Source organism: Electrophorus electricus, chromosome 11 (assembly GCF_041902795.1).
Source record: "Electrophorus electricus isolate QZ-2024a chromosome 11, ASM4190279v1, whole genome shotgun sequence".
Taxonomy (NCBI): domain Eukaryota; kingdom Metazoa; phylum Chordata; class Actinopteri; order Gymnotiformes; family Gymnotidae; genus Electrophorus; species Electrophorus electricus.
This window is the reverse complement of record NC_137507.1, coordinates 14,541,177-14,605,000: the sequence shown is the minus strand read 5'-3', so window position 1 is coordinate 14,605,000 and position 63,824 is coordinate 14,541,177. Positions and strand designations below refer to the sequence as shown.

At 42.8% G+C, this 63,824-nt stretch overlaps 5 protein-coding genes and 3 long non-coding RNA genes across 27 annotated transcripts in view; 4 read left to right on the top strand and 4 right to left on the bottom strand.

Annotated features, from left to right (window-relative positions):
- Positions 1-9,532, top strand: part of LOC113573547 (ras association domain-containing protein 3) — a 37,223-nt gene extending 27,691 nt beyond the window's left edge. For 6 of the 11 annotated variants that reach the window (XM_035528416.2, XM_081723073.1, XM_035528417.2 and 3 more), the window contains 4 exons: positions 2,841-2,948; positions 4,227-4,476; positions 5,901-6,016; positions 6,109-9,532. In XM_035528416.2, coding sequence (XP_035384309.1) covers positions 2,841-2,948; positions 4,227-4,476; positions 5,901-6,016; positions 6,109-6,258 — 624 coding nt within the window. In that variant the 3' untranslated portion in view covers positions 6,259-9,532. The other 5 variants (XM_081723069.1, XM_081723070.1, XM_081723068.1 and 2 more) reach the window with 2 other exon arrangements.
- A 2,195-nt stretch (positions 9,533-11,727) lies between these two features.
- LOC145659940 (uncharacterized) lies at positions 11,728-17,461 on the bottom strand. The gene is made up of 5 exons (XR_014126123.1): positions 16,847-17,461; positions 14,974-15,191; positions 14,800-14,901; positions 14,618-14,706; positions 11,728-12,419 (listed from the first exon to the last, which is right to left on the bottom strand). It is a non-coding gene; the product is annotated as an uncharacterized LOC145659940 (long non-coding RNA).
- Positions 17,462-18,575: 1,114 nt separating this feature from the next.
- Positions 18,576-22,958, top strand: LOC118241763 (ras association domain-containing protein 3-like). The gene is made up of 3 exons (XM_035528748.2): positions 18,576-18,878; positions 19,327-19,442; positions 19,535-22,958. Coding segments are annotated over exons 1-3 (267 nt in total). The 5' UTR covers positions 18,576-18,877; the 3' UTR covers positions 19,685-22,958.
- A 2,195-nt stretch (positions 22,959-25,153) lies between these two features.
- Positions 25,154-31,559, bottom strand: LOC113580984 (uncharacterized). Its single transcript, XR_004776342.2, has 6 exons — positions 30,945-31,559; positions 29,061-29,278; positions 28,887-28,988; positions 28,705-28,793; positions 26,294-26,506; positions 25,154-25,845 (listed from the first exon to the last, which is right to left on the bottom strand). It is a non-coding gene; the product is annotated as an uncharacterized LOC113580984 (long non-coding RNA).
- Positions 31,560-32,673: 1,114 nt separating this feature from the next.
- LOC118241695 (ras association domain-containing protein 3-like) lies at positions 32,674-37,076 on the top strand. Its single transcript, XM_081723860.1, has 3 exons — positions 32,674-32,976; positions 33,445-33,560; positions 33,653-37,076. Coding segments are annotated over exons 1-3 (267 nt in total). The 5' UTR covers positions 32,674-32,975; the 3' UTR covers positions 33,803-37,076.
- A 2,195-nt stretch (positions 37,077-39,271) lies between these two features.
- LOC118241753 (uncharacterized) lies at positions 39,272-42,650 on the bottom strand. Its single transcript, XR_004776344.2, has 4 exons — positions 42,514-42,650; positions 42,340-42,441; positions 42,158-42,246; positions 39,272-39,963 (listed from the first exon to the last, which is right to left on the bottom strand). It is a non-coding gene; the product is annotated as an uncharacterized LOC118241753 (long non-coding RNA).
- A 1,201-nt stretch (positions 42,651-43,851) lies between these two features.
- On the bottom strand, positions 43,852-49,662 carry gnsa (glucosamine (N-acetyl)-6-sulfatase a). Of its 2 annotated transcripts, XM_027015846.3 has the most exons (14): positions 49,363-49,662; positions 49,218-49,277; positions 48,641-48,847; positions 48,220-48,285; positions 47,362-47,460; positions 47,043-47,210; positions 46,870-46,952; positions 46,660-46,778; positions 46,455-46,558; positions 46,259-46,360; positions 45,966-46,076; positions 45,419-45,529; positions 45,150-45,310; positions 43,852-45,026 (listed from the first exon to the last, which is right to left on the bottom strand). In XM_027015846.3, the coding sequence occupies exons 1-14, from the start codon at positions 49,519-49,521 to the stop codon at positions 44,951-44,953; spliced, it is 1,626 nt and encodes a 541-aa protein (XP_026871647.2). In that variant the 5' UTR covers positions 49,522-49,662; the 3' UTR covers positions 43,852-44,950. The 2 variants fall into 2 exon arrangements, with proteins under 2 accessions (XP_026871647.2, XP_081578998.1); XM_081722872.1 differs by lacking the exons at positions 45,966-46,076; positions 46,259-46,360.
- A 98-nt stretch (positions 49,663-49,760) lies between these two features.
- Positions 49,761-63,523, top strand: tbc1d30 (TBC1 domain family, member 30). 9 transcript variants are annotated; one of them, XR_014125865.1, is made up of 15 exons: positions 49,761-50,785; positions 51,250-51,414; positions 55,665-55,726; positions 55,875-55,940; positions 57,065-57,190; positions 57,762-57,947; positions 58,036-58,204; positions 58,564-58,732; positions 58,926-59,031; positions 59,290-59,396; positions 59,882-60,024; positions 60,492-60,698; positions 61,273-61,338; positions 61,733-62,855; positions 62,949-63,523. XR_014125865.1 is itself a non-coding variant. In XM_081722854.1 (15 exons), exons 1-14 carry the CDS (start codon positions 50,113-50,115, stop codon positions 62,632-62,634), a joined length of 3,147 nt encoding a protein of 1,048 aa, XP_081578980.1. In that variant the 5' UTR covers positions 49,761-50,112; the 3' UTR covers positions 62,635-62,667; positions 62,949-63,523. The 9 variants fall into 9 exon arrangements, 8 of the variants coding, with proteins under 8 accessions (XP_081578980.1, XP_081578981.1, XP_081578979.1 ...); XM_081722854.1 differs by having other exon boundaries at positions 61,733-62,667; XM_081722855.1 differs by having other exon boundaries at positions 59,885-60,024; positions 61,733-63,523.
- The last annotated feature ends 301 nt before the right edge of the window (positions 63,524-63,824 follow it).

Below are 63,824 nucleotides of genomic sequence, written 5' to 3'. Positions count from 1 at the left end.
AGTGGCTGATTGCGGAGAAATGTAATTACTTGAAGAATGTGCTTGGGCGGAAAGGTGTGGCAGCTGGGGACTTCCTGAGCTAACGGGAGAGGAAGGCAGGGTGGGGAGAGGGCCGCTCCTGCCGTGTGAAAGGTCACTGTTCACGCCAGGCTCCCTTTACAGGCCCATGCAGCATCCTGCTTATCTTCTTGGAAGAGGGAGCAGCTCTTCCAAAATCCCCTACAACGTCCCCCCCCCGAAAAGACGAGTAGGTTATATTCGGACTGTTTTGTCTGCCTCTGCCTTTTCTGTTTTGCTGACACACATGCTGAGCCCTTTACTACTAGGACATCAGATGCATTATCACTTGCAGCCATTAGTTGTAGACAGACAAAAGCCTCATCAAACCTGCCTGACTGCATGGTTCAGATCCTATTGCACGGCAATCTGACTACATTATAATTTGGTTCTCTGCTAGCAGTGTGACTTATGATGAATATTTGCTTATTTCAACATGGAAGCATCTGTCCATCAGCACAGTGGATTTGGCCCTTTCTCACTGATCACGGATACGGCACGGCCTCCTTTCTGGCTCTGGCTGATGGCAGGCTGCATCTAATGTTTGGATCCTCCTCAGAGAAATTAGCCTTTCTTGGGTGTAAATAAGGAGGTATGGGGCAGACAGCTGGATCTGGTGTATATTTGCTGGCTCCTCCCCCAGGCCCAGAGGTGGAGCAGGACACAGGGGCTCGTGTGGGAGGCAGCAGGGCTTTTTCTGTGCCATTAGCTCATCAGCAGCGAGGTTATTCTGTCTTATTCATGCTTGGAAGGGCAGTGGCATCTTGCACAACCTTCTCCTCCTGCTCGCACTGGCAGAAGGTCTAGTTTGACCTGGCACGAGACATGCAATTAGCCAATAATTGACTCCACTTCCGAGGATTGCGGAGACGCCTGGCACAAGAGATTCGGCGACCTGTCGCCTCTGAGACGTTTGAATCTGCCACAATGTGATCGCGTTACTCTTTTTTGGATTCATTATACACCTTGGCACAGCCTTGAAGGTCTGGAAATGAGTTCGAACGTGTTGGTCTTAGACGGCGACGGCAAGTCTCGCTGTTGCCACGTGGGCACCAAGTGCAGTTTACATGACCAGCCTTTCTACTGTAGCCCACAGAGAGCTGGGCGGTACCCACATCATAAAGCCCACCATATCAACGTAATGGTGCCCTCTGTGTCACTAGTCAAATTAAGCGCACACTAATGGTTGAACGCTGCAGTCCTCGTAGAGGAGGGGTCAGCTCTGGCTCCACACTCGTGACGCTCTGGTGTTTACATTCTTCTTGCCATCTTTTGTTGAAGGGTTTTGTTAAAGGGTTTATTGGGCCCTTTGCTTGCAGCGCCGTCCTCAGTGTGATGCAGTTAATAGGCCTGCAGAGCTTCGAGACCTTCATCAAGGAAGCCTGTGGTTTGAATTTGCCTTCTTAACCTTGTTTGCCATTATTTGTTGTGAAACTATACTAAAGTGGGTGGTATAATGCATTAAAGCTGAGGGGTGCATGCGTGCGTGCATGCGAGCATGGGCGAAAAGCTGGTACGTTTAGCCTAGCGAACATCAACAGGCACAGAATTAACACGATGGCTGGAGTGGTGCTAATGATTACGCCATGTGTAGATGGCTTTGATCTTAACATTAAGTGAATTATCGAGAGTTCTCTTGAGAGCTATAGACCACTCCCCTCTCTGTTGGCACTGTTGTTCCTAATGCTCGAAATACACATGGTATAACACCTTAGCGGTGCACCAGAATATCACCTGGCAATAGCACCTGGCTGTTCACCTGCTAACTGGGTAATTCACAGGTGGAAGTTGGCCTGAGCCTCAGGTCCTGGCAAGGCTGCAGTTAGCTGGACTGGGCATGGTTGTACTGCATGCTACGTGCAAACTTCACTAAGCATGCTGATCTGCACAAAGCTATTGGTGCTTTAGTGCATCAGTGTTTTATTTAAGGCTGAGATGCTGCCTCAGAGCTGTATTTAAAAAAATAAATAAATAAAAAATTTAAACTCTGTAACACCCTTTGACAATATGTGAAAACAAAAAGTCCCCAAAACCACCTGTTTTTCCTGAACCTCCCATGCCCTGCGGGACTTTCTTCCCCTCACAGGAGGGGGGGGGGGGATTACGTCATATCAGAAACGGTACTCCCCCTCTAGGAGTGGGGCGGCATTTCTCCTGCACTCGGCACTCCGGCACGGTCCTTGGCCCTCTCAGAGCCTTGCCTTATAAGGGGCTCCTTGCTTCCCGCATGCAGCCCTGCTCCAGACCTTCCAGCTTTGTTTCCCTGCTGGAAGTGTCATGAATAGCAGACCTGCTTCTCTCCGCCGCCTTATGACCATGTAAGACCAGGACGTGCTTAAGGCTGCCGCCAGTAGCAGCTAACAGTGTAAGGCCAACTGTGCTCGGGCTCTGTGTTTCTAATACTTTGGTCTAATGTCTGATCTGAGCAGCTGTTTGGAATGCATGTCCTGCAGTGACCAAACCATATGATCTTCAGATTAATTTAGACAATAATTGACCCTTTATGGAATGTACAGTATTCTAAATACCTGTGGCATGCCAGGCACTAACATGAGTAGCATTTTTTTTGTCATCTTGATCGCCATCAGGTAAGATGCGTGCTGTGTGTCTCCGTATGTCATATTACTGTTTTGCACACAGTGTATGCACTTGAACACACATTCTGTCCTCACTTTACCTGGGGTGAGTTTGTCTGCTGATGCATGTTTTTCTCCATGCTGATCTCTCTCTCTCCTCTCTCTCTCCTCTCTCTCTCTCTCTCTCTCTCTCTCTCTCTGGTTCAGGATGTGGAGAAGGAGAAAGAGTTGCGCACTCACCTCAGCTTGGAAGAGACCAAACACAAGGTTGAGCTGTACAACGCTGCTACGCGGGACCACCTCAAAATGACGCTGGTGGGAACTACTGCTGCCATGCCACTGTCTTCCTGGCAATGTCCCCTTCTCAGGCCACCAGCTGTCCATTATACGTTATTAGGATATTTACTCAGCACAGTATGAAACTCAGTTCTAGCTGTCTGACACTATCAAGTTTCCTGAACTCTGCTGAACACACGCGCACACACAGATTCAAAGCCATATTAAAATGGATTCAAGATTGTGTTTCTGCGTGAGGGTATGCCTCTCATGAAGCCATTTTACTACCGTGTGTGTATGGAGAGACTAATGTTACCGTTCACCCTACACTATCTGAACCCCACTAGCTTTGTGGTCATCCATGCTGGTGCTGGTATCCTTCAGCCTCTCCCGGAGAGCACTTGTGCCACCAGCCTTTAGCACCCCATGGCACGGTGGGCAAGCTTTTGTCTGGCCTGCTGGGTTTCGTCCATTTCCACACTGTTGGGTGGCGCTGCTCCCGTGTGGCGGGCCCTGTGTCAGACTGAGCTATGAATAGGCCACAGAGCGACATGCTGAACATTCTTCTGTGGGCCACGGTGCGAGTGGATTATAGAAAACTGTTGCAGGCCAAGTGCAGGAGAAACGCTATCAGTCGGGCAATCAGGTGTTCCTCATTTTCTGAGTTCGTCTGAATCCACTCCCTCACGTTGTCTCCAGACCTAGACATCTCGATCAGACGCTCTTTGTTCTTTGTGTTTTTATTTCTTTGTGTGTTTTTTAAGCCAGAGGCAATCATAAGTTTCCACTTGTCTTAGTAACAGTGGGGACTCTTCTTATTTCAAATCCCTTGCACAAGTGTTATGTTATAAGTGAGGGTGGGTGCGTGTGTGGCTTGGGTGTGTTAGTGCTGGTAGTTTAGTTGGGTCTCCTGTTTTGGCTCATTAAGATCCAGGCCTGTGTTTACAGTGGCATGACTGTTTCAGTACGGTAGTGAGTAGAGCATTGTATTTCAGGCCTGGTTCCTGACACACAACTGCGGGCCCTCAGTGCTGACATTTGGGTCAGTGGGCTTGGAGAGATCCTGATGCCTCCGGTCTAAGGTCCATCTGGTCCCTAAAACCTCGTTTTGTTGTTTTGCTCTTCCACTCATCCCTTATCCGACAATATGCGTACAGATCTGGAGGGTACACCGTTTCTGTTGAGACATGCACAGGCAGGAGTCTTTGTAACAGTCAAGCTTCAGAAAAGACTTATTATACAGGAACTGCTGAGGTGTACTGTGGCTGTTTAATGTGAACCTGACCAATGCCCCTGCCCTTCTCTCTCGGGTGTCAGAATTCCGATGGCCTGTACACGGGCTTCATAAAGGTGCAGCTGGAGCTGCGGCGGCCCATCACCGTGTCGGGAGGAGGAGGGATGAAGGGCCAGGAGGCCTTCTATTTGCCCCGCGGCTGCGTCAACACTCTGCACATCAGCAGCTCCAACACGGTGCGGCAGGTGATCGAGGCCCTGCTGCGCAAGTTCACTGTGGCCGACAATCCGGCCAAGTTTGCCCTCTACAAACGCTTCCGACGGGAGGACCACGGTGAGGCATGTGTGTGTGGGGGTGGGTGCGCATACAGTAGCTGGTAGACATGGTAATGGACTCAAAGTAGCAGAGTATGTGTTGCCAGTAAATCAGGTATGCCATAACAAGGTCAGTCCTGGGGGGGGTTGGTGGGGGGGGGGGGTAATGGATTTGCTGCTGTTTGTACTTCTGCATAGTTATGCTGTTCCAAGTGTACACCATTTGTACCAACTGAGCCAAGAATATCCCATGATGGCATACACACACATTCAAACCCAGTTGTTGTCCATGCCAGCCTGTTGACAGCTGCTGCAGTCAGCCTCTTTACCCACAAACCCTAGTCACTGTAGAGGGATCTTCACACACTCACACAGAGCCTGGCCTGATTTTACATGCCCTGCCCCCCACAACTTCCAATCACAGGGTTCTGGCTTGGGGAATGTAGCGCATCGCACTACAGTGGAAGGCAGTAATAGACCTCTCTTCCCTCCTCCCCTCCGACAGGGCACCCCCCTCGCTGGACGATACTGCACGTGGAAGTCTAGTGGAAAATGCCAGTCTGAGCAGATGAGCAGTAGTGTCTGTGCATGAGGGGCGATTGAGCTCTGAGTCAGACTGAAATGAGCGGAGGGGGAGCTGCAGTTGGCAGGCGGGTTGGGCGGGCAGGGCCGGAGGAGAATATGCTGACACTGCTGTCTCAAAGTCTCGGACTGCCGTCTCCTGCTGAGACAGTAGTGGGACAGATCTGCCTGTCCGCTTCTCACCAGGCACCGAAATCTCCAAAGAGATCTCCAAACCACGTGGAACAGAGCTCCACGTGGTTCAGCCCACGTCAGGGCAGCAGCAGGCACGACGATCGCGACGCGCTGGTCCCATGCAGCAGGAGACACAACGCTGGCCCCTGGGTCCATCATGTCTACACAGGACCACAGCTTCTAGAGTGAGCTTTGAAAAAAATGTAGTGCAGCCTACATATGAAGTTTTGTTGAACGTTTGCTTGATTAATCCGTGCAGTCATGAGTGGTGAAGGCTGCTTCCTGACCAGGTTCGGGGTCGTAAGCATTAAGGATGGCCACTGGCACGCCTCAGTTCCTTTACCAAGACACGTTTACTGAATCAGCTGTAAACATGGTTAAACGGACTTGTTTGAAGGCAGCAGAATGTGTTGTCAGGAGTTGCCTAAAAACTGGCAGGTTGCCCCCCCCCCCCCATCTCTTGCCCTGCCCACAGTTATTGTTCCAACAAGTTTCCCCATCAGGCTTTCTTAACTGTATTTTGTTTTACTTATGTAACCTGTACTATTTGCATTACCATGTGAATATCTTCTAAGACCTCTTCAAACAATGTCTGTGTCTGTGTGTGTCTGTGTGTGTGTGTGTGTGTCTGTGTGTGTGTGTGTCTGTGTCTGTCTGTCTGTGTGTGTGTGTGTGTCTGTCCTGCAGTGTGTGTCTGTAAACTGGCCGAGGGAGAGCACCCTCTGCTCCTGCGTCTGCTGGCAGGGCCCAGCCCGGACACGCTGAGCTTCGTGCTGAGAGAGCAGCAGACAGGCGAGGTCATGGTGAGTCGATGCCGTCGTTTCACGCCACCGAGCGACCCGGCCGTACAAGCGCCGGCCCCGCTGACCCGCTCTGTCCTCTTCTCCCTCTCCAGTGGGATGCTTTCTCCATCCCCGAGCTGCACAACTTCCTGCGCATCCTGGATAAGGAGGAGCAGGACCAGGTCCGCGTGATAACCACGCGCTACAACATGTACCGGGAGAAGCTGGAGGAGGCGATCCACGTTGTCAGCAGCCCTGATTAATGGCGGCCTGCGTCCGTGGAGGAGAGGGCGAGTGAGAGGGAGAGAAGGCTGACCGCAGGGATCCTGCCTCACTAGGCACCATGCCACGGTCAACTCTAGAAAGGGCTGTTGAAACTCTCAACACTGACGCTCAGAGAGCACATGGGACGCTACACGCTTTCCCCACAATGCACCCTTAGTGCCATATTCTCTCACCTTCTCTTTTTCACCGTGTTTGTGTTATTTTTTAAATTGTTATTTGGTTCTCTTTTTTTGTAGTATGTTTTCTGTAATGTTACCTCTTGAACTTGTGAATGATGCAAGTCTGAGAATCTGGTCTTTCTGACTGTTTTATTTAATTGGTGGATGCTATGGTTTGTACATATTTTTGTTCATTATTTTTTATTTATGTGGGTGAATCTTTGCTATTTTTTTTAATTGAAAGTCTTATTTTATTTTGAAGAGGCGTAGCAACAATCCAATACAGTAGCTGAAGGACTGGTGGAGTTGCTGGTCACAGAGGGTGAGTTACTGCTCGCTGACATGACTCCTTTACCAAAGAATAAACAACATTTGGCCTTTGATGTGCAGCTGCAGTCATGCGACTTCGGCAGGTTGTCGTGCTAGGGCTCCGCTTTAGCTGTTTGTACAAATCCGAGTTGACATGGTTTTAATAATAGAACTACAGGTTGGGACCTCAGACGCTTGTTGGATATTGAGGCTTTGGGAGCAGAATTTGACCAGGAACACAGAGAAGTTGCATTATCAGTGTAAGGAGTAGTGCATTGGAACAAACGGTCCGGCAGTTGACGGAAGAATGTGAGATTCAGGAGGAATACAGGACATGCTAAAATGCAATTCCAGATTAAGACAAGAGTTAAAGAAGGAAGATGGGTTGTGTAGGAAAAGGCCCACATTGGAGCATGGGAACGTTGGTTTTTGGGAAAGTTGGTTCAGAAGTTAATCAGACCCTAACAGTGAGCCACCTAAACACTGTTTAGACCGAAAAGACTTCTGAGTTGAGAGAGCACTAGGAAGTAGGATACGTTGTCACAGGAGCAGATAAGAATGCAGGAAGTTAACATATCTGTTCAGAGGAAGTTGAACTGTATTTAGAGGAAATATGAGGCTGGTGTGGGAACAAACCCAGTTGCAGCAAGGACCTGTTTGTTTTGGCAGACCTCTGCTGGCCGCAGTGTGTGACCTGTCTCTTGGTGCCTGTCGTCCATTTTTGTCTGACCCCTCCAAATGGTCGTCATGTCAAACAGCCTCTCATGATGGAACCCTCCAGAGATGAGCATCATGTGCAAGGCCTGTGTTGCAGAGAAGGATGTCAGCTTGGCGTAACTCTGAAAAGGCAGGCACGCGCACACGCACACGGGTGTGTGTGTGGGGCGCTACTTGCTGGAGAACTATCTGTGCCCTTTGGTCAGGGGCTAGGTGGGGAAACTGGGCTAGCCTGCTCTGCTAGTGGGCCCACATTTCATTCTCAGCTGTTGGAGTTCTGATTGCTTGATGGTGTAATTCTGTTTGTTCACGATATGATACACAGTATCCCATATAGCACCACTGAGTATGTAGTTTCCAGTTCAGTTCAAGGCAGAGCTGGCTATCATATTTGTCCTCCTGATGCTGGTAAATATACAGTAAATATGTAATTATTTTATGCAGAATTCAACAGAAATGTGTCTTAAGAACAGACAATCTGTCAGCGGGCTATGCTACTGTCAAGGTTAACATTTACACCATGTTAAAGTATGTTAAATGATACTTGTGTATCAGTGTTTTTTTTTTTTTTTTGTTTTGTTTTTTTTAAATACATATACATATTTTATTTTAATATGTTTTAGTGCATGTTTTTTTTCTTCTGATGGGTACTGCATAAATGTGTTGCAATGTCCATTGACGCGTTGACGCATACTTATGTGGTGATGTGGGGACATCTTGTGGTCACTTGCTGTAATAGCGTCTTTAATTTGCCGTCCTATAGCTCATTTGTGTCCAGTTGTTTTGGATTTTTTAAAATTTTTTTTTTTAGTGTTAAAAGGTCTGACTGCTTTTTCTTTGTTTGTAGTTTTATTTGTTTCCTGTATAACCAAAGATATAATGTAAAAATGCATAATTTAAATGTGCCTGGTGTAATCGGTTTATACAATACACAACATAGCTTTTCAAGAAAAAAAATCACCATGGCAAAATATACTTGTAAACACTGCGCTGAATATGATTTAGAATTGAAGGCTTAATCGCTACAGCAATTTTGCATCTACAAGCAATTGATCTTAATCACAGCTGTGTTCCTCCAGTATTAATAGGTTAAGACTGATGGTCACACAGGCAGTAGTGTAGTTTTGGAGAAGAATTAGACAAGCGTATTGGGCACTTTACATTGTAATTCAGGGAATGTCTCTTCTTTTTCTCTCCTGTTGGACATGTGGTGTGGTGTTGGTTTTTTTGTTTTGTTTTTCTTTCTTTTTTTTCTCCCTCTTCTGTTATTGTTCAACGTAAACATTTTATTCTGCAGAGGTTCTGTTCCTACACTTGATTTTACAAGAGCAAGCAGCCTTCCATGGCGCATTAGTTGAGCAAGACTGTGAACGTTACAGCTGCATCATATTTTATTACTCTAATTTTCCAATCTGTATGAAAGGCTATGGGTATGTGTCAGTACTACTAAATGAAATTCATATATGAATGCATGCATTATATTAATCCATGCACATTCTTTTTGGCTGTGAAGGACATCACTGGCCAGTGTTGTTAATATGGGTGTTTGACAGCACATGAACTGTTCCTAACCTACATACTTGCCATTTGCCAAACATAATTCACTCATAGAAATCTCAGCAGAGCTTTGTTACTATGTTTGTGTTTATATCTTTATGATGCCCAGCAGATTGTGGTCATGCATATTGAAGTGTGTTTAATAAAGACCCCAGGGCAAGTTGGTTTGGGGTGTTTCATTTAAGTCTGGAAGAGAAGTCTGATCACACCTTTGAACAGCTGGGCTGCAGACTAGAGCGGAAATGGAGTGTCATCTTCACCCATGTTAGGAAGGCCGGTGTCATTGCAGAGATGCTTTGAGAATTGGTCAGCTACTGTTGGTGTAAATGGCTCAGTGCTATGAAGTGGACTTGCAAGATGTTCTAGTAAAGATGGTCTTTGTGATGTTTATTTTTGTAGGTAACGTTGTTGTTTTTTGTTTTGGTTTTTTTTTAACCATAAAACTGTTACCAAATGAGGCCTTTCTAATTAAAGACTTGGTTTCAATTAATAAAGTTGAAATTGTTTCTCACTTTGTCTTTTTTGATGAAATTCATAAAGAACAATATTATCTATTATTTGCAAAAGGCTTGCACAGTCATTACTATTCGACTGAGTAATAAAACAAAACAGTAGTATCCGTTTTAGATAAAGAGGCGTTGATTTGTTTTTAATAGATTATATATGCGGCAATGCTGCTACCTTGTGGTCAATAACCTTTCGAATTTACTCTTATTTCACATGGTTTTGCAATGGCTTTTGATCCCATAATATGTAAGAAATGTATTAAAGGTTACCTACCAATGTTATGTTCTTAACTGTATATTCAGCTAAATCAAAATAATACATTTACCACAAATTCCAACCTATCATTTCTGTATTTTATATTCAACAAATTATTCTGAATGCGTTGGAGATGAAGCACCTGGGCTTTACCCTGTCAGATGAACCTGAGGCAGGATTTGTTCAGGCCCTGCTGGGCTCTTTGCTGTGGGCTCAGTGGCTCAACCTCCTCTGCTGACTTTCTGGTGCTGGCTAGGCCCTGTGAATCAGCATTGCAAGGTAATGGAATGCTCCCATACATTGAATCATATAGTGATGTGATATAACTGTCATATTGTAACTCACTCCCATATGTCGAGAGGGCCTCCCTGGGCAGAATCACTAATGATGACAGAAACTCCACCCTGTAGCAGCACAGACTGGATAATGACAGCCAGGAACAATGTGAAAGTCAGTCCCAACTAACAGAAAAGTCTTTAAATTTTAATATATTTAAAAACATCATGCTTCAGTGAATAATGAAAGAACTGTAAGATAAGCATGATGAAGCAATTTAGCAAGCTGCATTAACTTAATATAGTGATGAACTCTCTGTATTACTGAGAGTCAGAAATGCCCCAAGCAGGTATAATAGCTCTTCACCAGCTTGAGAGCTCTAATTGTTCTCTGGGCTGTGGCATAAGTTGACCATCAACCCTCTCTTTACTCAACCCAGTGGCTGGTATTCCATTCAGATCTCATGGTTTTGAACAGCAAATAATTGCCTGGGTTTCTTGTAAATGTTTCAGGTTCACAAATGCTTAAAATGAACAGATGTTTAAATAGAGAATTTAATGAATCTGTAAGTGGTATACTTTCCAAGTACCAGCAATGTAAATGCTGTAAATGCATTGAGTTTTGATTCTGGTGGCATTTAATTATTTTGCATTAATATTCAGACATGTGACAGGGTTTGTATGTCTGTGGGAAGGGACACCATCTACTGAGCAACGGTCCAATCGAGAACTTTTACTTTGAAAAATAAACAGACACCCCCCCAATTGCAATGCTTCACTCAAAATGTTAGCCCCCTGAAACGGCATGGGTGTCAACATTTTTCCATCTAATGAAAATGAACAGTGTTCTGTTGTAATATTGCGTTCATTGAATTTCTACCTGACTGCGCACATTCGATAGAAAAATGAAGTTAAAAGTCAAAATACTTTTCCAGGTACCCGATTTGGGGGGGATGTGGCCAATCTGGCTAATTAGAAATCTTGCTTTTTGAAATTCCTCCTTGATGTATACTCTCCCGAATACCTATTCATGCTTCTCAATAACAATATACAGCCAGGCACAAATGATTTAATTGCATATCATCTGAAATGAGTTATTCATGCTCTCATCAACAATCATTAAAAAAAAACCCCACACATTTATTTTCCCTGGACTATGGCACTGTACTAATGTTCTTCTCTGTGGCCAGGTCGGTGAGCGGATTAGTTCCTTCAGAGTAGCGTTGTGATGGTTCTAATCTAGTACATGCCCCTAATACATCTAGGAACAACTTTACAGGCTTATCATGAACCAGATAGCAGGCTTCAAAGTAATGCTCCCCCACCTCAACTTCCTTCAGACTTCATCCTGGCTTCTAAAACTGAGAAACCTGCACAATCTGTGTCAGATCGTGAACAAGCCTGTGCACCATGATTGTGTCTTTGAGTATGGCCTCCTTGCTAATGTAATTGGCTGGAACCATTAAGTCAAATATTAATTCCATTGCAAGTGGTTAAAGCAACATTATTTGATCTCCTCCTAAATTTATTCTAGTACCTTTATTATTTTCGCTTAGTTATGTATTGGGTTTTATTTTCCCTTATTTTTAAAACTGTGTACATGGTTAGTGAAAGAAACCAAATGCACTTATATGCTTTACAAAGTTTAATATTGTCATTGAAAGCAAGACAAAAGAAAATTTAGAAGTAATTGTCACTTCTGTGCCAAGCTGGGGCATTCCTGACTATTTTTGATAATCAGTAGTTAATCAGTCCATCTGCTGAAATCAGTCCATCTTCAGGCCATAAAATAAGTGTCATTTACTCTAGTGGGATGTCTTTAGTTGAATCTTATTCATGGCCTACTCCGCCTGGCCTGTTAAAAGTAATTGCGATGGCTTTTGCCAGTTCTGGGATGCTTTAGTCTGTTGCTGAACTGGTCATCACAGGGTATGGCAATCACATGTGGCTGAAGTGAAGTGTTGGGGACCCCACGTGATCTCTGGGCTGCAGGTCGGCCACTGTGTGCAGCTATCTCTTCATGGTGACGTCTTATCACTGGCAGAAAGTGACTTGATTGTTTCCTTGAAGAGGTTTCTCCATATCTGACATAAGGCTTAACATCTGGGTCCTTCACCGAACTCTCAGCCATGCCCTGGTTTGCCAAAAACATATCGTTCAGTATAATCACTGACAGCTTGTTAGAGGTCTTTTGGATCTTGGGGAATTTGGTTGCTGGCGTCGTTGTTGCCATATGCTGGGTTTTCTCCTTTTTTTGTAGACCTCCAACAATCTTAGGAAAGCGACAATGACCTTCCACGGCATTCTGTGGGGCCAGGAAGGAGCAGTTCTTACCAAATGAACCACCTTTCATGTTGGTATCTAAAAGAATAAAGAATATGAGAACATTAGATAATTGTAGCACAGAAGCAAGGGACCCTTAAGTCTAGGACTTCAGCATAGATATTTGAAGTTATTAAATGTAATCAAAACATAGCTGTTTGTGTATATTTGAATAAAATATTCGAATAAGATCACTGTTGATCGTTGGGATAGTAATATAAAAGCTAGCTAAACACTGTAGCGCTGTATTCCGTTGTAAACACCGAGTACAAAATGATGATGGAATCTCTCCGAAAGAAAACTTATCAAAGACGCACATTATTGCGCCATAGACTCGCGCTGTTACGTAACTACACCTTAAGGATTCTGCGACCGTCTCTAAATATGATTTGCTTTATAGGCCGTGCAGTCGATACCAATTATGTCACGTGATTTTCCCTTCTCTCACACGTTGTTTTATCTGACGCTTTTATCCAGAGCGACTTACAATTATGACTTGAGTACAACTTGGGCAGTTGAGTGTTAAGGGTCTTGCTCAGGGGCCCAAAAGTGGCAACTTGGCAGTGGTGGGATTGAACCAGCAACCTTCCGATTACAAGTCAAGTACCTTAAGCATTGAGCTAGAGAAAGGAGTACGTGCAAGGATATAACTTGCAGAATTTTTTTATTTTATTTTAAGAGTAACACATTTCAATCTACAATCTATCTGTTCAGACAGATATTGTCCACGTGATTCTCAGAAAGGAAAACACTAGCTAGCTAACTAGCTAACAAACTAACCGTTTGTGCTGAAACTGAGTTGAGTATTTACAACCTCATGATAAGTTTCGTGGCACATACATAAATATTTCAGAGACACAAGTGAATTTACTATTGCTTTTAATCGCAGTACTCCACAATATATTAGTTATTCACATCATATAGCAGGTACTAACGCCCAGAGTATTTCGCATAGGCTAAGCTAGCTAGGTATCTGGTGAAAACACTAAGCATCAAGTATAAGCAGTAAGAACAACATAGCTAGATAGCTAACGCTAGTTAACTAATGGTTTTTAAAACCAACGTTCGTTAGAGTATAGGAATGTAGGAAATGCATCATGAACACTAATTGTTAATTATCTTTCTCTTGGTTTTGAAAAAAAAAGACCAACCCACTGAGGGGAGAAGTTATGAGATTGTACAAGAATAAGGTAATTTGAATATATCCTAGCATCAACTAATTTATACTTCTGTGTTTTATTTATTTGTTATTTGTTTTGATCTAAAAGCTTCTCTATCTTGGAAGAGATTACCCAAAAGGCACTGTATACTTCAGGGAACGCTTAAAAACAGCTTTTATGAAGAACAGAGATGTCACCGACTCTGTGAAGGTCCGAAAGTTTGTTGATCGATGGGAGTTTGTAATTAAGGAACTCGAGGTCCATTTCTGGGCCTCGAGTTTCTTAGGAAAAATAGAGCGATGAAAAAAACGATATTATGACCCCGAACACTAGTGCCTCAGCTTCTCATACAAAAAATAGGACAGAAACACAAACTTTATTTAGACATCAGAAGCGTTTGAAGATCAAAAGGCTATTGGCGTAAATGATGGTGTATTTTTCTTTTATCTCATAAAAACCTTGATGTGCCAGTGTCACAGTTCTGAATAATTATCATGTTGTGTTTTATATTCTTTTCACATACAGTATATATCAGGGTGCTCAGGACTAGGCTAGATATAATCCTTGGTAAAACAAGGGTCACAACATAGAAATTATTCATATAATTTGTTTAGGGTGGCCTCATTTATGTACATTGCATGTCATTGTAAAAGTGTCATTCTACCCAAGTGAAAACTAACATTTCTTGTAAATAACTGCCCTATATTTATGATGGTGGAACGCAGCAATTACAGAAATGTGTTTTTAAGACGATATCTTTCCTGGTTTCATGTGTATTTTAAGGTACTCTATCAGGTAAAATGCTGAAAGGTGGAAAAAGTGATGGTTTATTGTACAAATATAAGATGTCTTCACTGTAAAAACAAAACAAGTGTCCTATGTAAGGGTTTTACGGGACTGATATTTTGTGATGTCTAACTCAACATCACAAAATGCAAGGTTGGTGTTACCAGATTTCTTCTCATACTTCCCAACCAGGTCAAGTTTATCTGCGTTTCTTGTGGCCTGGAAGTAAGGATAAAATAACATGGAAAAATTTAAACAGAGACAAAGATAAAATATAAACTTCACACCCACCTTCTGCTTTAGAGTTTTGTAAAGTTTGTAGCAGGTTAAATCCTCCTTCACTACTGTCAGCCCTGGTTGCAGTTTTAGAGGTCTACCCCCTGTGTAGGTAGAATACAAGGGGAAAAGCATGAACATGATCTTTTTACTTAGATGTATTTTTCAGTTGTGGTAAATGTAAAGTCATTCATTACCTGAAAGCAAACTTACTGCCAGCCCCACAACTATGACAACTAAGGTCCCCACAGGGCAGAAATACAGGTAAGAGGGAGTACCAATTATCAGCCAGCCAAGGTCTGTACAGATAAACATGAATGCATTGTGATGTAAAGTCCCTCCCGTTACCAAGCTTTAGGAACCCTCCCCACCTGTCCAGGGCTTTGTTCTGCTGGGCTGAGGTGATGTAGCTTGCCTGTGTAGGGTACCTGGTCCAGTTTTTTAATGCAGCCTCAGCAATAGTGAAGTTACAGCCATGTGTTTTCAAAGTGAGAGGCCTGGTATTCGCAGGTAGGGGGTGATAGACCTGGGCTCCAGTACATACCCAGAGTGATATGGCTGGTTCACTGACCAGCCCAGCCAAGCCTCCCTGCAATACATACCCATGTTAGACTCTTAAAAAATAATAAATAATACACTTCTGCAAGTTTTCCCTTTATATGCTACTGCTTGTCTACAAAGCATCTACATCAAAGATTTCTCCTGTCTTCCCATACTCAGATCACTACCTCATCATAAAAAAACAAAACAAAAACCGCCTATTTTCTGAACCTCAGAGGGCTCAGTCCCACAACACCTTCACATTGTGGTTCAGAACTCAGCCCAGTGGTTCAACCCAGAGCCTTGACCTCATGACACCTGGCATGTCCTTCCTTAATAAGATCTAAACATGCCTACAAGGGAAAAATCTTGTGTGCCTTAGTGTTCTTTTCCTCAATGTGCAAATGAGCTTCACTTATATTGACCCATCCCTGAACTCCTGGGCTTCTGGGATGACATGCTGCTGCTTTAAGAACCAGGGCCCAGCGGAGAGGTGGTTGATGACCTGCGTGTGACCCCCTGGCCATGGTAAGTTGGGTCATCAGTGAGATGCTCCAGCAGAGGGAGCCCTCAGGCCTGGATATCACCCACTTGCCCTTCCTGTCTGTTCTGGAGCAGTGAAGCTTATGAACACGAGGACATCTGTGTAGGTGGACCTGAGACAGAAGTGGAAGTCTCTAGCATCCAGGGGAGGCAGCTGCCCAAAAGTAAGGGAGAGCCTGGCCTGGAGATGAGAGCTTCTTGGCATTTTATAAATGTGCTTTGGGCTTGTGAGAAACTTCAATATTTATACCCTGTGTTGACTTGGTGTAAGTGATTTGGGTTTCATCATTCCTCGCTAGTTGCTTTTAGCACTCATTGTCCTTTGCAAACTGGACCCATGTTTATGCACTATATGTGGGAGTTTTAAGCAGAAAGTAAAGGAGCACTTCTCTGATAGTTTTATTTAATGACATTTAACTCAGCATTGATTAAGGATGTACTTCAATTTACTAAGCTACTCGAGACCATGCTCACATTTTAAGATTCAAAGATTAACACACCTTAGATGAAGTGGAAATTAATCAAATAGAAAATTCCTGCTCTAAAGTGAACACTTTCTAACACCCTGTATTCTAAATAAAGCACCAATTTAAATAAGTGATTTTACCAAGCCTTATAAACCACCCTGAGTTTACAATAGTTTTTATTGACCAAACACAATCTATAAATATGTACATGAACCAAAGAGGGGGGGGGGGGGGAGGGGGGCACACAAGAACACACTCACAAATGCTAAAATGATGTCATTTTTATCACGGACTATACCTCAGTAGAAAGAAACATCACATTGACTCCTGCGATTTGCATTTTTTACACTAAGTATTTACTAAACAGTTACTACTGCACACAACCAAAGGCAATGAGAACATGATAATGTCCATTACGAACGGTTTAAACCAAGAGTACATCGGTATTGCTAATCACAGGTTGAACATAACGGATTTTCCAAAGTTTAGCGGTCCAAAGTGGAAAAAAGTATCAGGTTGGTGTTTGCCACTTGTTTTGTTTTAGTAACTTTAATAAGCAAAGCAACATATCCTCACATCCTCTACACCATCCTCATAGTAAAATGCATGTTTTTCTCCATGCTGACCTCTCTCTCTCTTTCTCTGTGTCTCTGTGGTTCAGGATGTGGAGAAGGAGAAAGAGTTGCGCACTCACCTCAGCTTGGAGGAGACCAAACACAAGGTTGAGCTGTACAACGCTGCTACGTGGGACCACCTCAAAATGACGCTGGTGGGAACTACTGCTGCCATGCCACTGTCTTCCTGGCAATGTCCCCTTCTCAGGCCACCAGCTGTCCATTATACGTTATTAGGATATTTACTCAGCACAGTATGAAACTCAGTTCTAGCTGTCTGACACTATCAAGTTTCCTGAACTCTGCTGAACACACGCGCACACATAGATTCAAAGCCATATTAAAATGGATTCAAGATTGTGTTTCTGCGTGAGGGTATGCCTCTCATGAAGCCATTTTACTACCGTGTGTGTATGGAGAGACTAATGTTACCGTTCACCCTACACTATCTGAACCCCTCTAGCTTTGTGGTCATCCATGCTGGTGCTGGTATCCTTCAGCCTCTCCCGGAGAGCACTTGTGCCACCAGGCTTTAGCACCCCATGGCACGGTGGGCAAGCTTTTGTCTGGCCTGCTGGGTTTCGTCCATTTCCACACTGTTGGGTGGCGCTGCTCCCGTGTGGCGGGCCCTGTGTCAGACTGAGCTATGAATAGGCCACAGAGCGACATGCTGAACATTCTTCTGTGGGCCACGGTGCGAGTGGATGATAGAAAACTGCTGCAGGACAAGTGCAGGAGAAACGCTATCAGTCGGGTAATCAGGCGTTCCTCATTTTCTGAGTTCGTCTGAATCCACTCCCTCACGTTGTCTCCAGATCTAGACATCTCGATCAGACGCTCTTTGTTCTTTGTGTTTTTTTTTCTTTGTGTGTTTTTTAAGCCAGAGGCAATCATAAGTTTCCACTTGTCTTAGTAACAGTGGGGACTCTTCTTATTTCAAATCCCTTGCACAAGTGTTATGTTATAAGTGAGGGTGGGTGCGTGTGTGGCTTGGGTGTGTTAGTGCTGGTAGTTTAGTTGGGTCTCCTGTTTTGGCTCATTAAGATCCAGGCCTGTGTTTACAGTGGCATGATTGTTTCAGTACGGTAGTGAGTAGAGCATTGTATTTCAGGCCTGGTTCCTGACACACAACTGCGGGCCCTCAGTGCTGACATTTGGGTCAGTGGGCTTGGAGAGATCCTGATGCCTCCGGTCTAAGGTCCATCTGGTCCCTAAAACCTCGTTTTGTTGTTTTGCTCTTCCACTCATCCCTTATCCGACAATATGCGTACAGATCTGGAGGGTACACCGTTGCCAGTAAATCAGGTATGCCATAACAAGGTCAGTCCTGGGGGGGGAATAATGGATTTGCTGCTGTTTGTACTTCTGGATAGTTTTGCTGTTCTAAGTGTACACTATTTGTACCAACTGAGCCAAGAATATCCCATGATGGCATAGACACACATTCAAACCCAGTTGTTGTCCATGCCAGCCTGTTGACAGCTGCTGCAGTCAGCCTCTTTACCCACAAACCCTAGTCACTGTAGAGGGATCTTCACACACTCACACAGAGCCTGGCCTGATTTTACATGCCCTGCCCCCCACAACTTCCAATCACAGGGTTCTGGCTTGGGGAATGTAGCGCATTACAGTGGAAGGCAGTAATAGACCTCTCTTCCCTCCTCCCCTCCGACAGGGCACCCCCCCTGGCTGGACGATACTGCACGTGGAAGTCTAGTGGAAAATGCCTGTCTGAGCAGATGAGCAGTAGTGTCTGTGCATGAGGGGCGATTGTGCTCTGAGTCAGACTGAAATGAGCGGAGGGGGAGCTGCAGTTGGCAGGCGGGTTGGGCGGGCAGGGCCGGAGGAGAATATGCTGACACTGCTGTCTCAAAGTCTCGGACTGCCGTCTCCTGCTGAGACAGTAGTGGGACAGATCTGCCTGTCCGCTTCTCACCAGGCACCGAAATCTCCAAAGAGATCTCCAAACCACGTGGAACAGAGCTCCACGTGGTTCAGCTCACGTCAGGGCAGCAGCAGGCACGACGATCGCGACGCGCTGGTCCCATGTAGCAGGAGACACAGCGCTGGCCCCTGGGTCCATCATGTCTACACAGGACCACAGCTTCTAGAGTGAGCTTTGAAAAAAATGTAGTGCAGCCTACATATGAAGTTTTGTTGAACGTTTGCTTGATTAATCCGTGCAGTCATGAGTGGTGAAGGCTGCTTCCTGACCAGGTTCGGGGTCGTAAGCATTAAGGATGGCCACTGGCACGCCTCAGTTCCTTTACCAAGACACGTTTACTGAATCAGCTGTAAACATGGTTAAACGGACTTGTTTGAAGGCAGCAGAATGTGTTGTCAGGAGTTGCCTAAAAACTGGCAGGTTGCCCCCCCCCCCCCCCATCTCTTGCCCTGCCCACAGTTATTGTTCCAACAAGTTTCCCCATCAGGCTTTCTTAACTGTATTTTGTTTTACTTATGTAACCTGTACTATTTGCATTACCATGTGAATATCTTCTAAGACCTCTTCAAACAGTGTCTGTGTCTGTGTGTGTGTGTGTGTGTGTCTGTCCTGCAGTGTGTGTCTGTAAACTGGCCGAGGGAGAGCACCCTCTGCTCCTGCGTCTGCTGGCAGGGCCCAGCCCGGACACGCTGAGCTTCGTGCTGAGAGAGCAGCAGACAGGCGAGGTCATGGTGAGTCGATGCCGTCGTTTCACGCCACCGAGCGACCCGGCCGTACAAGCGCCGGCCCCGCTGACCCGCTCTGTCCTCTTCTCCCTCTCCAGTGGGATGCTTTCTCCATCCCCGAGCTGCACAACTTCCTGCGCATCCTGGATAAGGAGGAGCAGGACCAGGTCCGCGTGATAACCACGCGCTACAACATGTACCGGGAGAAGCTGGAGGAGGCGATCCACGTTGTCAGCAGCCCTGATTAATGGCGGCCTGCGTCCGTGGAGGAGAGGGCGAGTGAGAGGGAGAGAAGGCTGACCGCAGGGATCCTGCCTCACTAGGCACCATGCCACGGTCAACTCTAGAAAGGGCTGTTGAAACTCTCAACACTGACGCTCAGAGAGCACATGGGACGCTACACGCTTTCCCCACAATGCACCCTTAGTGCCATATTCTCTCACCTTCTCTTTTTCACCGTGTTTGTGTTATTTTTTAAATTGTTATTTGGTTCTCTTTTTTTGTAGTATGTTTTCTGTAATGTTACCTCTTGAACTTGTGAATGATGCAAGTCTGAGAATCTGGTCTTTCTGACTGTTTTATTTAATTGGTGGATGCTATGGTTTGTACATATTTTTGTTCATTATTTTTTATTTATGTGGGTGAATCTTTGCTATTTTTTTTAATTGAAAGTCTTATTTTATTTTGAAGAGGCGTAGCAACAATCCAATACAGTAGCTGAAGGACTGGTGGAGTTGCTGGTCACAGAGGGTGAGTTACTGCTCGCTGACATGACTCCTTTACCAAAGAATAAACAACATTTGGCCTTTGATGTGCAGCTGCAGTCATGCGACTTCGGCAGGTTGTCGTGCTAGGGCTCCGCTTTAGCTGTTTGTACAAATCCGAGTTGACATGGTTTTAATAATAGAACTACAGGTTGGGACCTCAGACGCTTGTTGGATATTGAGGCTTTGGGAGCAGAATTTGACCAGGAACACAGAGAAGTTGCATTATCAGTGTAAGGAGTAGTGCATTGGAACAAACGGTCCGGCAGTTGACGGAAGAATGTGAGATTCAGGAGGAATACAGGACATGCTAAAATGCAATTCCAGATTAAGACAAGAGTTAAAGAAGGAAGATGGGTTGTGTAGGAAAAGGCCCACATTGGAGCATGGGAACGTTGGTTTTTGGGAAAGTTGGTTCAGAAGTTAATCAGACCCTAACAGTGAGCCACCTAAACACTGTTTAGACCGAAAAGACTTCTGAGTTGAGAGAGCACTAGGAAGTAGGATACGTTGTCACAGGAGCAGATAAGAATGCAGGAAGTTAACATATCTGTTCAGAGGAAGTTGAACTGTATTTAGAGGAAATATGAGGCTGGTGTGGGAACAAACCCAGTTGCAGCAAGGACCTGTTTGTTTTGGCAGACCTCTGCTGGCCGCAGTGTGTGACCTGTCTCTTGGTGCCTGTCGTCCATTTTTGTCTGACCCCTCCAAATGGTCGTCATGTCAAACAGCCTCTCATGATGGAACCCTCCAGAGATGAGCATCATGTGCAAGGCCTGTGTTGCAGAGAAGGATGTCAGCTTGGCGTAACTCTGAAAAGGCAGGCACGCGCACACGCACACGGGTGTGTGTGTGGGGCGCTACTTGCTGGAGAACTATCTGTGCCCTTTGGTCAGGGGCTAGGTGGGGAAACTGGGCTAGCCTGCTCTGCTAGTGGGCCCACATTTCATTCTCAGCTGTTGGAGTTCTGATTGCTTGATGGTGTAATTCTGTTTGTTCACGATATGATACACAGTATCCCATATAGCACCACTGAGTATGTAGTTTCCAGTTCAGTTCAAGGCAGAGCTGGCTATCATATTTGTCCTCCTGATGCTGGTAAATATACAGTAAATATGTAATTATTTTATGCAGAATTCAACAGAAATGTGTCTTAAGAACAGACAATCTGTCAGCGGGCTATGCTACTGTCAAGGTTAACATTTACACCATGTTAAAGTATGTTAAATGATACTTGTGTATCAGTGTTTTTTTTTTTTTTTTGTTTTGTTTTTTTTAAATACATATACATATTTTATTTTAATATGTTTTAGTGCATGTTTTTTTTCTTCTGATGGGTACTGCATAAATGTGTTGCAATGTCCATTGACGCGTTGACGCATACTTATGTGGTGATGTGGGGACATCTTGTGGTCACTTGCTGTAATAGCGTCTTTAATTTGCCGTCCTATAGCTCATTTGTGTCCAGTTGTTTTGGATTTTTTAAAATTTTTTTTTTTAGTGTTAAAAGGTCTGACTGCTTTTTCTTTGTTTGTAGTTTTATTTGTTTCCTGTATAACCAAAGATATAATGTAAAAATGCATAATTTAAATGTGCCTGGTGTAATCGGTTTATACAATACACAACATAGCTTTTCAAGAAAAAAAATCACCATGGCAAAATATACTTGTAAACACTGCGCTGAATATGATTTAGAATTGAAGGCTTAATCGCTACAGCAATTTTGCATCTACAAGCAATTGATCTTAATCACAGCTGTGTTCCTCCAGTATTAATAGGTTAAGACTGATGGTCACACAGGCAGTAGTGTAGTTTTGGAGAAGAATTAGACAAGCGTATTGGGCACTTTACATTGTAATTCAGGGAATGTCTCTTCTTTTTCTCTCCTGTTGGACATGTGGTGTGGTGTTGGTTTTTTTGTTTTGTTTTTCTTTCTTTTTTTTCTCCCTCTTCTGTTATTGTTCAACGTAAACATTTTATTCTGCAGAGGTTCTGTTCCTACACTTGATTTTACAAGAGCAAGCAACCTTCCATGGCGCATTAGTTGAGCAAGACTGTGAACGTTACAGCTGCATCATATTTTATTACTCTAATTTTCCAATCTGTATGAAAGGCTATGGGTATGTGTCAGTACTACTAAATGAAATTCATATATGAATGCATGCATTATATTAATCCATGCACATTCTTTTTGGCTGTGAAGGACATCACTGGCCAGTGTTGTTAATATGGGTGTTTGACAGCACATGAACTGTTCCTAACCTACATACTTGCCATTTGCCAAACATAATTCACTCATAGAAATCTCAGCAGAGCTTTGTTACTATGTTTGTGTTTATATCTTTATGATGCCCAGCAGATTGTGGTCATGCATATTGAAGTGTGTTTAATAAAGACCCCAGGGCAAGTTGGTTTGGGGTGTTTCATTTAAGTCTGGAAGAGAAGTCTGATCACACCTTTGAACAGCTGGGCTGCAGACTAGAGCGGAAATGGAGTGTCATCTTCACCCATGTTAGGAAGGCCGGTGTCATTGCAGAGATGCTTTGAGAATTGGTCAGCTACTGTTGGTGTAAATGGCTCAGTGCTATGAAGTGGACTTGCAAGATGTTCTAGTAAAGATGGTCTTTGTGATGTTTATTTTTGTAGGTAACGTTGTTGTTTTTTGTTTTGGTTTTTTTTTAACCATAAAACTGTTACCAAATGAGGCCTTTCTAATTAAAGACTTGGTTTCAATTAATAAAGTTGAAATTGTTTCTCACTTTGTCTTTTTTGATGAAATTCATAAAGAACAATATTATCTATTATTTGCAAAAGGCTTGCACAGTCATTACTATTCGACTGAGTAATAAAACAAAACAGTAGTATCCGTTTTAGATAAAGAGGCGTTGATTTGTTTTTAATAGATTATATATGCGGCAATGCTGCTACCTTGTGGTCAATAACCTTTCGAATTTACTCTTATTTCACATGGTTTTGCAATGGCTTTTGATCCCATAATATGTAAGAAATGTATTAAAGGTTACCTACCAATGTTATGTTCTTAACTGTATATTCAGCTAAATCAAAATAATACATTTACCACAAATTCCAACCTATCATTTCTGTATTTTATATTCAACAAATTATTCTGAATGCGTTGGAGATGAAGCACCTGGGCTTTACCCTGTCAGATGAACCTGAGGCAGGATTTGTTCAGGCCCTGCTGGGCTCTTTGCTGTGGGCTCAGTGGCTCAACCTCCTCTGCTGACTTTCTGGTGCTGGCTAGGCCCTGTGAATCAGCATTGCAAGGTAATGGAATGCTCCCATACATTGAATCATATAGTGATGTGATATAACTGTCATATTGTAACTCACTCCCATATGTCGAGAGGGCCTCCCTGGGCAGAATCACTAATGATGACAGAAACTCCACCCTGTAGCAGCACAGACTGGATAATGACAGCCAGGAACAATGTGAAAGTCAGTCCCAACTAACAGAAAAGTCTTTAAATTTTAATATATTTAAAAACATCATGCTTCAGTGAATAATGAAAGAACTGTAAGATAAGCATGATGAAGCAATTTAGCAAGCTGCATTAACTTAATATAGTGATGAACTCTCTGTATTACTGAGAGTCAGAAATGCCCCAAGCAGGTATAATAGCTCTTCACCAGCTTGAGAGCTCTAATTGTTCTCTGGGCTGTGGCATAAGTTGACCATCAACCCTCTCTTTACTCAACCCAGTGGCTGGTATTCCATTCAGATCTCATGGTTTTGAACAGCAAATAATTGCCTGGGTTTCTTGTAAATGTTTCAGGTTCACAAATGCTTAAAATGAACAGATGTTTAAATAGAGAATTTAATGAATCTGTAAGTGGTATACTTTCCAAGTACCAGCAATGTAAATGCTGTAAATGCATTGAGTTTTGATTCTGGTGGCATTTAATTATTTTGCATTAATATTCAGACATGTGACAGGGTTTGTATGTCTGTGGGAAGGGACACCATCTACTGAGCAACGGTCCAATCGAGAACTTTTACTTTGAAAAATAAACAGACACCCCCCCAATTGCAATGCTTCACTCAAAATGTTAGCCCCCTGAAACGGCATGGGTGTCAACATTTTTCCATCTAATGAAAATGAACAGTGTTCTGTTGTAATATTGCGTTCATTGAATTTCTACCTGACTGCGCACATTCGATAGAAAAATGAAGTTAAAAGTCAAAATACTTTTCCAGGTACCCGATTTGGGGGGGATGTGGCCAATCTGGCTAATTAGAAATCTTGCTTTTTGAAATTCCTCCTTGATGTATACTCTCCCGAATACCTATTCATGCTTCTCAATAACAATATACAGCCAGGCACAAATGATTTAATTGCATATCATCTGAAATGAGTTATTCATGCTCTCATCAACAATCATTAAAAAAAACCCCCACACATTTATTTTCCCTGGACTATGGCACTGTACTAATGTTCTTCTCTGTGGCCAGGTCGGTGAGCGGATTAGTTCCTTCAGAGTAGCGTTGTGATGGTTCTAATCTAGTACATGCCCCTAATACATCTAGGAACAACTTTACAGGCTTATCATGAACCAGATAGCAGGCTTCAAAGTAATGCTCCCCCACCTCAACTTCCTTCAGACTTCATCCTGGCTTCTAAAACTGAGAAACCTGCACAATCTGTGTCAGATCGTGAACAAGCCTGTGCACCATGATTGTGTCTTTGAGTATGGCCTCCTTGCTAATGTAATTGGCTGGAACCATTAAGTCAAATATTAATTCCATTGCAAGTGGTTAAAGCAACATTATTTGATCTCCTCCTAAATTTATTCTAGTACCTTTATTATTTTCGCTTAGTTATGTATTGGGTTTTATTTTCCCTTATTTTTAAAACTGTGTACATGGTTAGTGAAAGAAACCAAATGCACTTATATGCTTTACAAAGTTTAATATTGTCATTGAAAGCAAGACAAAAGAAAATTTAGAAGTAATTGTCACTTCTGTGCCAAGCTGGGGCATTCCTGACTATTTTTGATAATCAGTAGTTAATCAGTCCATCTGCTGAAATCAGTCCATCTTCAGGCCATAAAATAAGTGTCATTTACTCTAGTGGGATGTCTTTAGTTGAATCTTATTCATGGCCTACTCCGCCTGGCCTGTTAAAAGTAATTGCGATGGCTTTTGCCAGTTCTGGGATGCTTTAGTCTGTTGCTGAACTGGTCATCACAGGGTATGGCAATCACATGTGGCTGAAGTGAAGTGTTGGGGACCCCACGTGATCTCTGGGCTGCAGGTCGGCCACTGTGTGCAGCTATCTCTTCATGGTGACGTCTTATCACTGGCAGAAAGTGACTTGATTGTTTCCTTGAAGAGGTTTCTCCATATCTGACATAAGGCTTAACATCTGGGTCCTTCACCGAACTCTCAGCCATGCCCTGGTTTGCCAAAAACATATCGTTCAGTATAATCACTGACAGCTTGTTAGAGGTCTTTTGGATCTTGGGGAATTTGGTTGCTGGCGTCGTTGTTGCCATATGCTGGGTTTTCTCCTTTTTTTGTAGACCTCCAACAATCTTAGGAAAGCGACAATGACCTTCCACGGCATTCTGTGGGGCCAGGAAGGAGCAGTTCTTACCAAATGAACCACCTTTCATGTTGGTATCTAAAAGAATAAAGAATATGAGAACATTAGATAATTGTAGCACAGAAGCAAGGGACCCTTAAGTCTAGGACTTCAGCATAGATATTTGAAGTTATTAAATGTAATCAAAACATAGCTGTTTGTGTATATTTGAATAAAATATTCGAATAAGATCACTGTTGATCGTTGGGATAGTAATATAAAAGCTAGCTAAACACTGTAGCGCTGTATTCCGTTGTAAACACCGAGTACAAAATGATGATGGAATCTCTCCGAAAGAAAACTTATCAAAGACGCACATTAGTGCGCCATAGACTCGCGCTGTTACGTAACTACACCTTGGGGATTCTGCGACCGTCTCTAAATATGATTTGCTTTATAGGCCGTGCAGTCGATACCAATTATGTCACGTGATTTTCCCTTCTCTCACACGTTGTTTTATCTGACGCTTTTATCCAGAGCGACTTACAATTATGACTTGAGTACAACTTGGGCAGCTTGTTAGAGGTCTTTTGAATCTTGGGGAATTTGGTTGCCGGCGTCGTTGTTGCCATATGCTGGGTTTTCTCCTTTTTTTGTAGACCTCCAACAATGTTAGGAAAGCGATAATGGCCTTCCACGGCATTCTGTGGGGCCAGGAAGGAGCAGTTCTTACCAAATGAACCACCTTTCATGTTGGTATCTAAAAGAATAAAGAATGTGAGAACATTAGATAATTGTAGCACAGAAGCAAGGGACCCTTAAGTCTAGGACTTCAGCATAGATATTTGAAGTTATTAAATGTAATCAAAACTTACCTGTTTGTGTATATTTGAATAAAATATTCGAATAAGATCACTGTTGATCGTTGGGATAGTAATATAAAAGCTAGCTAAACACTGTAGCGCTGTATTCCGTTGTAAACACCGAGTGCCAAATGATGACGGAATCTCTCCGAAAGAAAACTTATCAAAGACGCACATTATTGCGCCATAGACTCGCGCTGTTACGTAACTACACCTTAAGGATTCTGCGACCGTCTCTAAATATGATTTGCTTTATAGGCCGTGCAGTCAATACCAATTATGTCACGTGATTTTCCCTTCTCTCACACGTTGTTTTATCTGACGCTTTTATCCAGAGCGACTTACAATTATGACTTGAGTACAACTTGGGCAGTTGAGTGTTAAGGGTCTTGCTCAGGGGCCCAAAAGTGGCAACTTGGCAGTGGTGGGATTGAACCAGCAACCTTCCGATTACAAGTCAAGTACCTTAAGCATTGAGCTAGAGAAAGGAGTACGTGCAAGGATATAACTTGCAGAATTTTTTTATTTTATTTTAAGAGTAACACATTTCAATCTACAATCTATCTGTTCAGACAGATATTGTCCACGTGATTCTCAGAAAGGAAAACACTAGCTAGCTAACTAGCTAACAAACTAACCGTTTGTGCTGAAACTGAGTTGAGTATTTACAACCTCATGATAAGTTTCGTGGCACATACATAAATATTTCAGAGACACAAGTGAATTTACTATTGCTTTTAATCGCAGTACTCCACAATATATTAGTTATTCACATCATATAGCAGGTACTAACGCCCAGAGTATTTCGCATAGGCTAAGCTAGCTAGGTATCTGGTGAAAACACTAAGCATCAAGTATAAGCAGTAAGAACAACATAGCTAGATAGCTAACGCTAGTTAACTAATGGTTTTTAAAACCAACGTTCGTTAGAGTATAGGAATGTAGGAAATGCATCATGAACACTAATTGTTAATTATCTTTCTCTTGGTTTTGAAAAAAAAAGACCAACCCACTGAGGGGAGAAGTTATGAGATTGTACAAGAATAAGGTAATTTGAATATATCCTAGCATCAACTAATTTATACTTCTGTGTTTTATTTATTTGTTATTTGTTTTGATCTAAAAGCTTCTCTATCTTGGAAGAGATTACCCAAAAGGCACTGTATACTTCAGGGAACGCTTAAAAACAGCTTTTATGAAGAACAGAGATGTCACCGACCCTGTGAAGGTCCGAAAGTTTGTTGATCGATGGGAGTTTGTAATTAAGGAACTCGAGGTCCATTTCTGGGCCTCGAGTTTCTTAGGAAAAATAGAGCGATGAAAAAAACGATATTATGACCCCGAACACTAGTGCCTCAGCTTCTCATACAAAAAATAGGACAAAAACACAAACTTTATTTAGACATCAGAAGCGTTTGAAGATCAAAAGGCTATTGGCGTAAATGATGGTGTATTTTTCTTTTATCTCATAAAAACCTTGATGTGCCAGTGTCACAGTTCTGAATAATTATCATGTTGTGTTTTATATTCTTTTCACATACAGTATATATCAGGGTGCTCAGGACTAGGCTAGATATAATCCTTGGTAAAACAAGGGTCACAACATAGAAATTATTCATATAATTTGTTTAGGGTGGCCTCATTTATGTACATTGCATGTCATTGTAAAAGTGTCATTCTACCCAAGTGAAAACTAACATTTCTTGTAAATAACTGCCCTATATTTATGATGGTGGAACGCAGCAATTACAGAAATGTGTTTTTAAGACGATATCTTTCCTGGTTTCATGTGTATTTTAAGGTACTCTATCAGGTAAAATGCTGAAAGGTGGAAAAAGTGATGGTTTATTGTACAAATATAAGATGTCTTCACTGTAAAAACAAAACAAGTGTCCTATGTAAGGGTTTTACGGGACTGATATTTTGTGATGTCTAACTCAACATCACAAAATGCAAGGTTGGTGTTACCAGATTTCTTCTCATACTTCCCAACCAGGTCAAGTTTATCTGCGTTTCTTGTGGCCTGGAAGTAAGGATAAAATAACATGGAAAAATTTAAACAGAGACAAAGATAAAATATAAACTTCACACCCACCTTCTGCTTTAGAGTTTTGTAAAGTTTGTAGCAGGTTAAATCCTCCTTCACTACTGTCAGCCCTGGTTGCAGTTTTAGAGGTCTACCCCCTGTGTAGGTAGAATACAAGGGGAAAAGCATGAACATGATCTTTTTACTTAGATGTATTTTTCAGTTGTGGTAAATGTAAAGTCATTCATTACCTGAAAGCAAACTTACTGCCAGCCCCACAACTATGACAACTAAGGTCCCCACAGGGCAGAAATACAGGTAAGAGGGAGTACCAATTATCAGCCAGCCAAGGTCTGTACAGATAAACATGAATGCATTGTGATGTAAAGTCCCTCCCGTTACCAAGCTTTAGGAACCCTCCCCACCTGTCCAGGGCTTTGTTCTGCTGGGCTGAGGTGATGTAGCTTGCCTGTGTAGGGTACCTGGTCCAGTTTTTTAATGCAGCCTCAGCAATAGTGAAGTTACAGCCATGTGTTTTCAAAGTGAGAGGCCTGGTATTCGCAGGTAGGGGGTGATAGACCTGGGCTCCAGTACATACCCAGAGTGATATGGCTGGTTCACTGACCAGCCCAGCCAAGCCTCCCTGCAATACATACCCATGTTAGACTCTTAAAAAATAATAAATAATACACTTCTGCAAGTTTTCCCTTTATATGCTACTGCTTGTCTACAAAGCATCTACATCAAAGATTTCTCCTGTCTTCCCATACTCAGATCACTACCTCATCATAAAAAAACAAAACAAAAACCGCCTATTTTCTGAACCTCAGAGGGCTCAGTCCCACAACACCTTCACATTGTGGTTCAGAACTCAGCCCAGTGGTTCAACCCAGAGCCTTGACCTCATGACACCTGGCATGTCCTTCCTTAATAAGATCTAAACATGCCTACAAGGGAAAAATCTTGTGTGCCTTAGTGTTCTTTTCCTCAATGTGCAAATGAGCTTCACTTATATTGACCCATCCCTGAACTCCTGGGCTTCTGGGATGACATGCTGCTGCTTTAAGAACCAGGGCCCAGCGGAGAGGTGGTTGATGACCTGCGTGTGACCCCCTGGCCATGGTAAGTTGGGTCATCAGTGAGATGCTCCAGCAGAGGGAGCCCTCAGGCCTGGATATCACCCACTTGCCCTTCCTGTCTGTTCTGGAGCAGTGAAGCTTATGAACACGAGGACATCTGTGTAGGTGGACCTGAGACAGAAGTGGAAATCTCTAGCATCCAGGGGAGGCAGCTGCCCAAAAGTAAGGGAGAGCCTGGCCTGGAGATGAGAGCTTCTTGGCATTTTATAAATGTGCTTTGGGCTTGTGAGAAACTTCAATATTTATACCCTGTGTTGACTTGGTGTAAGTGATTTGGGTTTCATCATTCCTCGCTAGTTGCTTTTAGCACTCATTGTCCTTTGCAAACTGGACCCATGTTTATGCACTATATGTGGGAGTTTTAAGCAGAAAGTAAAGGAGCACTTCTCTGATAGTTTTATTTAATGACATTTAACTCAGCATTGATTAAGGATGTACTTCAATTTACTAAGCTACTCGAGACTATGCTCACATTTTAAGATTCAAAGATTAACACACCTTAGATGAAGTGGAAATTAATCAAATAGAAAATTCCTGCTCTAAAGTGAACACTTTCTAACACCCTGTATTCTAAATAAAGCACCAATTTAAATAAGTGATTTTACCAAGCCTTATAAACCACCCTGAGTTTACAATAGTTTTTATTGACCAAACACAATCTATAAATATGTACATGAACCAAAGGGGGGGGGGGGGGGAGGGGGGCACACAAGAACACACTCACAAATGCTAAAATGATGTCATTTTTATCACGGACTATACCTCAGTAGAAAGAAACATCACATTGACTCCTGCGATTTGCATTTTTTACACTAAGTATTTACTAAACAGTTACTACTGCACACAACCAAAGGCAATGAGAACATGATAATGTCCATTACGAACGGTTTAAACCAAGAGTACATCGGTATTGCTAATCACAGGTTGAACATAACGGATTTTCCAAAGTTTAGCGGTCCAAAGTGGAAAAAAGTATCAGGTTGGTGTTTGCCACTTGTTTTGTTTTAGTAACTTTAATAAGCAAAGCAACATATCCTCACATCCTCTACACCATCCTCATAGTAAAATGCATGTTTTTCTCCATGCTGACCTCTCTCTCTCTTTCTCTCTCTCTCTCTCTGTGTCTCTGTGGTTCAGGATGTGGAGAAGGAGGAAGAGTTGCGCACTCACCTCAGCTTGGAGGAGACCAAACACAAGGTTGAGCTGTACAACGCTGCTACGTGGGACCACCTCAAAATGACGCTGGTGGGAACTACTGCTGCCATGCCACTGTCTTCCTGGCAATGTCCCCTTCTCAGGCCACCAGCTGTCCATTATACGTTATTAGGATATTTACTCAGCACAGTATGAAACTCAGTTCTAGCTGTCTGACACTATCAAGTTTCCTGAACTCTGCTGAACACACGCGCACACATGGATTCAAAGCCATATTAAAATGGATTGAAGATTGTGTTTCTGCGTGAGGGTATGCCTCTCATGAAGCCATTTTACTACCGTGTGTGTATGGAGAGACTAATGTTACCGTTCACCCTACACTATCTGAACCCCTCTAGCTTTGTGGTCATCCATGCTGGTGCTGGTATCCTTCAGCCTCTCCCGGAGAGCACTTGTGCCACCAGGCTTTAGCACCCCATGGCACGGTGGGCAAGCTTTTGTCTGGCCTGCTGGGTTTCGTCCATTTCCACACTGTTGGGTGGCGCTGCTCCCGTGTGGCGGGCCCTGTGTCAGACTGAGCTATGAATAGGCCACAGAGCGACATGCTGAACATTCTTCTGTGGGCCACGGTGCGAGTGGATGATAGAAAACTGCTGCAGGACAAGTGCAGGAGAAACGCTATCAGTCGGGTAATCAGGCGTTCCTCATTTTCTGAGTTCGTCTGAATCCACTCCCTCACGTTGTCTCCAGATCTAGACATCTCGATCAGACGCTCTTTGTTCTTTGTGTTTTTTTTTCTTTGTGTGTTTTTTAAGCCAGAGGCAATCATAAGTTTCCACTTGTCTTAGTAACAGTGGGGACTCTTCTTATTTCAAATCCCTTGCACAAGTGTTATGTTATAAGTGAGGGTGGGTGCGTGTGTGGCTTGGGTGTGTTAGTGCTGGTAGTTTAGTTGGGTCTCCTGTTTTGGCTCATTAAGATCCAGGCCTGTGTTTACAGTGGCATGATTGTTTCAGTACGGTAGTGAGTAGAGCATTGTATTTCAGGCCTGGTTCCTGACACACAACTGCGGGCCCTCAGTGCTGACATTTGGGTCAGTGGGCTTGGAGAGATCCTGATGCCTCCGGTCTAAGGTCCATCTGGTCCCTAAAACCTCGTTTTGTTGTTTTGCTCTTCCACTCATCCCTTATCCGACAATATGCGTACAGATCTGGAGGGTACACCGTTGCCAGTAAATCAGGTATGCCATAACAAGGTCAGTCCTGGGGGGGGAATAATGGATTTGCTGCTGTTTGTACTTCTGGATAGTTTTGCTGTTCTAAGTGTACACTATTTGTACCAACTGAGCCAAGAATATCCCATGATGGCATAGACACACATTCAAACCCAGTTGTTGTCCATGCCAGCCTGTTGACAGCTGCTGCAGTCAGCCTCTTTACCCACAAACCCTAGTCACTGTAGAGGGATCTTCACACACTCACACAGAGCCTGGCCTGATTTTACATGCCCTGCCCCCCACAACTTCCAATCACAGGGTTCTGGCTTGGGGAATGTAGCGCATTACAGTGGAAGGCAGTAATAGACCTCTCTTCCCTCCTCCCCTCCGACAGGGCACCCCCCCTGGCTGGACGATACTGCACGTGGAAGTCTAGTGGAAAATGCCTGTCTGAGCAGATGAGCAGTAGTGTCTGTGCATGAGGGGCGATTGTGCTCTGAGTCAGACTGAAATGAGCGGAGGGGGAGCTGCAGTTGGCAGGCGGGTTGGGCGGGCAGGGCCGGAGGAGAATATGCTGACACTGCTGTCTCAAAGTCTCGGACTGCCGTCTCCTGCTGAGACAGTAGTGGGACAGATCTGCCTGTCCGCTTCTCACCAGGCACCGAAATCTCCAAAGAGATCTCCAAACCACGTGGAACAGAGCTCCACGTGGTTCAGCTCACGTCAGGGCAGCAGCAGGCACGACGATCGCGACGCGCTGGTCCCATGTAGCAGGAGACACAGCGCTGGCCCCTGGGTCCATCATGTCTACACAGGACCACAGCTTCTAGAGTGAGCTTTGAAAAAAATGTAGTGCAGCCTACATATGAAGTTTTGTTGAACGTTTGCTTGATTAATCCGTGCAGTCATGAGTGGTGAAGGCTGCTTCCTGACCAGGTTCGGGGTCGTAAGCATTAAGGATGGCCACTGGCACGCCTCAGTTCCTTTACCAAGACACGTTTACTGAATCAGCTGTAAACATGGTTAAACGGACTTGTTTGAAGGCAGCAGAATGTGTTGTCAGGAGTTGCCTAAAAACTGGCAGGTTGCCCCCCCCCCCCCCCATCTCTTGCCCTGCCCACAGTTATTGTTCCAACAAGTTTCCCCATCAGGCTTTCTTAACTGTATTTTGTTTTACTTATGTAACCTGTACTATTTGCATTACCATGTGAATATCTTCTAAGACCTCTTCAAACAGTGTCTGTGTCTCTGTGTGTGTGTGTGTCTGTGTGTGTGTGTGTGTGTGTGTCTGTCCTGCAGTGTGTGTCTGTAAACTGGCCGAGGGAGAGCACCCTCTGCTCCTGCGTCTGCTGGCAGGGCCCAGCCCGGACACGCTGAGCTTCGTGCTGAGAGAGCAGCAGACAGGCGAGGTCATGGTGAGTCGATGCCGTCGTTTCACGCCACCGAGCGACCCGGCCGTACAAGCGCCGGCCCCGCTGACCCGCTCTGTCCTCTTCTCCCTCTCCAGTGGGATGCTTTCTCCATCCCCGAGCTGCACAACTTCCTGCGCATCCTGGATAAGGAGGAGCAGGACCAGGTCCGCGTGATAACCACGCGCTACAACATGTACCGGGAGAAGCTGGAGGAGGCGATCCACGTTGTCAGCAGCCCTGATTAATGGCGGCCTGCGTCCGTGGAGGAGAGGGCGAGTGAGAGGGAGAGAAGGCTGACCGCAGGGATCCTGCCTCACTAGGCACCATGCCACGGTCAACTCTAGAAAGGGCTGTTGAAACTCTCAACACTGACGCTCAGAGAGCACATGGGACGCTACACGCTTTCCCCACAATGCACCCTTAGTGCCATATTCTCTCACCTTCTCTTTTTCACCGTGTTTGTGTTATTTTTTAAATTGTTATTTGGTTCTCTTTTTTTGTAGTATGTTTTCTGTAATGTTACCTCTTGAACTTGTGAATGATGCAAGTCTGAGAATCTGGTCTTTCTGACTGTTTTATTTAATTGGTGGATGCTATGGTTTGTACATATTTTTGTTCATTATTTTTTATTTATGTGGGTGAATCTTTGCTATTTTTTTTAATTGAAAGTCTTATTTTATTTTGAAGAGGCGTAGCAACAATCCAATACAGTAGCTGAAGGACTGGTGGAGTTGCTGGTCACAGAGGGTGAGTTACTGCTCGCTGACATGACTCCTTTACCAAAGAATAAACAACATTTGGCCTTTGATGTGCAGCTGCAGTCATGCGACTTCGGCAGGTTGTCGTGCTAGGGCTCCGCTTTAGCTGTTTGTACAAATCCGAGTTGACATGGTTTTAATAATAGAACTACAGGTTGGGACCTCAGACGCTTGTTGGATATTGAGGCTTTGGGAGCAGAATTTGACCAGGAACACAGAGAAGTTGCATTATCAGTGTAAGGAGTAGTGCATTGGAACAAACGGTCCGGCAGTTGACGGAAGAATGTGAGATTCAGGAGGAATACAGGACATGCTAAAATGCAATTCCAGATTAAGACAAGAGTTAAAGAAGGAAGATGGGTTGTGTAGGAAAAGGCCCACATTGGAGCATGGGAACGTTGGTTTTTGGGAAAGTTGGTTCAGAAGTTAATCAGACCCTAACAGTGAGCCACCTAAACACTGTTTAGACCGAAAAGACTTCTGAGTTGAGAGAGCACTAGGAAGTAGGATACGTTGTCACAGGAGCAGATAAGAATGCAGGAAGTTAACATATCTGTTCAGAGGAAGTTGAACTGTATTTAGAGGAAATATGAGGCTGGTGTGGGAACAAACCCAGTTGCAGCAAGGACCTGTTTGTTTTGGCAGACCTCTGCTGGCCGCAGTGTGTGACCTGTCTCTTGGTGCCTGTCGTCCATTTTTGTCTGACCCCTCCAAATGGTCGTCATGTCAAACAGCCTCTCATGATGGAACCCTCCAGAGATGAGCATCATGTGCAAGGCCTGTGTTGCAGAGAAGGATGTCAGCTTGGCGTAACTCTGAAAAGGCAGGCACGCGCACACGCACACGGGTGTGTGTGTGGGGCGCTACTTGCTGGAGAACTATCTGTGCCCTTTGGTCAGGGGCTAGGTGGGGAAACTGGGCTAGCCTGCTCTGCTAGTGGGCCCACATTTCATTCTCAGCTGTTGGAGTTCTGATTGCTTGATGGTGTAATTCTGTTTGTTCACGATATGATACACAGTATCCCATATAGCACCACTGAGTATGTAGTTTCCAGTTCAGTTCAAGGCAGAGCTGGCTATCATATTTGTCCTCCTGATGCTGGTAAATATACAGTAAATATGTAATTATTTTATGCAGAATTCAACAGAAATGTGTCTTAAGAACAGACAATCTGTCAGCGGGCTATGCTACTGTCAAGGTTAACATTTACACCATGTTAAAGTATGTTAAATGATACTTGTGTATCAGTGTTTTTTTTTTTTTTTTGTTTTGTTTTTTTTAAATACATATACATATTTTATTTTAATATGTTTTAGTGCATGTTTTTTTTCTTCTGATGGGTACTGCATAAATGTGTTGCAATGTCCATTGACGCGTTGACGCATACTTATGTGGTGATGTGGGGACATCTTGTGGTCACTTGCTGTAATAGCGTCTTTAATTTGCCGTCCTATAGCTCATTTGTGTCCAGTTGTTTTGGATTTTTTAAAATTTTTTTTTTTAGTGTTAAAAGGTCTGACTGCTTTTTCTTTGTTTGTAGTTTTATTTGTTTCCTGTATAACCAAAGATATAATGTAAAAATGCATAATTTAAATGTGCCTGGTGTAATCGGTTTATACAATACACAACATAGCTTTTCAAGAAAAAAAATCACCATGGCAAAATATACTTGTAAACACTGCGCTGAATATGATTTAGAATTGAAGGCTTAATCGCTACAGCAATTTTGCATCTACAAGCAATTGATCTTAATCACAGCTGTGTTCCTCCAGTATTAATAGGTTAAGACTGATGGTCACACAGGCAGTAGTGTAGTTTTGGAGAAGAATTAGACAAGCGTATTGGGCACTTTACATTGTAATTCAGGGAATGTCTCTTCTTTTTCTCTCCTGTTGGACATGTGGTGTGGTGTTGGTTTTTTTGTTTTGTTTTTCTTTCTTTTTTTTCTCCCTCTTCTGTTATTGTTCAACGTAAACATTTTATTCTGCAGAGGTTCTGTTCCTACACTTGATTTTACAAGAGCAAGCAGCCTTCCATGGCGCATTAGTTGAGCAAGACTGTGAACGTTACAGCTGCATCATATTTTATTACTCTAATTTTCCAATCTGTATGAAAGGCTATGGGTATGTGTCAGTACTACTAAATGAAATTCATATATGAATGCATGCATTATATTAATCCATGCACATTCTTTTTGGCTGTGAAGGACATCACTGGCCAGTGTTGTTAATATGGGTGTTTGACAGCACATGAACTGTTCCTAACCTACATACTTGCCATTTGCCAAACATAATTCACTCATAGAAATCTCAGCAGAGCTTTGTTACTATGTTTGTGTTTATATCTTTATGATGCCCAGCAGATTGTGGTCATGCATATTGAAGTGTGTTTAATAAAGACCCCAGGGCAAGTTGGTTTGGGGTGTTTCATTTAAGTCTGGAAGAGAAGTCTGATCACACCTTTGAACAGCTGGGCTGCAGACTAGAGCGGAAATGGAGTGTCATCTTCACCCATGTTAGGAAGGCCGGTGTCATTGCAGAGATGCTTTGAGAATTGGTCAGCTACTGTTGGTGTAAATGGCTCAGTGCTATGAAGTGGACTTGCAAGATGTTCTAGTAAAGATGGTCTTTGTGATGTTTATTTTTGTAGGTAACGTTGTTGTTTTTTGTTTTGGTTTTTTTTTAACCATAAAACTGTTACCAAATGAGGCCTTTCTAATTAAAGACTTGGTTTCAATTAATAAAGTTGAAATTGTTTCTCACTTTGTCTTTTTTGATGAAATTCATAAAGAACAATATTATCTATTATTTGCAAAAGGCTTGCACAGTCATTACTATTCGACTGAGTAATAAAACAAAACAGTAGTATCCGTTTTAGATAAAGAGGCGTTGATTTGTTTTTAATAGATTATATATGCGGCAATGCTGCTACCTTGTGGTCAATAACCTTTCGAATTTACTCTTATTTCACATGGTTTTGCAATGGCTTTTGATCCCATAATATGTAAGAAATGTATTAAAGGTTACCTACCAATGTTATGTTCTTAACTGTATATTCAGCTAAATCAAAATAATACATTTACCACAAATTCCAACCTATCATTTCTGTATTTTATATTCAACAAATTATTCTGAATGCGTTGGAGATGAAGCACCTGGGCTTTACCCTGTCAGATGAACCTGAGGCAGGATTTGTTCAGGCCCTGCTGGGCTCTTTGCTGTGGGCTCAGTGGCTCAACCTCCTCTGCTGACTTTCTGGTGCTGGCTAGGCCCTGTGAATCAGCATTGCAAGGTAATGGAATGCTCCCATACATTGAATCATATAGTGATGTGATATAACTGTCATATTGTAACTCACTCCCATATGTCGAGAGGGCCTCCCTGGGCAGAATCACTAATGATGACAGAAACTCCACCCTGTAGCAGCACAGACTGGATAATGACAGCCAGGAACAATGTGAAAGTCAGTCCCAACTAACAGAAAAGTCTTTAAATTTTAATATATTTAAAAACATCATGCTTCAGTGAATAATGAAAGAACTGTAAGATAAGCATGATGAAGCAATTTAGCAAGCTGCATTAACTTAATATAGTGATGAACTCTCTGTATTACTGAGAGTCAGAAATGCCCCAAGCAGGTATAATAGCTCTTCACCAGCTTGAGAGCTCTAATTGTTCTCTGGGCTGTGGCATAAGTTGACCATCAACCCTCTCTTTACTCAACCCAGTGGCTGGTATTCCATTCAGATCTCATGGTTTTGAACAGCAAATAATTGCCTGGGTTTCTTGTAAATGTTTCAGGTTCACAAATGCTTAAAATGAACAGATGTTTAAATAGAGAATTTAATGAATCTGTAAGTGGTATACTTTCCAAGTACCAGCAATGTAAATGCTGTAAATGCATTGAGTTTTGATTCTGGTGGCATTTAATTATTTTGCATTAATATTCAGACATGTGACAGGGTTTGTATGTCTGTGGGAAGGGACACCATCTACTGAGCAACGGTCCAATCGAGAACTTTTACTTTGAAAAATAAACAGACACCCCCCCAATTGCAATGCTTCACTCAAAATGTTAGCCCCCTGAAACGGCATGGGTGTCAACATTTTTCCATCTAATGAAAATGAACAGTGTTCTGTTGTAATATTGCGTTCATTGAATTTCTACCTGACTGCGCACATTCGATAGAAAAATGAAGTTAAAAGTCAAAATACTTTTCCAGGTACCCGATTTGGGGGGGATGTGGCCAATCTGGCTAATTAGAAATCTTGCTTTTTGAAATTCCTCCTTGATGTATACTCTCCCGAATACCTATTCATGCTTCTCAATAACAATATACAGCCAGGCACAAATGATTTAATTGCATATCATCTGAAATGAGTTATTCATGCTCTCATCAACAATCATTAAAAAAAAACCCCACACATTTATTTTCCCTGGACTATGGCACTGTACTAATGTTCTTCTCTGTGGCCAGGTCGGTGAGCGGATTAGTTCCTTCAGAGTAGCGTTGTGATGGTTCTAATCTAGTACATGCCCCTAATACATCTAGGAACAACTTTACAGGCTTATCATGAACCAGATAGCAGGCTTCAAAGTAATGCTCCCCCACCTCAACTTCCTTCAGACTTCATCCTGGCTTCTAAAACTGAGAAACCTGCACAATCTGTGTCAGATCGTGAACAAGCCTGTGCACCATGATTGTGTCTTTGAGTATGGCCTCCTTGCTAATGTAATTGGCTGGAACCATTAAGTCAAATATTAATTCCATTGCAAGTGGTTAAAGCAACATTATTTGATCTCCTCCTAAATTTATTCTAGTACCTTTATTATTTTCGCTTAGTTATGTATTGGGTTTTATTTTCCCTTATTTTTAAAACTGTGTACATGGTTAGTGAAAGAAACCAAATGCACTTATATGCTTTACAAAGTTTAATATTGTCATTGAAAGCAAGACAAAAGAAAATTTAGAAGTAATTGTCACTTCTGTGCCAAGCTGGGGCATTCCTGACTATTTTTGATAATCAGTAGTTAATCAGTCCATCTGCTGAAATCAGTCCATCTTCAGGCCATAAAATAAGTGTCATTTACTCTAGTGGGATGTCTTTAGTTGAATCTTATTCATGGCCTACTCCGCCTGGCCTGTTAAAAGTAATTGCGATGGCTTTTGCCAGTTCTGGGATGCTTTAGTCTGTTGCTGAACTGGTCATCACAGGGTATGGCAATCACATGTGGCTGAAGTGAAGTGTTGGGGACCCCACGTGATCTCTGGGCTGCAGGTCGGCCACTGTGTGCAGCTATCTCTTCATGGTGACGTCTTATCACTGGCAGAAAGTGACTTGATTGTTTCCTTGAAGAGGTTTCTCCATATCTGACATAAGGCTTAACATCTGGGTCCTTCACCGAACTCTCAGCCATGCCCTGGTTTGCCAAAAACATATCGTTCAGTATAATCACTGACAGCTTGTTAGAGGTCTTTTGGATCTTGGGGAATTTGGTTGCTGGCGTCGTTGTTGCCATATGCTGGGTTTTCTCCTTTTTTTGTAGACCTCCAACAATCTTAGGAAAGCGACAATGACCTTCCACGGCATTCTGTGGGGCCAGGAAGGAGCAGTTCTTACCAAATGAACCACCTTTCATGTTGGTATCTAAAAGAATAAAGAATGTGAGAACATTAGATAATTGTAGCACAGAAGCAAGGGACCCTTAAGTCTAGGACTTCAGCATAGATATTTGAAGTTATTAAATGTAATCAAAACTTACCTGTTTGTGTATATTTGAATAAAATATTCGAATAAGATCACTGTTGATCGTTGGGATAGTAATATAAAAGCTAGCTAAACACTGTAGCGCTGTATTCCGTTGTAAACACCGAGTGCCAAATGATGATGGAATCTCTCCGAAAGAAAACTTATCAAAGACGCACATTATTGCGCCAGACTCGCGCTGTTACGTAACTACACCTTAAGGATTCTGCGACCGTCTCTAAATATGATTTGCTTTATAGGCCGTGCAGTCAATACCAATTATGTCACGTGATTTTCCCTTCTCTCACACGTTGTTTTATCTGACGCTTTTATCCAGAGCGACTTACAATTATGACTTGAGTACAACTTGGGCAGTTGAGTGTTAAGGGTCTTGCTCAGGGGCCCAAAAGTGGCAACTTGGCAGTGGTGGGATTGAACCAGCAACCTTCCGATTACAAGTCAAGTACCTTAAGCATTGAGCTAGAGAAAGGAGTACGTGCAAGGATATAACTTGCAGAATTTTTTTATTTTATTTTAAGAGTAACACATTTCAATCTACAATCTATCTGTTCAGACAGATATTGTCCACGTGATTCTCAGAAAGGAAAACACTAGCTAGCTAACTAGCTAACAAACTAACCGTTTGTGCTGAAACTGAGTTGAGTATTTACAACCTCATGATAAGTTTCGTGGCACATACATAAATATTTCAGAGACACAAGTGAATTTACTATTGCTTTTAATCGCAGTACTCCACAATATATTAGTTATTCACATCATATAGCAGGTACTAACGCCCAGAGTATTTCGCATAGGCTAAGCTAGCTAGGTATCTGGTGAAAACACTAAGCATCAAGTATAAGCAGTAAGAACAACATAGCTAGATAGCTAACGCTAGTTAACTAATGGTTTTTAAAACCAACGTTCGTTAGAGTATAGGAATGTAGGAAATGCATCATGAACACTAATTGTTAATTATCTTTCTCTTGGTTTTGAAAAAAAAAGACCAACCCACTGAGGGGAGAAGTTATGAGATTGTACAAGAATAAGGTAATTTGAATATATCCTAGCATCAACTAATTTATACTTCTGTGTTTTATTTATTTGTTATTTGTTTTGATCTAAAAGCTTCTCTATCTTGGAAGAGATTACCCAAAAGGCACTGTATACTTCAGGGAACGCTTAAAAACAGCTTTTATGAAGAACAGAGATGTCACCGACCCTGTGAAGGTCCGAAAGTTTGTTGATCGATGGGAGTTTGTAATTAAGGAACTCGAGGTCCATTTCTGGGCCTCGAGTTTCTTAGGAAAAATAGAGCGATGAAAAAAACGATATTATGACCCCGAACACTAGTGCCTCAGCTTCTCATACAAAAAATAGGACAAAAACACAAACTTTATTTAGACATCAGAAGCGTTTGAAGATCAAAAGGCTATTGGCGTAAATGATGGTGTATTTTTCTTTTATCTCATAAAAACCTTGATGTGCCAGTGTCACAGTTCTGAATAATTATCATGTTGTGTTTTATATTCTTTTCACATACAGTATATATCAGGGTGCTCAGGACTAGGCTAGATATAATCCTTGGTAAAACAAGGGTCACAACATAGAAATTATTCATATAATTTGTTTAGGGTGGCCTCATTTATGTACATTGCATGTCATTGTAAAAGTGTCATTCTACCCAAGTGAAAACTAACATTTCTTGTAAATAACTGCCCTATATTTATGATGGTGGAACGCAGCAATTACAGAAATGTGTTTTTAAGACGATATCTTTCCTGGTTTCATGTGTATTTTAAGGTACTCTATCAGTTAAAATGCTGAAAGGTGGAAAAAGTGATGGTTTATTGTACAAATATAAGATGTCTTCACTGTAAAAACAAAACAAGTGTCCTATGTAAGGGTTTTACGGGACTGATATTTTGTGATGTCTAACTCAACATCACAAAATGCAAGGTTGGTGTTACCAGATTTCTTCTCATACTTCCCAACCAGGTCAAGTTTATCTGCGTTTCTTGTGGCCTGGAAGTAAGGATAAAATAACATGCAAAAATTTAAACAGACAAAGATAAAATATAAACTTCACACCCACCTTCTGCTTTAGAGTTTTGTAAAGTTTGTAGCAGGTTAAATCCTCCTTCACTACTGTCAGCCCTGGTTGCAGTTTTAGAGGTCTACCCCCTGTGTAGGTAGAATACAAGGGGAAAAGCATGAACATGATCTTTTTACTTAGAAGTATTTTTCAGTTGTGGTAAATGTAAAGTCATTCATTACCTGAAAGCAAACTTACTGCCAGCCCCACAACTATGACAACTAAGGTCCCCACAGGGCAGAAATACAGGTAAGAGGGAGTACCAATTATCAGCCAGCCAAGGTCTGTACAGATAAACATGAATGCATTGTGATGTAAAGTCCCTCCCGTTACCAAGCTTTAGGAACCCTCCCCACCTGTCCAGGGCTTTGTTCTGCTGGGCTGAGGTGATGTAGCTTGCCTGTGTAGGGTACCTGGTCCAGTTTTTTAATGCAGCCTCAGCAATAGTGAAGTTACAGCCATGTGTTTTCAAAGTGAGAGGCCTGGTATTCGCAGGTAGGGGGTGATAGACCTGGGCTCCAGTACATACCCAGAGTGATATGGCTAGTTCACTGACCAGCCCAGCCAAGCCTCCCTGCAATACATACCCATGTTAGACTCTTAAAAAATAATAAATAATACACTTCTGCAAGTTTTCCCTTTATATGCTACTGCTTGTCTACAAAGCATCTACATCAAAGATTTCTCCTGTCTTCCCATACTCAGATCACTACCTCATCATAAAAAAACAAAACAAAAACCACCTATTTTCTGAACCTCAGAGGGCTCAGTCCCACAACACCTTCACATTGTGGTTCAGAACTCAGCCCAGTGGTTCAACCCAGAGCCTTGACCTCATGACACCTGGCATGTCCTTCCTTAATAAGATCTAAACATGCCTACAAGGGAAAAATCTTGTGTGCCTTAGTGTTCTTTTCCTCAATGTGCAAATGAGCTTCACTTATATTGACCCATCCCTGAACTCCTGGGCTTCTGGGATGACATGCTGCTGCTTTAAGAACCAGGGCCCAGCGGAGAGGTGGTTGATGACCTGCGTGTGACCCCCTGGCCATGGTAAGTTGGGTCATCAGTGAGATGCTCCAGCAGAGGGAGCCCTCAGGCCTGGATATCGCCCACTTGCCCTTCCTGTCTGTTCTGGAGCAGTGAAGCTTATGAACACGAGGACATCTGTGTAGGTGGACCTGAGACAGAAGTGGAAGTCTCTAGCATCCAGGGGAGGCAGCTGCCCAAAAGTAAGGGAGAGCCTGGCCTGGAGATGAGAGCTTCTTGGCATTTTATAAATGTGCTTTGGGCTTGTGAGAAACTTCAATATTTATACCCTGTGTTGACTTGGTGTAAGTGATTTGGGTTTCATCATTCCTCGCTAGTTGCTTTTAGCACTCATTGTCCTTTGCAAACTGGACCCATGTTTATGCACTATATGTGGGAGTTTTAAGCAGAAAGTAAAGGAGCACTTCTCTGATAGTTTTATTTAATGACATTTAACGCAGCATTGATTAAGGATGTACTTCAATTTACTAAGCTACTTGAGACCATGCTCACATTTTAAGATTCAAAGATTAACACACCTTAGATGAAGTGGGAATTAATCAAATAGAAAATTCATGCTCTAAAGTGAACACTTTCTAACACCCTGTATTCTAAATAAAGCACCAATTTAAATAAGTGATTTTACCAAGCCTTATAAACCACCCTGAGTTTACAATAGTTTTTATTGACCAAACACAATCTATAAATATGTACATGAACTACAGGGGGGCACACAAGAACACACTCACAAATGCTAAAATGATGTCATTTTTATCACGGAATAAACCTCAGTAGAAAGAAACATCACATTGACTCCTGCGATTTGCATTTTTTACACTAAGTATTTACTAAACAGTTACAACTGCACACAACCAAAGGCAATGAGAACATGATAATGTCCATTACGAACGGTTTAAACCAAGAGTACATCGATATTGCTAATCACAGGTTGAACATAACGGATTTTCCAGAGTTTAGCGGTCCAAAGTGGAAAAAAGTATCAGGTTGGTGTTTGCCACTTGTTTTGTTTTAGTAACTTTAATAAGCAAAGCAACATATCCTCACATCCTCTACACCATCCTCATAGTAAAATAGACAATTTTGTAATAGAAAGTAGTTCACATTATTTCACACTAGGTGCAAAAATGAAGTGGCGAACACATTGGTTTATTTCTTGGCCTAATGATTTTTGCTCAGATCCACACCTTTTGATCCCACATCCTACCACTGTATGCAATTTTTACAGTGAATTTGTAAAATATGGACACCCCCTGTGAAGAGGTGTGGTTTCAAATTGTGGGCCTGGTTTTAATCTCTAGAGCTCAGTTTGAAGAGAGAACACTGGTCCTTGGTTAGAAGGCTTTTTCTCAGACTAGCAACGTTAACATGTTCTGAAGACTGCAGTGTAACTACTTAGAAAAGTGTAGTTTCCCTTGCCTGCTCACTTTTTTTAAAGGTAATCCATGATAAAAACAGCAGGGTCTCAGGATGTTACCACCACCATCCATAGGCAAAAGTGGTTGAAAGCCACCAAGTAAAAACATTCAGTCACGGCATCCAAGTCCAAGCATGTTTCCAGTAGGCCGGGTGGCAGTGTTCCACTGCCCCCATCATTAATGAGCCTTCAATGACCTCACCCATCTGAGAAAGCACGCAGAAAGACAGGCACATCTTTGGGGAGGTGAGATAGGGAGTAGGGTTGAGCAGGTCATGAAGGTGGTGGGTGTAGAGGGGTCTTTAGGGTTTCCACTCCCCCCCATGTCTTCACTTCAGCATCTGTCTCCATCTGCTCCTGTGTGGGCTGAGGTTGTCAAACATCAGACGAGGCTGGAACTTGAACCTGGCAGAAGGGAGACCAGCAAGTGAAAAGCAGGTGAATTTACTTATGTGCAAATTAAATGCACGTGTGGGTCTGGTTTGGCACGAAGTACAGAGTGTCATGGACAAGTGATAACATGCCTACCGTGAGTCATAGACCCCTGGAGTTCGACATGACTGTCCCGAGCAGGACTGCAGCATCATCAGACGGTGGTTCATCCTCTCCAGGACCTCCTGGTCGATGGTCTTGGCGATATTAGTTAGTTGGAAGGGGTCTGCTGTCAGGTTGTAGACCTCAACAAACACCTGCAGGTGGGAGAGGTGGGGTGTAGGGGCGATTAGCTGAGAACAGTGTTGTTGTTTTTTTGTCTGAAGATGGAGCCTTGATTTGTTAATGTGCTGATTTTGGTTCACCTCATTATCGTCAAACTCACAATACTGCAAGTTGGCTGCCTGGGACAGTGTGCGAACACAGGCATAGGTATTGTTATATGAATCCTCACACACACAGTCAGGAAAACACTCCTTGAGAGAAAGACAGAGATTATAAAAGATTTAGGATAAAATAAAATGATCCCATGGAGAATAATTCTGTGTGGACACACATTGCTCCAGTACATTATGACAATAAATACCTTACATCACACTCCATTCCACATTTAAACTTTGTTTTTAGCTTAAACAAAAGGAACAAATGTGTTTAAAACCATTTTACATCTGGGAACCACAAATGTTTACCAAGGTGAAGGTGGTGGTCAGAGTAGAGAATGTGAAGAGTGCATTAGGATTTCCTCTGCCTATTTGTTCAGCAAGTTTGAAGATGCAAGTGTGCATGTGTAGACACACACACACACACACACACACACACACACACACACACACACACACACACACACACACACACACACACACACACACACACACACACACACACACACACACACACACACACACACCCTACCGAGACACCTGGACCCAGGATGGGGCAAGCTGGGTCAGAGACATTGTGTCCTTCTCCCTCATATTCCACCAGGACATCTGTCCTCCATGTGCTGCTATTGCCCTTCCCTATCTGAGACACACAAGCAGACACCTGGAGATGGCTTACAGCCTTCCTTTACCACTCAGGGGAAAGGCCATCAACATAAAGCTAGCAACATTCCAGAAGGCTATGCAAACTGACCTAATAAAGTGAAAACCCAAAGGTCTTCTTGTTTATTTATTGTATTTTTCCCCTTTTCTTCTGCTACATACCATAATTGGAAGAAAGGACATCCCATCCATCTGTGTCTTATTGGCATTGTACCCTGCCATGTCCAGGATAGTTGGACCTAAATCTATATTAGCCACAAGTAACTGGGGGAAAATTCAAAGGGCCATTAAGTGAATGTAGAAGATCCTGTGACAGGAATGATACTGACTGGAATACCTCAAAGCTTGTCTGTCTTACCGGGCTGGTCTGGTTGGGCTTGATGTTGGGCCCTCGTACTAACAGAGGAACCCTGATGTCAAACTCATAAAGCTGCCTCTTGTCCAGAGGGAGAGAGAACTGGCCTGCAAGTGTGAGCAAAGAACTACATTATAGACAGATGAGGTAGAACAGGGCTGGATGAATCAGTTGTACTTGCGAGTCCGGATTTTGGCTCTGGGTGTACCGGTGTGGTAGCCGTTGTCCGATGTGAAAATGACGTAGGTGTTCGCCAGCTCTCCCCGAACCTCCAGTTTCTTCACTACCTTCTCCACCAGGTCATCCACGGACAGGAGAGTGCGCCACCTGTTGGAACACCGAACCTACATCAGAAACTACTCAAGTCAAGGCAATGTCTCAACTTGTCAGGTAAAAGGCAACAGATGTTGACATTCACCTTTTTCTGTAAGCATTGTCAAGGAATTCCACAGAGGAGTTTGCCATTGGAGTTTTGGCTTGTCGGATTAGCCAGTGTTTGTCCTAATAGAGGAGATGGATGTATTTAAGACACTGTGAAGAAGAAGAAAACTGTTCAACAAGTCCATCTGAAACACAGAGACAGTTAGGTACCTTGCCATGGATGTTAAAACTGGGATCTCTTGGGGCTTTGACATTGGGAAACTGGCCCTCATACTGAGGGGCAGCTGTCCAGGGAGAGTGAGGGGCAGGTGTGGACACCATCATGAAGAATGGCCTGTAGTTAGACTTGTACTGGAGGAACTCTATTGAGATGTTGGCCTAGGACAGGGCGAAGTATGGAATATGACTGTCTGAACAATACAACATTTGTATTTAACTTCATGCACTTTTCTCCCCAGCCACACTGGTTTAATCGTTGAGTCCTTAATTATGTGGTCCAGGTTTGGTATTCTTGAGGACCGGCTCTCACCAAGACATCAGTCAGATAGTCCTCACTATAGTTCTGCCCATGCCTCTGTGCTTTGCCATTTACAGACAATGTGTAGTTGTAATACTTTGAGTTTTTCTCCTGTGGAAGGCAGTAAAGAAGACAGAACTGGTATGAGACACAGCACAATGTAGCCCTTGGAATAATCACGATGACGCTCCAGGCACAATGATAAAGCACCTCAACCCCACCTCCTTTGGTTTGTTTCCACTTCTTTAAACAGAAATTCTAAGCATTTTTTTTTGCAAAAATCTACAATATGTTCCCAAAGGCAGGAAGTCAATAACCACTGAGCAGCCCCTAAAAAACAAAGCCTACAGTCAGCACAACTCCACGTCTTCAAATGGCAACCAAGATCCCTTGCTTCTTCTCCTTCATCCAGTTGACTGGAAATTTTTGGCTTGAACAGCATTTATTTATGCAAGGATCTAAATAAACATAATAAATGTGCTGTCCTCCTTTCCTGACTGCCCGTGATTACATTTTCTCAGGGCAGAGGGCAAAGACTGAGGAGTCTGTCATGTTCTCCAAGTCATGCAGTCTGTACTTAAATCACCAGCCTCTCCCATGCCTGTCAAAGTCAGAGCTACTGCATTCATAAGCCCATAAATAAACAAAGTCCAAAACAGATACACTATACTAAAAATACAGCACATGTGCAGACTTTTAAACAGGGCTTGCAGAGAAGCCCTCATGTAAAAAGACAGATTGATGGATTTAAAAGTACGCTAGAACAATGAAGAAGCTGGTACATGTTCAATGACAGCTATTTTGGGATAAGCCTGCCCAAACAAAAAGAAATGCTGGTTAGTGGGTGTGTGATGGAACCATGATCCTTACCAGCGCAAACCAGTAGTCCCAACCTGAGGGCACATGATCCACCCCTCCAGCCTCTTTGTTACCGTACTAAAGCCGAGACGGTGGGGGGACAGTCAGACAGAGCTCAGATCAGCTTAGTGGAGCAGTGCATTAACCCTATGAAGTTACATTACATAAGATCCTACAAAAATCACTATATGGATAATTATCCACCAAAATGTACTGTTATTCCTTGCATACATATTAACATATGCCATATTTACATGTGTAATATATTTGCATAATATGCATTGTTTGTGACTGCGCCAAAAGGACATCATAGTATCTCTAAGCAGCCAATGCTGCATGATGTAGAAAAAACAGCAATCACCTGTAACCATTCAGATAAACCTGGCCTGCATAAACAGGCAGTCAAAAGCAGAAATACTAAAGATTCCCATACCTCATTCAGATACTTCCCAGCAAAAAACGTCTGGTAGTATCCATATTTCTGCAGAAGGGCCGGGAATGTGGCAGGCTCCTGAGTCTTCTGCCAAGACTGACTGCTGCAGTTACCCTCCAGCGTATTGTTGATCACATGGTGGTTGTGTGGGTATTTGCCTGTCAAGATGCTCGCTCTGCTGGGGCAGCACAGTGGACTGGCAACAAACTTAAGGATAAAAGAAGGGGTGAGTGTAGGCATTCACATTTGGTATTGTTCAAAAATTGGTCCAGAAGCTATCTGAATGATTTTGCATTAATATCTAGAACTGAAATGAGAATTATTTAGAGTTGGAATATAAACAGAGTTATAGAAACAGGGAACAGCCTATCAAATCGTTGCACACAAACAAGCTGAAAACGAATTATATAGGATTTCGAGAAGCTTTCCATTACTGAAGTGGAGATATTAACTAGGTGTGAACAAAAATTCACATTATTATTCTTTACATTGTCAACGACCCACAAACATTTTTTTTCTGTATATAATTAATTGTACTCTATAACACGCAAAATACAGTTTCAACAGTTCTACGTACCGTATTTGGAAACGTTATTCCAGCATCACCAATCAGCTTTCTCGTTTTGTTTAAGGGAATCTATGGGATAGGAAACCCATCAAGAATCACACAAACCAAGAACTGAACACAGGCAATGAGCGAAGGACAACTATAGCAAACTTACCATACCACCAATCGAGACGTCCAAATCATCGGTCAATATCAAAACAATGTTCGGTCTGTGGTACATGTTGGCCATAACAGGCAGGTTACTCAGTAGCAAAATGACGCAGATAAGAGCAAAATGAAACATTGCCCGGGGACGTAATCGAAAGGAGGCCATATTTATCGGTAGATTCAAAGCACGCAGATTTACTAGGACGGACGTTTTGGACTAAAGAAAGCGTGAAATTGTATTAAGAAAAATATGCTTCTTCGCTGAAGCCTAGTACTTTCCTGTTTCCATGTCATGTGCTGCGTAGGACCGGAAGTCCCGGTCATCTGACGGCTACTTTGCATGTAATTCATTTATAGCCTAGCTTTTAGGGTTTTTTAAAACGTCTTTATCTCTTAATAAAACATATAGCTAATCAAAGTAACGTAGCTAACCAAATTACGATAAATTAAATTGATTTGCATTCTGTAAGAAGGCTGTATTTAGGAGTACCGTTAACTGTACTTGACGATTGATTTATTTTAATACCGGTTTATGTTAACTGGGTTTGAATAAAAATACATAGAGCGCATAAACCTATGGCGCTGATTTCACCTGTGCGAATTACTACCCAACACCTGTTGCTGTGGAACTCCTAAAAAAGTTTGGAAATGGGCTGTACTATTCACTCCTGCAGGGGCGCGCAATCAACACTCGGACGCTTGCAGGAAGGAAAGGAGAGCCTGGGAAGGCACAGTTCAACCCAGCTTAAGGAATGGAATGCACCCGGAACTTCAGTTCCTTGTTTCTTTAAAAAAATATATTGTCGTTACATACGTGCTCGCAAATGATTATGCTCGAGCTGGCAATGCAAAACGCGTAAAACAGTTTTCTGGACATTTCGCAAAAATGTCTAGTGTGGAGGTTAGTGAGCTCGACCTGAAAGAAGTTGACATATGCGACGGTGACATCTGTTCTGAGGAGGAGAGCGGAGTTTTCGTGAACTCAGGTGCGTCCTTCATTGAGGGTTTCTCGGCACTCCACAAATGGGTTTCTAAAAACAATGCAATTACTGCCACTGTGCCAGACGTAGGCCTACAGTGCGCGTATGGGGCACCAACACTAAACACCGTATCATCCAAGTGCTCTCAGAGGTCTAATGGAGCAGCCAACGCTGCTGGCGTGGAGCCGGGCTCGCGCGGACGTAGCGAACGGTCGGACGACGACGAAACGAGAGCTACGTGTCGCGCATCGATTGTGGACCGTCTTCTAGTGGAACTTTATGATACCTATGCAAGTACCAACCGCGTAAGTGCGGATAGCCTGGATAGTTCCACCGAAACGTCCAGCTCAGACGCGTTTCTTGGGAGGAGTAATACCGTGTCAAATTTCCTACAAGAGCTTCAAGAGAAGCACACCAGGAGACATCAGATGAAGTACCTCGCGCAAAAAGGTCAGCGCCCTTTTAGCGTTTTCTCAGAGAAGAAAGTCATGCTTATATAATGCATCATAACACACATTAATAATGGCCGTTAAAGAAAGTCAAGTTCTCCCTTTTGAAAGGTGTTTTAAAACATTTTAAAGCTAGGTTCACTGTGGATCACTACTTTTACGAATGGATATACTTACAAAAAATAAAAACAGGTGCCTCGCAAGATTTGGAATGAACAGATACTGGACATTGTAATTTTACCTTTTACTACAGTGACTTTAATTTTTTTTACATAGTTTGCATAGATGCATTTTTGACTTGACTATTCATTTGTTTGTTTCAGACAGCTAAAATTGATATTGACCTATAACGCAAGCTACTTTGTTTAGGCATCATTTAAATTGCCTTGATCTATGCCCAACGCTGTTACTTGAGAGAGTGCAAACCAGGTATCAGATCAGGTTTTGCGTGATATTCCTCTTCAGATCCAGAGGAACTGAAGTGGATTATTCAGGAAGTGAAGTACCGGATTGGGATTCAGTCTGCTAAACTGGTACGGCAGGTGAAGAGGAAGGACCGACTCCATCACAAACAGCAAAAGAAATGTGACATAGTCACTGCCTGCCTGCAAGCTGTCTCCCAAAAAAGAAGTAATCCTTAATCATTTTTCTTATTTCATCCATTTCCTGTGCTCAAGAGATTGACTGGGATGCATGATTTTATGCTGTTCGTGTCTAAAGTGTGAAGTGTGTATGTCTTCTTTTAAGCATGTTGTAGAGTGTTTTTATTTTTTGCATGTTGGTTTGCTTTGGAAAAAAAGACGGTGGTAGATTTGGGGCTCCTGAGCTTAAAGTACATATCAAACTAATTTCCTGCAGACAAAATATCTCTGGTGACGTTTGTCAAAATTAATTTGCCAGCTGATTGCCAGTTTGTTTTTCTCTTGGCTTTAAAACTAAATGACTGTCATGGCTGAATAACTATAATGAGGATGTTGCCTGCTGTCAGTTTGTCTCACATTTGATTGAGAATAGATAAATGTAGAAAAAAAAAGACGTGTTCAAGAGTCAGTGGGAAATTACTTAAAGGAAGGCATTTTTAACACCAAAAAGTAGCAAACAATTTATGAAATTACTATTTTTAGATTTTATGTCAAATGCAGTTCACATGAGAGAAACAAATTGCTTTGTAGACCTCAAATTAACTATTTTATGCTTCATAGAGTGGGTGCCCTATATGGAGGCTGCCATGTTTAAAATAGATTTAATACAGAATCTCTGAAACATCCAGGCCACTAGGTGTGACTATAATGGTGGTTTCATAATGTGAAGAATTATTATTGGAAAAATTACTTGCTTAATTACTTATTGTTCCTTTAATGTAGGTGGAAACTATCACCGCTTTACAAATACTTAATGTGTCTGTCATTTCTCATATTGGGACACAAAAATCAGAGTTCCAGGTACATGAAGCAGAAATCTGTTTAATTGCTTTCTTCTCCATTTTATCCACATGCAGCACAACCACTAATAAGCAGGTACAGTATGTTTGAAAAATGTCGAGCTCTGTATGATTTTTGTTCTGTTTGTATTCTCATCACTGAATGGATGGCAGCCTACAGATGGCAGCATCATTGATTGGGTTGCATAATGTGCAGCTTTCTTTGTGAAATAATCATTTGTTGAAGTTTCATACCATGACAGTATAGTTTAGTGGTTTCATGCTATGAAATGTGATGAGCCCAGATCACTGTTCTTTTCCGTATTTTGACATGAAATGCACAGAATTTGAATATACAAGAGATTATTTAAAAGAAGAAATTTTCTTAAAATTATTTTTGTCTGTGACACTTTTGTAAACCACAGAGTCTGATTTTCCCCTATAGGTAAGCTATGTATTGTCAGGATTTTGCAGCTGTGCTATCTTGAGGTACAGTGGTGGTGTACCTCAGTGGTGGTGATGAACATGCATTTTCTATGTCTGCAGTTCGTTTTTGTTTTTTTTTGTTTTTTCTTTTCTCTATGAGATGCAGTATGGCTAGTTGCAATAAAAGGGTGGGGGTGTAACATGATAGCACGATAGCTGTATTTTGTATTTTATCTGTAATCACGTTTTTAGGCATGATGCAAAATGATTGCATCAACCAGCCTACTTAATTTACAAACCGAGTTTGTTTGTATGGCTTAGCCTAATGTTTACTTAAATTGAAATTCTTCATAACTTTGGACCCCTATTTGTATCTAAGTCCACTATTATTAAGCAAACGTTTAATCAAAGCTAAGCTTAGTTACGTGTGCCACTACAGTCTCATGCTTTGGGTTACTCATCAAATGCCCACGGTATTTGCATGTGTGTACACCCGTTTTTATTGGTCTCTTTCGCGTCGCTCCCTCCCGTTGCATCTGTGGGCCTTTCTGCACCGCCTGCTCCCACGTGCTCCTTGTGTGACGCGTATGTGGGTGTGCAACATGGTTCATCACCGCGGAATGCGCGCTGCAGATGCACCTTTTCTCCTCGCATCACGCAAGCTCCTTTAGAAAGCGGAAGCCCTATTTTAATTTAAATTCGAATCAATTTACGATACATTCTAACCTTTTACATTCTGATGTATCTGATAATTGATGGAGGATAAATTACGCGTTGAATATATGAGCAAACGGTGCAGCGGACGGATTTTATTACCGGAGACATCACCGTGAGATGTATTGATTAGATCGCCATTTTTCCTTACGTAGAGGACGTTTAGATTTTTTTAAATAGCTTATCATAGCAATATGTATATGTCTACAAATATAAACATTTCAGACATTTTTTAAATGCGCAACAAGAATCAAAAGAGGTTGGAGAAAGGAGAGTGCAAAGGTTTTAAGGTGGATAAAGAACGTACATCATTTTTTGCGAGTATTGATTTATTCCTCTCCAAATGAAGAAGGACAAGTTGGGCTCCTCTAAAAGGTCTAAGATTTGTTTAAAACGCCAGAGTGCTGGAGGAGTCGGTAATATCATCAGTAATGTCCTCAAGAAACGCAATGGTATCTCCCGCAGAGCCCCTCGCTTGTTGTGTACTCTGGAACCAGGTGACCTTTGTTCTGGACAAATCTGGAACTATATACTTTTAAATTACATTTTCACTTACATTTGTCTGTTACTTTAATGTCAATGTTAAGTCAAGTAAACTATTTCTGAAATGGTAAGATGTCCTATAGACTGGGGTATTCCCAGTAGTTTTTTCTGCCTTAAATCAGATACGTTTAGATGTATTACATAGCCTGATATGGTTTCACGTTACCATTTTATGTTTATTACACCCACCTCTGCTGCATGCATGCATGCATGTATGTATGTATGTATGTATGTATATTTGTAGTGTTTTCCTTTCTTAAATGCTTCTCGTTTAAGGTTTTCTAAGGGTGGAAAGTAGGAGGTTCCAGAGGTAATAATCGTGACAGTTGATCCTTTGTAACTAGGGCTGAGAGTAGGCTTAGTGTAAATGCAGAAATGTCTGTTGTACTCTGGTGTGTTACCCGTAACCTATAGCTGGATGCTATGACGGACACTGGTTTCTCTTCGTAATTTGAGAGTATCTGGGACAAATAAATTAGAATATGTTTAGCAGATGTGGCTTAGTGTTTGTTCTTCCTGTTCCACTGATTGTTAGCCTGCCGTTTTGTGAAGAGGCGCAATGGCTGCTGGTAGGTTTAGGTTTAATAGAATTGATTAAAGTAAGTTTCTTTCCTTTTGCGTTCTGTGTATTAAGGTTTCTCATTTATGCCAGTTTGACTAAATATACAACAGATTATTAGTATTTAATGCTCAAAATATTGCAGTCGTTTCTTAACGAAAGGCGGAAGTGGATAATCAGCACCACAGCGCTCCGGACAGCGACAGCGAGATCCTCTATAGGTTTATTTCAAATACTACGGCTTCGGTCGCTAAAAATGATGTTTACAACTGCAGTTACAAAACTGTGTTTGTTTGTTTAAAAAAAAAAAAGATTTGTGCATCTGCAGTTCGGTTATGCCTTCGTCTGGTAGCAGTGACATTACACATGGACGAGGATACTAAAACGTCGAGCAACTTGGTTTCCGTCTTCGAAAAGAAAGTTTATGGTGAAAATGAGGCAACTTGTCACTTCATGCAATGATGAGGTTTCCTTCCCGTCCTTCTCGATTTAGCTTTAAATTCCATTGCAAAAGGACGTCCGGTCCTAAACGCAAACTGTAGTGTAAGGTATAGGGAGTATGTGAGAACGACTTACAATCGCGCCTGAATACACGCAGGCAAGCATGAAGCGTTAACTGCATTCGCACAGTTAACGCAAGTACAAGTATAAAACAAAATAATGGAAACGAAGGTAATGTTTGGATTTGTAGTCTGTAAAGGATCACTTCCACATAATCTCTAGGCCATCTTGGCAGTATACAGTAGAACAATTTAACAATCGATTTTTGACGTTTTTATTCTATTAATAGTTCTGGGCTGTCCCACAACTATGCTTAGATTGTATGTAAATGTAGGTTACAGGGGACGGCGTTCTTGTCATTTTTAAGGCATATTCTTAACTTCTCACAGTTGTTATTCACTCCTGAGACAGCTTTTCTTGTCTTAAATATGTAATTAAATATAGTCTACAGCACATCTCATGACACATTCAGTTGCTTATTCATTTCTGTAATGGACTTCTTATTAGCTTTTTGTAGCTTTATAAACACAGCTATTTTAGTGAAACATACATGCATCATCATAAATTGAAAGTGTGGATGTATATTACTTTTGAATTGCAATTTAGCCACTTGTAAAGCATACCACTTACTTCCATTAGATATTTTCCCGCATTTTGTCCACTCCCTTTGAATACACCTTTACAGTATGGCCACTGTTTTTTCCCTTTCTTTTGTAGGTGTGGATACTAGGTTGAAATTCACTCTAGAACCATCACTGGGCAAAAATGGATTTCAACAGGTAAGCATTTGTCTGCTATGACTCGGGCTGTATTTGTTATCCCTGCTCCTACATTTCTTTTTAAGACATAGTACACATGGAGTCAAAGGTTTGTTTTTGTATTGTCTTGTGCTTTGGGATGGAGCATTCACTAATGTGTATCCTGTAGTGGTATGATGCCTTAAAGGCAGTGGCCAGACTCCCGACAGGCATCCCCAAAGAGTGGAGAAGGAAGGTATGTCAACAACCACATACTCTAATTTTGCCCCCCCTCTTCCTCAAGGGGGGGGGGGTCATGAGAGTTTGTACAGTTGGCTGATTCCATGTTGTTTCATCACTGGTTCTTGTAGAAAAGGGCTAACAAATGCTCTAGAGTTGATTCTAGATGTGGCATTTGCATCTGGAATCTGCTGCTGTTGCCCCTCACCGTGAAGACCAAAAGCCTGCACTTTAGTGAGAAACAGTCCAGGATGTAGACATAGATATGTCAAACACTGCCATGTTGAAAAGCAGGACTCAGCATGAGGGTTTACCATGAAGTGCAAACAACTGATAAGCCTCGAGAATAGAAAACAATAATGACCTAAAGTATACAGCCACACTTGGCATGGGTGTGTGGTTGCCAGTGGAACTGACTCATATGCCTTTATTGATGTGGCTCTTCTTGTACAGCTGTATAATGAATCCTGAAATTAATGGAGATATCTCGGATTCAACCAAATTTCCCAAAAATCAATGGACTACAAATTTTCCTTTGCAAAAGAACAATGACTGAATAGATACTACTAAAATGGGTATGGAGTTTTTCAGGGCCAAACAGAGGAATGCTCCTAACTGAGAAAGTCAGTCACCCCAGGTGAACCTCATTCATCAAGGATTTTCTGTAGCAAAAACATCACTGGATGAGAAAGACCCCAAAATGAGTGAAAACTGAAAATATCTGCAATGCAGATCTGGCAGAGCTTCTCTGGAGAAGATGACCATCTTCTACTAATGTTTATGGATTATAGGCTTCAGGCAGTCATGAACAGCAAAGGATTTACAAGCAGCAAACCTGGTCATTTTATTAAAACTTTATGTTGATCTTTAAGATATAGGTCTTTGTGTAAAAAGGTTGTGATTCCTGTGTTTCACCCAGTATAGCTGTAAATATCCTCTAAAATGAAGTTGACTTTCTACACTTTCATTCCAAATCCAATGTTTTTTAGTAGAAAGCCAAAACAATTACATTTGTTTTACTGTCCACTTGCCTCTGCGTATTAGACGGTGTTGTGTGTATGTGTATAGTAACATGCTATACTGCTTCAGTATGATGTGGGTAAATATTATTTCTAAATAGTTTGGTTTGTTCTGCGTTAGGTGTGGTTGACACTAGCTGATCAGTACCTCCATAGCATCTCCATAGACTGGGAGAAAACCATGAGATTTACTTTCAATGACCGCAGCAATCCAGATGATGACTCTCTTGGGATCCAAATTGTTAAGGTATTTCTCATGTTTTCTTGCCCTGCTTATAAACTATAAAGGCACTTCTCTAGCTCTTGGTTTAAACATGAATCATTTGTCAAGTCATACTTTTCTGCCCAGCAGCCCAAGCAGTCAGAATGGGCTGACATGGCATTACATGTAAATATTAGATTGTGAGTTGGACACACAATGCTGAAAGCAGAGAGCTGGTGTCTTGCTGTCTGAGACATTTGATGGTGTAAAGTGGAATCAGTATGATTAGACGTCTGGTGCAGCAGGATGTTTGCTGTGGGCAGTGTGGCATCTTAAAACGCGTAATGGAACAGGCAGCGCATGGGCTCTCCTCCCACTGCTGTAGGCAAATGATTCATCTCCAGCTTACGGTTCATAGGAGGGCAAAGTCCGTTCTCCTCTCAAACACACTCACTCCCTGGAGCTGCATCCTCCCCCCCCACTGCTAAATTTCCCTTTTACATTGTTACTTCCGAAGCCCGTGCACCTTTTGTGTTGTCTCAGCCTTCCGCCTAGGCACAAAAACAATCCTGCTGTGCATGGCGCTAACGATCGCTATTGCTGTTGTCTCCTACAGGACCTGCACAGGACAGGCTGCAGTTCCTACTGTGGCCAGGAGGCAGAGCAGGACCGCGTGGTGCTAAAGCGGGTACTGCTAGCCTACGCGCGCTGGAACAAGGCCGTGGGTTACTGCCAGGGATTCAATGTGCTGGCCGCCCTTATCCTAGAGGTCACAGAGGGCAACGAGGGGGACGCTTTAAAGGTCAGTGACTCCATCCGGTTGCCTCCATCCCTCGGACTCGTTCTTCCCTTTGACCTGATTGGAATGTTGTTTGTTGCGCCCTCTACAGGTGATGATTTATCTGATCGATAAGGTGCTCCCCGACAGCTACTTTGCCAACAACCTGCGGGCTCTGTCCGTGGACATGGCCGCCTTCAGGGACCTGCTGAGGCTGAAACTTCCAGAACTCTCTCAGCACCTCCACCACCTACAGAAAGTAGCCAATCGGGCGGGTGGAGGTGAGTGGCTACCCCGCCATGCTCTTACCACTGATTGTAGCCCCTTATGGGTAACTAATGCTCTCTCTCTCCACTTTTCTCAGTATGTTGGAACAAAATTGTAGAGTAAAGTAAAAAATTGACAATCTTGGTAAAATAATGGTGTCCCATTTCTTTTACCACCTTATGATATTTGTGCAAATACATTAAAGTATTCGGTGAAGCCAGTTTAGCCAAGCTTTACTAATTTCACATATATAAAAAAGAAATGCTTCAGCCCACAAAGAACGCACATTCCGTTGGGGTTTATCTACCAAAATCTCCATGTCTGTCTGCTGTAGCTCTCCGTATCGTTTACAGTCATGCTGGTGTTGTTCCAGGCAGCTACGAGCCTCCGCTCACCAACGTTTTCACCATGCAGTGGTTCCTCACCATGTTCGCCACCTGCCTTCCTCACCATACTGTGCTGAAGATCTGGGATTCTGTCTTCTTCGAGGGTTCCGAAGTGCTGCTGCGGGTGGCGCTGGCCATCTGGGCCAAACTGGGAGAGTGAGTTAGCCAGCAGCTGCTTTTAAAAACCTGGTTATGTTCACAGCACGGTACACATCAAATCTATATGCCAGTGATTGGACACTCCCTTTCTTCTGCAGTACTAATAGAATATATGCATTACAGCTGAGCTGTTGTGAGAGATAGATTTTATATATATATATATAATGCAAAATGTTGTTTTCCCTCCTAGGAGGATTGAGGAGTGCCAAACTGCAGATGAGTTCTACAGCACTATGGGCTGCCTGACTCAGGAGATGCTGGAGCACAACCTGATTGACTCCAACGAGCTGATGCAGGTGAGGGACAAACAGCCTGACTGTGATGCATGGAAGACAGGGCAAGTGCATTAGATTGTAGTACATCCAAGATGCGCTGTTTATGGGAAGGAAGGACATGGTGGTGTCAAAGCTCTGCCACGGATAAAATTGCGCGCTCCATGGAAAGTGAATGCAATAGAGTAATGGTAGTTTTGCATTAAATGCATATCATAAAAATATAGGTTTGCTTTAATACTGATATCTGATCTGTGTGTGCGTGTGTGCGTGCTCTAACAGACTGTCTACTCCATGGCTGTCTTCCCGTTGCCCCAGCTGACTGAGCTGAGGGAGAAGTACACCTACAACATCACACCCTTCCCAGCTCCTGTCAAGGCTAATGGCAGGTGTGGAAGAATGAGAAAGCATGCTAACATTACACCACTTTACTCACCAGCATTGTAGCCTTATCACAGAGCAGGAAGTTGGCAGTAGAGCTGACTGTTTTGTTGTGTGTGTGTGTGTGTGTGTGAGAGAGAAGGTCATAGGGATGATAAGGAATAGAGTTGGTTGGAAGCAGTTAAATTATCCAGCTGCTACCGGTTATCGTAGGTTCTACAGATACAAGGGAAATCATGAAGACATGAAGTACTACTTGATGTCAGAGGACAGTTAGTTCTGTAGAACACACTCATTTTCAACAAATGTGATCACTGTCTTTGTTCTAGATGAACAGAGTGATTTTTATACTAATAATAAGAATTGTATTCTTACAGTAAGCATTTTTAATAAAATGGCCACCAATAAACAGTCGATGTCCATCATTCCCCGATGATATCACTGTGATGATTTTGATCCCTTCCTCTGTAAACTTTGGAACTTTTCCTGATAGTAGCCAGGGCCTGTATGGATGGGAGAGTGATGATGACGGTGATATGGATGATGAGGACTCTGTCATCACTGCTCTGGGATGCCTGGGACCATTGGGGGGCCTTCTGGCTCCTGAGATCCAGAGATACCAAAAGCACTTAAAAGGTAAAACTGCAAACCTATTGATGCTCTCTCTCCAATGTTTTGCTGAAAGCAGGCGTGGACGTGTAATTCTTGGTGTATTCTAGCAGCCTACTGCATTAAGTGCCCCTCCCCTTTCCTGTTCTCTAATCCACTTCCTGCAGAACAGGAGACGGAGGGATACGTTTATCAAACAAAAGCGATAATTACCATGACACTGCATTTTTTTGAGGTGCAAGCAGGGAGAACATGGCATCTGAGTCCTGGTGATCTGAGGAAGTCTCCAAAGACTGTGGGTCTTTGTGCAGACTGTGGGTCTTTGTGCAGGCTTGTGTGTGCATGTGTTTCTTTTTGTCCGGGCTGTCAGTGGAGACCATATTTTTACCCCGTCAGTACTGCTGCCTGAAATGTTTCCAGTGCTTAATGTGTCTCCCTTTATCCGGTGCCACTGACACTGCCCCTTTTGCCTCGTCCACCCCCCCGCCCTCCAGAGCAGCGAGGTGAACCCCCCTCCCCCTCCAGCAACATGGCAGAGCTGAGCCCCGGGGCAGTGGGCGCCGGCCGCGCCGAGCACCAGGCTGCCATCAACAGCATGATGCTGGAGCGCATGAGCACGGACATCAGGGCGCTCACCAAGCAGTACTCGCGCATCAAGAGACGCCAGCAGCAGCAGGCCGGCCTGCTCTACATCCGCACAGGTCAGGAGGTGCTGCGCTGCGGGACCTCAGCCCTGCGCTCTCTCGCTTGGCATACGTGAGGCCTTAGTCAGCATTCATAGTGCCCTTGTAATACCCTCATATTACCGTCTGGTAAGCAGGATCAGGGTTTTGTCAAGTATGTTACGCATATGAGGAATTTTTGGCTTGGTGAATGCTTATGTAATATGTAAAAATTAATTAATTAAATAAATCAATGCACATTTTATTTATTTATATATATATATGTGTGTGTGTGTGTGTGTGTGTGTGTGTGTGTGTGTGTGTGTGTGTGTATTAGCGATGGAATTTAAAACAATGCTCAATACATTTTTTTTGGGCCTCAGTTTAAACTTTTGAAGGAATCTGTCACAACTACCTTTAACCTTTTAACCAGAGTGTTTCTCTTAAGGTTAGATATGACCAGAAATTGGGCTGCATAAGACAGACCCATTTACCAGTGTTTCAGGTTTTAGCAAGACTGAACACTTTCTGCCCACCTCAGTAAAAGGGTTGACTCTGTTTGGGATCCCTGCTTTAGGCTCATGTTTTGTCACCTGTTCGCGTGTCTCCTCAGAAATGCCAGTGGAAGCTGAGCCTGTTAGCCCTCATCAGGCCAGTAAAGAGACAAGCCATGGAACTGGTACTGACCACTTAGGGTTTGGGTGTCGGGCCTCCTGTAGTAATTCACTAATCATGATTTTGCTGGGCTTTGGGTTGATGGATGTTCTTTAGGTGAAGGCAGTCTTCTCTCTTGATCTCGCTGCATCAGTGCTTCATGCTGTGGCTGTTTCTGGTCTTTTTATTTTGGGGAGAGAATTTATTTTAAGAAGAGAAGTCACTAAAGATTGTATTTTGAAATTCCTTTTTTCTGTAAATCATGGTCGGCCATGTGCCTCTCTGTGCAAATGATCTGACTTTTGTTGATTTAAGGCATTGCGACGGCAATGGATTGTATGTCTTGAGTTAGTAAAACTGCTATGCCGCTCCTCATCATCAGTGTATATTTCGATTTCTTATTATTATTTTTTTTCTAGACAAATGTCCAGCCACCAGTGTCCTCACATCCCAGGTCCATTCTTCTCCTGTGGTCAACCACCTTCTACTAGGGAGAAAGCCTCAACCTGCCCAGCGTGCCTCCAGAAATGGTATTCTCTATGGGCCCAGAGGACACGCTGGCCCCCTGCCTCAATCCCAGTCCACCCCCAGCCTGGAACAGGGTGCTCGGGCCAGGCTCCAGTCCCCCTGGCGTGCCCACGTCCGCGCCCATCGCAGGAATCTGGCCCGGGCACGGGCCCAGCTGGGCTTTGATGATTCGCTGTCACCGGAGGACGACGACAGCTCGGAACCCAAACTGCCGTTAGCTGGGGATGAAAAGACTCAGGAGGATGTGAAGGAGCAGCACGTGGAACAGGAGGAAGGTGAGCGGGAGAAGACGGACGAGTCTGCGCAGGTGATTGTGGAAGTGAGAGACTCGGACTTCCCCCTGCAGGACAGTGGTTGTGAGGAAGAGGGCGAAATAAAGGAGACGGAAGAGCGTCTGTCTACGCTAGAGCTGGAGTCGTCCGAGCAAGCCCCTTCTTCTGCCTCATCTGAGCCGGGGTCGACCTCGCCAATCCCACAGTCGGAGCCACAGCCATCACCGCCGGCCCTGATGGTGCCCTGCTGCACCCACCGCACTGACTCCTCCAGCTCCGAGAGCAGGGCCGGCTCTTTGGGGCGGAGTCCTGTTGTGGACTCCGCCCTGGAGCTGGCCCCCAAAGCGCAGCAAATCTTCTCACCCTTCCCCTGCATGAAGGCACCCCGCAAGTCCTTGGCAGCCAGGAACCTGGGCCTCTATGGCCCCACGTCCAGGACCCCGACCGTGCACTTTCCACACATGAGCAAAACTGTGAACCGCCTGGGAGCTGGCACTTCTGCAGCCACCAGGAGGCGATGACGAGTGGCGTTGACATTTTGTGAACTTTCGTGGGTATGCACTTACTCTTTGTCAGAACTTGGGCACATTCTAATGGAAACTCTTTCAGGTGTTACAGGCATAAGTTACAAGAGTGTACATCACAGATGCCATTGGGTTGTAGTCGTACACTGGTGATATAAAATACACGCGTGTGTATATATAAATGACTGCATTTCCTGGCTGGTAAAGTTTACCTTTAGGTGTGTTGAGAAATTATATATATAATTTTTTCTTTATTATTATTATTTTTTTTGAATTTATACTAAATTCTTTCCTGCATCTTTTCTCTCTAGTATTATTCATCATTGCAGGAGAATGAGAGAGAGGAGTGCTTTAAATGTTTTTGCTGCATCTTAAAGCCATTGGATCTTACCATAAACACACTGGATGCATGTGTCCCAGAGCAAAGAGGTTTGTCTGACTCCACATACATCTTGTTTTGACTGGTAAACGCCTCAATTATGAACGGAAGACTGAAGACACAAGTATGAGTTGCCCAAAGAGTATTACTGATACCCAATTCGCTTGACTTTTTTTTTGTGTAAATTTCATGGATTTGCCAAAGAGGCCCCGTCACGTTTGTTTGCCTTTTTGCTGTTGTTTGCTTTTGCTTTTTCATTATGTCTCATTCCTATTTACTGGTTCAGTTATTACCTTTAAACCTCTGCCCTTCATTTAAATTCTTTAGGTTTAAACCTTTCAAGCTCACTGATTGGTTTTGAATCAGAGAAATGTAATGCATAAATATTCTAAAAATGTACCATGGAATATTTCCTTTCTCTGTTCGTTTTGGTTCTTTTGGAGAATTAGATCACATCTTCACAGTCAATAAAAATCAAGCATGAATAAGAAGACTTGAGAGTTCTTTTCCACCACAGTATTTTATATATATATATATATATATATATATATAACACTTCCTACAGTGATTATAGCAAAGTGTCTTCCTGCTTAGAAATAACCCACACCTTGCTGTTTATCTTATGATAAAAGTTGTGTAATTGTTCCTACAACAGACTGCTCATCTTTTGTACTGTCCATCATTGCATTATGATTTGCTGAAATGTGCAACACGGACTTAATTTCCTTGGAGAAAGGATGTCTCCATGACAGCAGATCTGTCGTCACATGTCCACTGCACAACAAATGGGGGCAAGGAACATTTCAGT

What these genes read in the sequence shown, in the direction of transcription:
- gnsa (XM_027015846.3), bottom strand. Translation starts at nt 49,521, where the DNA reads ATGGCCTCCTTTCGATTACGTCCCCGGGCAATGTTTCATTTTGCTCTT. An exon ending in ACTATCTGACTGATGTCTTG is followed by an intron (nt 47,211 to 47,361) that starts GTGAGAGCCGGT and finishes GCCCTGTCCTAG; the next exon opens with GCCAACATCTCAATAGAGTT. An exon ending in TCCTGGGTCCAGGTGTCTCG is followed by an intron (nt 45,530 to 45,965) that starts GTAGGGTGTGTG and finishes CTTTCTCTCAAG; the next exon opens with GAGTGTTTTCCTGACTGTGT.
- tbc1d30 (XM_081722854.1), top strand. Translation starts at nt 50,113, where the DNA reads ATGCACCCGGAACTTCAGTTCCTTGTTTCTTTAAAAAAATATATTGTC. An exon ending in ATCTGGGCCAAACTGGGAGA is followed by an intron (nt 58,733 to 58,925) that starts GTGAGTTAGCCA and finishes TTTCCCTCCTAG; the next exon opens with GAGGATTGAGGAGTGCCAAA. An exon ending in CCTGTCAAGGCTAATGGCAG is followed by an intron (nt 59,397 to 59,881) that starts GTGTGGAAGAAT and finishes TTTTCCTGATAG; the next exon opens with TAGCCAGGGCCTGTATGGAT.
- LOC118241763 (XM_035528748.2), top strand. An exon ending in AGCAGACAGGCGAGGTCATG is followed by an intron (nt 19,443 to 19,534) that starts GTGAGTCGATGC and finishes CTCCCTCTCCAG; the next exon opens with TGGGATGCTTTCTCCATCCC.
- LOC118241695 (XM_081723860.1), top strand. An exon ending in AGCAGACAGGCGAGGTCATG is followed by an intron (nt 33,561 to 33,652) that starts GTGAGTCGATGC and finishes CTCCCTCTCCAG; the next exon opens with TGGGATGCTTTCTCCATCCC.